At 50.3% G+C, this 65169-nt stretch overlaps 1 protein-coding gene across 1 annotated transcript; it reads right to left on the bottom strand.

Annotated features, from left to right (window-relative positions):
* Window positions 1–27682: 27682 nt before the first annotated feature.
* On the bottom strand, window positions 27683–50202 carry ADAMTS15 (ADAM metallopeptidase with thrombospondin type 1 motif 15). Its single transcript, XM_036276933.1, has 8 exons — window positions 48947–50202; window positions 38331–38463; window positions 37691–37858; window positions 37189–37472; window positions 31947–32124; window positions 30778–30959; window positions 30498–30673; window positions 27683–28464 (listed from the first exon to the last, which is right to left on the bottom strand). The coding sequence occupies exons 1-8, from the start codon at window positions 49901–49903 to the stop codon at window positions 27690–27692; spliced, it is 2853 nt and encodes a 950-aa protein (XP_036132826.1). The 5' UTR covers window positions 49904–50202; the 3' UTR covers window positions 27683–27689.
* Between the last annotated feature and the right edge of the window lie 14967 nt (window positions 50203–65169).

Consider the following 65169-nt stretch of genomic DNA (forward strand, 5'->3'; position numbering starts at 1 on the left):
CAGCCGGGGGCAGACATGTGAAGCATGAAGTGTGTTCCTTCTTTTCTTCGCCACATACTTTGGAGTCACAACTGCACTTTGAAGAGAATGTTAGATTGGTGGAGTTGGTTAAGGTCCAAGACAAATGTTAGATGTTTGTTTTTAAATCAGGCCTCCTGAGCTGAAAACCCTGCAGCTATGGTAGGGAAACCTCCTTTTCCTGGCATCCACGGGCACAGCGAGAGGGCTCCTCAGACTGAGGCAGGTTTTCTTTTCCAGCTTAGAGACTCGGGCACAAACGAAGTCAGGTGCTAGTGCAAATACTGCGGTCAAACTCTTGAACAAATTCAATTTCCTGTGAAGCGTGCAGATAGGACAGACTTCGTTCGGAGACTGGAAAAGAGAGAAGATGGCCCTGAATTCCTGGGTTCAACCCTTGACTTTCTAAGAACTGTCCCCAAGTAACCTCCTGGGTCAGTGGGAGTCCTGAAAGGCACCAACGACCACAGCAGTAAGATTCTGGCCAAACCACATAGCTCTTTAGTCAACAATCCAGCGGCAACCCAGCAGCCTGCCAGGCCTCCAAGACAGAAGAATGCGGCAGTCAGCCTCCCAGCAGAATCTTTTAAATCAGGTGCAGGTGCAGAGCCCAGCCCTGCACTGACCATCTGTGCGGCCCTTGGGAAAATGCTGACCAAGCTCCAGTTTTCTAATCTCTAAATCCAGGGTCATAACAACGTGCGCACAAAAGGTGACTGTGGAGGTTAAATGAGAGGATGTTTGTATAGCAGCTTGCACAATTCCTGACCATTACATCTTCGTATGAAATGTTAAATATATTTGCACTAATGGCCCTGGCTGGTTTGGCTCAGCGGTTAGAGCGTCCTCCTGAGGTCCGGAGAGACCCGGGTTCGGTTCCCGCTAAGGGCACGTACCTCGGTTGCAGTTTGTCCCCGGCCCTGGTTGGTCGTGCGGGTGGCAGCCACTCGATGTGTCCCTTTCACGTCGATGTTTCTCTCTCTCTCTTCCTCTCTCTCCTTCCCGCTCTATCTGAACAAAAAATGGAGCCCTGGCCGGTTTGGCTCAGCGGTTAGAGCGTCGGCCTGCAGTCTTGAGAGACCCGGGTTTGGTTCCCGCTAAGGGCACGTACCTCGGTTGCAGTTTGTCCCCGGCCCTGGTTGGTCGTGCGGGTGGCAGCCACTCGATGTGTCCCTTTCACATCGATGTTTCCCTCTCTCTCTCTTCCTCTCTCTCCCTCCCACTCTGTCTGTACAAAAAATGGAAAAATGTCCTTGGATGAGGATTAAAAAAAAATATATATATATATATATTTGCACTAATGAAGTATATAAAAATTAAACTAAAAAACTATAAAAGCTGCCCTTCCTCAGGATCCCAGTCCCCAATTTAGATCGTTGTGATCGCTTTTGTGAGGGTTCAAAAGGAGAGCTAGATTTCCAGGAAGGTGGCAGAGACGTGCTTTTCCCTATTCCTCCCACCGTGTGCAGCGAAAAGCCCTGGGCAGAATGTATACAACAAGCATCATAAGACTGAAATGTGGAGAGAAGGAGACAGACTGGCTAGGAACGTCGGGACTCACGGCACGGTGGTGAATTCCCTAGGCTTGTGTTTTGCCGCATGTGTACCAGACTTGGAGCAGAAGAAGGTGGCAAAAGGACCAGAAGGCAAACTCCCAACAAAAGCCTTCTTCTCTCTTTGACCGAAGTACCACGAAAGGGGAACCTAGCAAGACTATGCCACAGACGAAGCTGTAGCCCTGTCCCATCTCTTCCAGAGAAGGTTGAGTGGAGACCAACTCTTCACCACCCTCGTCAGGCGGGCACGAGATGCTCCCAACATTCCTGCAAGCGCTGTCACAGGTCAAGAAAGAAGCGGGGCCCTGGCCGCTGTGGCTCTGTAGTTGAGTGTCAACCCATGCACCAAGAGGTCGCCAGTTCAATTCCGGGTCAGGGCACATGCCCAGGTTGTGGGCCCGATCCCCAGTGGGGGGCATGCAGGAGGAGGCCCATTGGTGTTCTCTCTCATTAATGTTTCTCTCTCTCTCTCTCCCTCTCCTTTCCTCTCTCTCTAAAATCAATAAAGAAAAAAAAAATTTTAAGAAAGAAAGGCCCTAACCGGTATGGCTCAGTGATAAGAGCATTGCCCGCAGACCAAAGAGTCCCGGGTTTGATTCTGGCCAAGGGCATGTACCTCAGTTGTAGTTTGTCCCCGGCCCCAGGTGGGATTGTGTGGGTGGCAACCAATCCATGTGTCTTTCTCACATTGATGTTTCTCTCTCTCTCTCTCTCTCTCTCTCTCTCTCTCTCTCTCTCTCTCTTCCTCCCTCTTTCCCTCCAGCTCTGTCTGAAGATTAATGTAAAAAAATATCCTCAGGTGAGGATGAGAAAGAGAGAGAGAAAGACAAAAGAAAAAAGAAAAAGAGGAAGGAAGGAAGGAAGGAGGAAGGGAGGGAAAGAAAGGAAGGAAGGAAGGAAGGAAGGAAGGAAGGAAGGAAGGAAGGAAGGAAGGAAGGAAGGAAGAAAGAAAGAAAGAAAGAAAGAAAGAAAGAAAGAAAGAAAGAAAGAAAGAAAGAAAGAAAGAAAGAAAGAAAGAAAGAAAGAAAGAGAGGGAGAGCTGGGAGTAGTATCCCCACTGGGAAGTAACAAGTCATCCTCCCTAGGGATATAAGGGAAGACCAAAGAAGACCTGGATGTCAAGTTCACATAGAAACAATGATGTGCCCCCCACTCAGCAGGGTTTGTGTCAGAGGACTTACTGTCACCTAGCAGTAATAAAACCAACACACACCCTAGTGTCAGTGAAGGCCTTGTGGGAAGCAGGAACAAGGTACTTCTACCCCTGCCAGCCAGAAAGTTTCAGTGGAGGCCTAGTGAGGAGCCAGAAATCCCACCCCTGCCTAGTAATGATGAGCCCCTTTGGATGTCATTGAAGGTCAAGTGAGGGACCCAGATTTCTCCTTTCATCTCACAGTAGCAAGGTGCCCTTTCCTTGCTAGAACAACGTTTAAAGAAAATAAATTAATACCCAAATGTCCACATTTCAATTGAAAAATCACTCAATATGCTAAGAACCAGGAAAACAATTTAAATGGGGGGAAAATGCAATCAATATCAATGCAACCAGTATCAATATAATAGAGATTTTAGAATTATCTGACAAAGATTTTAAAGAGTCATCATAAAAATGCTTCTATAAACTATTTATAAGCATACTCGAGACAAATAAAAAATAGAATGTCTCAGCAAAGAAATAAATGATACTAAAAAAAGGAAATTTTAGAACTGAAAAATACAATAACTCAAATAAAAACTTAATTGGTGAGTGAAACAGCAGAATAGAGGGACAGAGACCAAAAAAAAAAGTCAGAAAATCAGTGAACAATAAAAATAAAGCAATAAAAAGTATTCAATATTAAACACAGAGAGAAAATAGACTGAAAAGAAAATCATGAACAGACGTTTAAAGATATGTAAGGCTGCAAAGAGAGAGAGAAAAATCTAACGTTCAGGTCAAGAGTCCTGACAAGAGAGGAGAAAGAGGGCAAAACTGAGAGAGTACTTGAAGAAATAATGCCTGAAAATTTCCCAATTTTAGCAAAAAGCAGAAACATACAGACTCGAGAACCTGAGAAATCCCTAACAAGATAAAGCCAAAGAAGCCCACACTAAGCATATCACAGAAAAAGTTCTGATCACTAAAATATAAATTCTGCAAAAGAGAGAAATGAAGACTTACATGAGGAAAATTTTTAAATAACAGTGGAGTTGTCACACTGTCCTCACAAGTAAAACTCTTAAAAACCTGAAGATCAACAATTCTCCTTAGCTCCACCAGAGAAGTGAGGTCACAGGGCAAACTGCTGGCCCCAATAATTGGAGGAACCACAATTTACCAGAGCAGAGACCTCTGTGGGAACCAGCCTTGAGATAGGAAAATCTACACTGTAATGAACAAGTTGCTAGAAACTCAGTGTAGACAAGTCTGAGTCAACAACTGCAGGGAGACTCCTGTGAGTTGTACCTCCAGGTTCTCACAGTGAACACCAGCGGGGGGAAATCCTTCGGGCTCCTAGCAGGGAGAGGAGAAGATGAACTATTTTGAAATTCACCAAAGGCTGTTCTTAAGGCCTGCCCTCAAGGGAAACGATGTTACCAGAGCTTAAACTATTGAGGCCTTCTTCCTGCCTGAGCAACCTGAGAAAAGGAAAATACCACTTCCCCCCATCCTAGCCCTCCACGTGAGAGAAGGAAAACACCCAACCCCGGTGCTTCTACCCATCCTACCACCAAAGGAGGTGGAAAAACGAACACGGTGTGTAAAGTTCACATTCCAGAGGCATGCGCTCACTGAAAGACGAGATCTAATCATAGAACCATACACAGCTTCTTTCCCACACTTCACCACCACACCACTGAAGGCCTGTTTACTACAGTTCCTTTTACCCAGTACATGATGTACAGTGATCAAAAAACCTTATAAGGCATACTAAAAGGCAAAAACACAGTATGAAGAGACAGAACAAGCATTAGAGATCAGACTTAGATACGGCAGGATATTGGAATTATCAGACCAGGAACTTAAAACAACTATGATTTATGTACTAAGAGCGCTAATGGATAAAGCAGACACATGTAAGAACAGGTGGGCAATATAAGCAGAAAGATAGGGATTCTAAAAATCAAAAAGTAATGCTAAAAATAAAAAACACTGTAACCGGATTCCTTTGATGAGTTTATTACTAGAGTGGATATGGGTAGGGGTAAAAGTCTCTGAGCTTGAGGATATCGCAACAGAAACTTCCAAAACTGAAAAGAGAAAAAAGAGTGAAAAGAAAACAGAATAGAATATCTGAGCACTATGGGACAAATACAAAAGAATAACATGTGTGTAATGGGAATACCAAAAGGAGGGAAAAATACATAAAGGAAAAGAAGAAATATTTGAGGCAATAATGACTGAGAATTCTTCCCCAAATTAATGAAACCAGACCACAGATCCAAAAACCTCAAAAACACTAGACTGGATAAATGCAAAGCAAATAGACAAGCCACCTAAGCATATCATATTCAAATTGCAGAAAATCAAAGCTTTTTTTTCATGTTGAGAGAAGCCAGGTTTAAAAATACTTTATCTTTAGAGAAGCAAAGGTAAGAATTATATCTGACTTCTCAGAAACCATGCAAGCAAGAAGAGAATGGAGTGAAATATTTAAAGTGATGAAAGAAAAAAATCACCAACCTAGAATTCTTTACCCTGTGAAATTATCCTTCAAAAAAAAAAAATAATAAAGACTTCCTCAGACAAACAGAAATTAAGGGTATTTATTGCTAGGACTACCTTGAAAGAAATATTAAAAGAAGTCCATTAGAGAGCAGGAAAATGATATAACTCAGAAACTTGGATCTACATAAAGAAAGGAAGAGCATAAGGGAAGGTAAAATAAAAAACTTTTTCTTTTTATTCTTGATTGATCTAACAGAAAGTAGTTTGTTCAGCCCTGGCCGCTTTGGCTCAGCAGTTGGAGCATCGGCCTGCGATCCGGAGGGACCCGGGTTCGGTTCCTGCTAAGGGCACGTACCTCGGTTGCAGTTTGTCCCCGGCCCTGGTTGGGTCGTGCTGGTGGCAGCCACTCGATGTGTCCCTTTCACATCGATGTTTCTCTCTCTCTCTTCCTCTCTCTCCCTCCCGCTCTATCTGAACAAAAAATGGAAAAATGTCCTCGGGTGAGGATGATAAAAAAAAAAAAAAAGAAAGTAGTTTGTTCAAAGTAATACGAGCAATAAATAATACATTCAATTGTGTGAGTATGTGTGTGTGTATAAGTGAAATTAATGGCAGCAGTGATACAAGGAGCAAGAGGGAAGAATTAGAATTATTTTGGTATTATAAGGAACCTGTAGTACTGTGAAGCAGTATAGTATTATTTGAAAGTGGACTGGGCCCTGGCCCGTTTGGCTCAGCGGTTGAAGCGTTGGCCTGTGGGCCAGAGAGTCCCGGTTCAGTTCCTTCTAGGGGCACGTACCAAAAAATAAATAAATAAAAACTACCTCTTTAAAAAAAAAAAGAAAGAAAGAAAGTGGACTGGGATTAGCTATAAATGTATATTGCAAATTCTAGGACAATCACTAAAAGAAGTAAAAATAATAATAATAGGTATATCTGATAAAAGAGGAGAGAAAATGGAATCATAAAATGCTCAGTTAAAACCACAAAAGAGAAAATAAGTGGAAGACAAAGATAAGGGTAACAAATAACAAATAGTTACAAATATGGTAGATATTAATCCGAGTATATAAAAAATCACTTTAAATGTCAATGGTCTAAATATATCAATTAAAGGTCAGATATTGTCACAGTAGATCAAAAATAAAATCCAACTATATGTTGTCTATTAAAAAACCTACTTTAGCCCTGGCCAGTTTGGCTCAGGGGTTAGAGCGTTGGCCTGAGGTCCAGAGAGACCCGGGTTTGGTTCCGCTAAGGACATGTACCTCGGTTGCAGTTTGTCCCCGGCCCTGGTTGGGTCGTGCGGGTGGCAGCCACTCGATGTGTCCCTTTCACATCGATGTTTCTCTCTCTCTCTTCCTCTCTCTCCTTCCCGCTCTATCTGAACAAAAAATGGAAAAATGTCCTCAGGTGAGGATAAAAAAAAAAAACCTACTCTAAATATACACATATAGATTAAAAGTTAATGAATAAAGAAATATATTTCATGCTAACACTAATTAAAAGGAAGTGGGAGTGGCTTTCTTAATTTCAGAAAGACCAAACTACAGAGCCAGGAAAGTAATCAGGAATAAAGGACTCCAATAAACTTTATCTAAAACACTCCCACCATTTTTATCTTGTGTTATAATTAGATGAACATGTCTGATATTCCCTATTAAACTGTAAATTCCATAAGGACCGTGTTTATTTTATCTTTATTTATCCACCCACAGTGCCTACTGTGATATAGATAAAGTGAGCAAAGAGTATTTCTTGAAAGAGGAAATCAAGGACAAAGTGAGACGATTTGCTCATGATATGAGGAAGCCCTTTTAAAAGTAAAAACCATAGGCTAACAAGTGTAAAGGTGCGGTGTGGAAGGAGGTCTGGGTACCCTTCCTCATCACTTACTGACTGAGTGATCTAGGCCTAGTACTCGAACCTCTTTGGACTTCCCACAAAGGCTCTATGGATAGGAAAGGTACAGTTGCGTTCTGTTTGCTTTTGTTTTTCATTTCTACCACTCCTAATTCAAAGAAACGAAAATGAAGGTTGGGTACAATAAAACCCCTGTACCCACAGCCTATAAAGATAAAAGTGAGAAATCGGAAATCATATAGAGGGAATGGGGGGAGGTAAGTTGACCATAAGTGAAACAGTCGCTGTAACTGGGCTATAAATTAAGTGCCAAGCTTCCTGGTAGCTAAGGCAAAAGGCAAAACACAACAGTGTTCTTAGTTCTCACTGTCAGAAAAAAAAAAGACCATACCAGATATTAGGAAAGACAAACCCTTTTCCGGAGTTGCCTTTTGCAGAAATTATAGTGTCATTCCATTAAAAAGGCTGATGAGTAACATCGTGGGCAACATCCTCAACTGCCCCCTCCCTGAACCATCAAGGCTGCGAGAGAGCCTCTAGCCCAGACAGGCCTGCTTCTAGGGGGATTGGAAAGGACTCTCAGTCAAAAGCCAGCCCACAGCCAAACCCCCAGCCCCGAGCAGCTGCATAAATCGGCCAGTCACATCATTATTTAATGATGTCTGATTGGGTGTAGAAAAATGCTTGCCTAAAACAACTATTTTCCATTTGGCATTGGGCTGGGCTGTTCTTTCTGATAATAATTTGCCATTGGATTAAGCCGTCTGTTAAAACAGATCATGTCTCCTGGGTGTAAAAAAAAAATAAGCCATGATAATAGCATTAGTTTTCTGCTTGCTGTGGCAGAAAAGTGTGGGCCAAATTTATCTAAAAAGCCATCAACTGTTTGCAAGTTAAAGGAAGGAGGTTTGCGAAGAGAGAGATGTGAGAGGGAGGAAGCAGCAGAAACTCCGGTGAAGAAGTCCCTGGCCTTTCGTTGTTCTTTTCTCTCTACTTTTATATGTTTAAAAATATCCTCTTTTTTTTTTTTTCTTATTTAACCTAAGAGCATTGCAATTTATACGGCAGGATTCTGGCTATGAAAGGTAATTTGAGCCCTGGCCGGTTTGGCTCAGCGGTTAGAGCGTCCACCTGCGGTCCGGAGAGACCCGGGTTCGGTTCCCGCTAAGGGCATGTACCTCGATTGCAGTTTGTCCCTGGCCCTGGTTGGTCGTGCGGGTGGCAGCCACTCGATGTGTCCCTTTCACATCGATGTTTCCCTCTCTCTCTGTTCCTCTCTCTCCCTCCCACTCTGTCTGTACAAAAAATGGAAAAATGTCCTCGGATGAGGATTAAAAAAAAAAAAAGAAAGGTAATTTGAACCCTGTGAAGCCCCAGCCAGGGGTGACCAACTCTTTGATGGGGCGATTCAGCAGCCCCAGGAGGGCCAAGTGACTTTCCAGGGTTCACACGCAGGCTTTGTCCAGCGTTGGCTTAGGGCGCCCTGTGACCCAGGGGACTCCCAGTGCTCCTAGAAGCATCTCGAACCATGAGCTGCTTTTCCCAGCGGCTGGGCCCTGGAGAGCTGTCTCACTCCTTCCGTGGCTGCAGCAGAGAATTCTGACCTCAGTGGAGGTGAACAGGGCAGGAGCTCTGACCTTCAGGCCCTGCGCTGAAGGGGAGGAGGGAGAATGTGGTGCTGGCCCTGGGGATGGTGGGTCTGGGCTGGGAAGAAGGAAAGAGAAGAAGCAGGAACTCGAAGAGGGGAGGCATTGCTTTCTTGCGGAGCCCAGGCCTCTCAGGCTGCAGACTTGCAAGTGAGCCCTGCAGCCGAACTGCAGAAACTACAGAATCCAGGGGGAGGCCCAGCAGGCAGAGCCTGCAGTGGAGGCGGGGCTTCAGCTTGCAAATGGGAAGGGTTGTGACCTGGATGGAGTGAGGTCTGTAGGGGCAGGTGAACCTGGGTCACGCTCCGCTCCCAGAGCCAAGTTCAGAGGCCCAATGAGAGCCCTGAGCGGGGTGCTCAGACACAAACCAATGCTGTAGAGATTAGCTCAAGCGACCGGAGGGAAAGCAGCTAAGAGAAGCTCTGATCTGACCCCTCTGGATTCAGCAGCCCCGGCTCCCAGGCAGCAGCCAGCCTGGCTCTTCCTCCCTTTGAAGGAAGCAGAAAAAGAATGTGCTTTGATTTTCCTAAAGCAAACAGTGCGTTGAGCAGAGATAAGCTCGAACGTGGGTTGGCTCCGGCTTCCCTGTGCAAGGGAAGTCACACTTCATATTTCCAACATGAAAGCCCAAGAAGCACTGGGCCTTGAGCAGCAAAGAGCTGGAGGGCTGCTGGTCCCACTTTGCTTCTGCAGGGACAGGCCAGCCCACCAAGGGGGAGCCCTCTGTGGCCAGTGACAGCGGTCGCTGAGGCACGTTTCTCTGCGGGCTGGGCCTGAGTGTCCAGAGCCAACAGGACACAGGAAGGAGAGAGCAAGTCTTCACAAAGGGACCTTGGTGGCTGAGGCTCAAGGAGGTGCCGCCTAGGGGGGTTGGAAAAGTGACCTTATAGGGAGAGGGAAATTTTCCCCTGGGAATGTGCCTGAGTAACACAAGATAGGAGCAGGAAGCTCTCGCGTGGCTTGGGGGCAGCAGGAGGACTCCACCCTCGCCTCCCCTCCCTCACAGGCCTGTGCCCTCCTAACTGCTCTGCATTCTCATCCCCAGCATACTGGGGTGGTGATAAGAACAGCCAGGCACTCAGTGTTCCAAGTGCTTTTCATATGTTATCTCGGTCTGCTCAGCAAACCTACCAGGCAGGTACCGTATCCTCTCCATTTACAGATAAGGGCGCGAAGCACCAGGAAGAGCAACAGTCGCGAGGTCATGCAAGTTCAACCGGGGTGGAACCTGGATCCTTGGCTCCAGGAGCCTGCTGACTGCAGGGCTTCCCACAGGCCCCGCCCCACGGCACCTCCAGCTGGAAGCCCCGGCATCAAGCACTCACCTGAGCTTCCCTGGCAGAGTATTTCCATTGATGACTAGCGCTCCCCTCCCCTCTGCCCAGCTCAGCCTCTGCTTGCAGCCCTTTGGCCATACTCACAAATCCAACACCTCGGGCACAAAGCCTGTGGTATATATAGTCACACTTCATATAATGACATTTTGGTAAACAAGAAAATGCATATACAACGGTAGTCCCCTACGATAATAATGGAGCTGAAAAATTTCTGTGACTTTGTAGCCATCCTAATAACCTAACATAAAGTATTACTTATGTGTTCGTGATGCTGCTGGTATAAATAAACTTACTGTGTTGCAGGTGTATGAAACCACAGCACACATAATTTGGACAGTATATGATACTGGATAATGATATAAATGCCTACGTCACTGGTTTATGTATTTACTATATTTTACTTTCTATCGTTAGAGTATACTTTCTACTTATTAAAAATAGTTTGCGGTAAAACAGTATGTCGTGTGTCTTAGTTGCATCATTTTCTCTTGTGTTTGATTGAATCTCATGTTGTTTTATAAATTTAATGTAGCCTAAGTGGACAGTGTTTATAAAGTCTACAGTGTTGCACAGCGATGCCCAAGACCTTCACATTCACTCACTGACTCACCCAGAGCAACTTCCAGTCTGCAAGCCCTTGTCATGGTAAGTGCCCTGTATAGGTGTGCCACTTGTAATCTTTATTATACCCTATTTTTACTCTACCTTTTCTATGTTTAGATACAAAAATACTTACATTGTGTTACAATGGCCCACAGTGTTCAGTGCAGTAACGTGCTGTACAGGTCTGCAGCCTGGGAGGCATCGGCTAGCCCACAGAGCCCAGGTGTGCAGGAGGCTAACCATCTGGGTTTGTGTAGCGGCACTCTGACGATCGAGCAATGACCAAATTGCCTAACGATGCATTTCTCAGAACCTTCACTAAAAAAGCCAATTCCACCCTGGTCAGTTTGGCTCAACGATTACAGCATCGGCCCTTGGACCAAAGAGTCTCAGGTTCGATTCCAGCCAAGGGCATGTACCTTGGTTTCGGTTCAGTCCCCGGCCCTGGTCAGGGTCATGCAGGAGGCACCCCAATCAATGTCTCTCTCACATCGATGTTTCTCTCTCTCCCTCCCTCCCTTCCTCCCTCCCACTCTATCTGAGAATAAATTGAAAAATATCCTCGGGTGAGGACTTTTTTTTTTTTTTTTTTTTTTTTTTAATCCTCACCCGAGGACACTTTTCCACTTTTTGTACAGATAGAGTGGGAGGGAGAGAGAGGAAGGGAGAGAGAGAAGCATCGATGTGAAGGGACACATCGAGTGGCTGCCACCCGCACGACCAACCAGGGCCGGGGACAAACTGCAACCGAAGTACGCGCCCTTAGCGGGAACCGAACCCGGGTCTCTCCGGACCGCAGGCCGACGCTCTAACCGCTGAGCCAAACTGGCCAGGGCAGGACTTTTTAAAACATAAAATAAGCCAATTCCACATGACTTCTGTCAAGGGAAAGAATGGGGGGAAAGGACAAATGAGCTGTTCCCACCTTTCTAGCCCAAATATTCCTTTTATTTTTGTCAAGTTGGCCTTGAAAAGCCAGTCTGTCATGAATGAATGGAGGCGCCCACTGGCAGCCAGCTCTGGTGTGCACAGTGGGTCAGGATGGGCACACTCCAGGCACAAAGATGAAGAACCTGGGGCCTGTTGAGTCCAGGAGCACAAAGCCCCAGCGCCAGGCAGTCACCGTGTACTTGACCAAGGACTAGCTAAAGGGACCACAAACAAAACTGTATTTCAAGACACATAGGCAAGGGACAAGAATCTGCAGGGACCTTTCAGAAACAACCCTGCAGAACAAAGCACTAAGAAGAAGCCAAACTCTCAGGCTGGGGCAGAGATTTCAGAAACTATAACATGTCTCTGCGGTGCAGCTATATTTAAAGCAGCTCTTGCCCTGGCCAGTTTGGCTCAGTGGTTGGAGCGTCAGCCTGCAGTCCAGAGAGACCCGGGTTCGGTTCCCACTAGGGGCATGTACCTCAGTTGCAGTTTGTCCCCGGCCCTGGTTGGGTCGTGCGGGTGGAAGCCACTCGATGTGTCCCTTTCACGTCGATGTTTCTCTCTCTCTCTCTCCCTCCCACTCTATCTGAACAAAATATTGAAAAATGTCCTCGGGTGAGGATAAATAAATAAATAAATAAAGCAGCTCTTGATGACCAAAAAAGAACATTGAAAAGAAAATTTGTCAGATTCCCTACCACAGGCCCCCAGGGTTGAGGAGATGCCACCCTGCCCAGCCATCACAGGTATTCCAATTCTGGAATGATCTGGAAAGTTCATGACTTAGGGACACTTCCCTTAGGGACTTTTCCTGAATCTATCCTTCCTGATCTGCCTTATCAATTTCATTTTCCAAGTAGAACTTGCTACAAAAGTGAGAAAAGAAATAACAACAACAAGCATCATGTACTCAGTTCTTTGGAAGCTTGTCCTCCTGACGCAGGCTGGTAACTTGTGACTTGTGACTTGTTCTGCAGGGATGATGTAGTGGGAGGCCTGTCTGCCTGTTGTGACATTACTTACAGGCAGGCACTGACCTGACTCCTTTGTTTCTCTGCAGATTTTAGTTCAGTGCCTTGAATACATAGGAAACGCTCAATTATTTGTTCAGCTGAACCAGATATTCAATTAACAACACTCTGAAATTAAGAGCATGCCTCTTTACTCCAAGTTGCAAGAGAGAGCTTTTATCTTGATCACCACAGTAATAAAAACAGCTAGTATTCATTGGTCTTAGTAAGGTGCCAAGCACTGTGCCTAATGTTTTACATGCATTATCTAATGGGACTGTCATAAAAAATCTTGTCCTTCTCCCCAGGAAGTTCCAGGGTTTTAGAGAAGCAGTTACAAAGGGGCAAACCCAGGGTTTGAGCCTGTCCTCAAATCATGAATTAAACAACCTGACTGTAGGGTGTGTTTATATTCTAGATATATTTCCATATAAGCATATGTAGCATTTTGTGGGCTGAACTGTGTCCCCCAAAATTCATATGTTGAAGTCCAAACTGCCAGTATGTTAGAATGTGACTGCATTTAGAGAGGGACCTTGAAAAAGGTAATTAAGTTGAAATTAGGTCATTAGGATCCATAATCCAGTATGATCGGCGTCCTTATAAGAGGAGAACAGGACACAGACAGGTACGGAGGGAAGGCCTGTGAAGACACGGGAAGAAGACAGCTTCAAGCCAAGGGAAGCCCCAGGGGAAGCCAAACCTGCAGACTCTTCGGTCTTGGACTCCAGCCTCCAGGACTTTGAGAAAATTGCCCAGGCACCAAATCTGCGGTATTAGCTATGTAGAAAACACACATAGCTTTACCACATTGCTTTTTTGTTAACTCATCTTTATTGTTGAATGTATTACAGATGTCCCCCTTTTTTTCCCCATTGACCCCCTCTTCCCCAATCCTGCCCCGCTCCTGCCTATTGTCAGTGTCCATTGGTTGTGCATATATGCATAGAAGTTCTTTGGTTTATCTCATTCCACCCTTCCCTTTGAGGTTCATCAGTCTAACAACCAATTTGTACTTATTAATTCCTTCATCTTTTTCACCCATCCCCCCAGCTCCTGCCCATTTGGCAAGCAACAAAATGTTCTTTGTATCTATGAGTCTGCTTCTGTCCTGCTTGCTTATTTTGATTGTATATTCAATTGTTGATAGATATATATTAATTGCCATTTTATTGTTCATATTTTTGTTCTTCTCCTTCAAGAAGACCCTTCAATATTCCATATAATACTGATTTGGTGATGAACTCTTTTAGCTTTTTCTTGTCTGGGAAACTCTTGATATGTCCATCAATTCTAAATGATAGCTTTGCAGGATAGAGTAGTCTTGATTGCAGGTCATTGCTTTTCATCACCTTGAATATCTCTTGCCACTCCCTTCTGGCCTGCAAAGTTTCTTTTGAGAAAACAACTGACAGTCTTATGGGAGCTCCTTTGCTTCTTAACTGCCACATAGAATTTCATTTTATAAGTGTACCATATTGTTTAAATAATTCCCTTTTTCATAGGAATATAGGGGCTCCCTTCCTTCCTTCTTTTCTTTCTTCCTTTCAATTACAAATAAGGCTTAACAAACATTCCTAGGTGTAATCTTGCACATTTATGAGTGAGTGTTTCTATAGATTAGATCCATCAAAGAATTCTCATGTGAAATAAGAAGCATGTTTTCTAAGTCAGCACATATTGCCTGGGAGCTGGGGGTTTTGCATGCATAGAGTTTGTTGATTCATCACCATTCTCTTCTGTGCTAAATTGGCTTCCTGCTCTCTCTTCTATGTTGCCTGTTTCTTTTTTTTTTTTTCTTTTTTTTTATTGCATTTGACCTTTTTCATAGAGAGGGAGCTAAAGGGGGGGGGGAGGGGGAGTCAGTCACATGCTTAACTCCAAAAAAATGACAGGACCTCTTGATCTCGTAGGAGTCCAGGAGTCTAGTCTGTCTCCAGCTTCAGTTTGTGGCTCTTCATCTCTTGAGTTCCTTAAGCAATTTCTTAAACTTACACAGACCAGACTCAACAACCTGGGAAGCAATGTGGTGGTTATTGCTAAGCCCCTCCGGACACAGCTGTGGGTGGGAAAGGCGAGAGCATAGCAGGGCTGAGAATCCTCCACAGTTGGCTTCAGAGTCCAACACATTACCGCAGACTCATTTCTGGCACGAGGTCTGTAGTCTATGTTCTTCTCTCTTCTCCTCATTTCTCTTACTTTAAAAAAAAAAAAAAAAGTCAATACTATGTGATTTTAGAATGCTAGTCCTCTGTTTAGAAACCAGACACCCCATTGCTATCTCTCAGCATAAAGCCCCAACTTTCTGGGCAGGAAGTCAAGCCCTCCGCAGTCGGGATTTTACCCACCACACCTTTTCTGCACGGTGCCTTGCTTTAAGCCAGCTTCTTCATCACCCTGCAAAGAGACCTCAGTTATCCCTGCCTGGTGCCTTTACTCAGGTTAATTGTACAGTTTCTCCATTAGACGGTGAACTCTGTGAGTACAGACCCTATGTCTCACATTCCATATTCCTGGGTTCCGGGGGGGAAATGATAAACATGGAAAAGGGGAAAGGATGAGAAAGAGGAGCGGGAAGAACGCAGTGCCTGCCTCAAGGAGATCACCTTCCCATCCATCCGTCCTCTGGCCTTCCCCCCTGAATCCCCTCCAGCCGCCAAATGTGATGTGTGCTTTTCTCATCCACCTCAACTTCTCCCCCTCCAGGAGACTCTCTGGACTACTCTGCACTGGTTTCGTAAGTATCTGAACACCCTCTGGCCTGGACTGTAGGCCCCGCAAGGGTAAGGGCCATTTCTTGGGCTCCTTCTGTATGCTCCGCAGCTCCACACATGCTGCAGCGGTTACTGGCCTGAACTGAACACTGCTCAGCAATAAATCCGCTCTCTCCTGATGCCGAGACAGCGGTCGAACAGAAACTTGGCTGTGAAAACCTTCCGTGAGATCAGAGGCCTAGGAGGAGCCGTTGTGTTTCGATCCCTAAATCCTGCCAAGTTAGTTGTCACTTACCGATGGCAGTTTTCTAATCTGCAAAATGGGACTAATAATAGAACCTACCTCATCAAACTGCTATGAGGATGCACATGTAACATATAAATATTTATAACCTGTGAAACCACATAATATATACAACATACAAAGACTTAACAGTGTCTGGGCAGGATGCAGAAAACCCTCTTCGATTAGCAGCGGCAGCCTTATTAGCCCATCTTCCAAAACGTATCCAGGTTTCCTTCCCCAAGGCCCAGTACAAAGAGCATGCAGTGATGAGAGCTACCCACTGGGCGGCAGTGCAGAGTTCAAAATGGATTTTGGTGTCTAGGAATGGGCATGGTAAGTACAGGGAAGAAATAGAAATATTTAAGTACAATCATTTTCCTGCTCCCTGACATTCAAAACTACTTTAAAAGTCAAGAAGGACTAAGGCAGTGGTTCTCAATCTTCCTGATGCCGCCACCCTTTAATACAGTTCCTCATGTTGTGGTGACCCTCAATCATAAAATTATTTTCGTTGCTACTTCATAACTGTAATTTTGCTACTGTTACGTCTTAGGCGACCCCTGTGAAGGGGTCGCTCGACCCACAGAGGGGCCGCGACCCACAGGTTGAGAACCACTGGACTAAGGAAACCCCAGAGATAGTAGCAAACCTATGTACTGACATTTCTCAAATATTTATTCTTCTTCCAAGGGCCCTCTACATATGGAAGGGCAGGCAGGAGTGCTTTGAGTACGAATCTTCCAAAAGGAGTGCAAAAGCTTGGACATGTACAAAGTATAAAGCCGAAAGACACATCTCCTTTCGTTCCAGAAGAAGTGACAGACAAAAGCTTTTAAAAATCCCCTTGGAGCTGAGACTTTCAATATACGGAATCGGTGTCTTAGAGTTTGAAAGGGACCATGTGATCCAGTGTCTAATCTAACAAATGAGGAAATGGGTACCGAGGGAAGACAAGTCATGTGCAGAAGGTCACTGGACCCAGGGGTAGCAGAGTCTAGACAGGAGGTTGGGTCTCCTGGCTCCCAGGACCATGGCTGTCCAGGCCCCTTATAAACAGTTGGCACCTGAAGAAATGAAAGCAAAGTGACTTACCAAGTCATAGTGCCCTGAACTCATGGCAACCAGGAGATTCTCCCATTGAACAATTATGTATTTATCTCATCATCTCCAAAGCAATCTGTGTCCAACTTCCCCAGGAAGGCCGGGACAAAGCAGGAGGCGCCTAAACTGTTGGAACCTCCATTTCAGACAGAGATTGAGCAGCAAGGAGATTTACCCGGGTCGATTTAGGAAGGTTTTTTGCCCAGATTCAGAAAATCCTCATTTTTTTTGCTCATTCAAAAGATCCTCGTTTTTCTCACCCTGACTCCAATCCATTTGCCGATTCCAGAGTGTGTTCCACATTAAAGCCACAAGATTCTTTATGGGTAACATATGGAGCCACAATAACTCATAACCCAGTGGTATTATACCTAGAGTTAATAAAACTCCGTTAACATATGTTTCTGCTATTCTCATACTCAGATATGTGTATTAAAATATATTATACACAATGTATGGTTAATTGAAAGATACAGGGGGTATATTAAAAAATAAATCTGTTTATATAACCTATGCTGAAGTTCAGTTGCTTTCATCCTAATGTATGTGGACTGTCTCTCTGTCTTTTCCTCTAATCGCTCTATTTTTTCCCTCTCGGTCTCCCATGTCTCCTTGTATGCTTTCTTGGTGCCAAGCTAACCACGGAATAGTATGATTAGAGGTAAGGGGTGTGACTCCAGGCACCTAGGCAGTCAGCAAGGAGGTGTGGGAGGCAGTGAGGAGCAACAGGAATAAAGGAGTCTCGGTCAGGCCTTCCCTGTGAATTCTGGCAGTACTACATCTTAGAACTTAATCCGGAGAGAAGATCAAGAATATCCACTTTCCTCTCCCCCCCGTTCTGTGTTCATACCCGTGTGTCAAGAAACAGCCTCATTTTGGACTTCCTTTGCAAAGCCAGCAAGTCGTTGAGAGGGAAACCATGAATCTGCAGTTTCCTTTGACACTCCTTCCTTTGTCATACCCCGGACACAGTCCGTTATCAAGACCAGCTCACACTTAATCTTGTGTATTTGCAGACTTTGTCATTGTCTTCAATCCACTTACACTGCCCTAGTCCAGGCCTTCATGGTCTAAAGTCTGGATTATTGCAGGAGCCTCTGACGTGGTCTTTCTGCCAACAGTCTTTCCCACCCTAATCATGTGACTACAAGCTCACTAGGGTTGTGAGCTGTTGAAGTCTGACCTGATTTAAAAATCTCATTTAAAATGCTTCCATTGGCTCTCTCTACTGCCCACCAAACGAATCACGAGTTCCTTCCCATCGCGTAGACGGCCCCTCATCATGAAGCCCCACACCAGCACCGACTTCAAGCCTCACCTCCTACCACTACTGTGCCCCATGCGCTCTGTAGTCCAGCCGGACCACGCCATTCCCGTTGTCAAAGCTCCTGTGTGGTGTACATGCTTGCCCCACGGCCAGGAATGCTTTCCCTCCTTATCTACTGGCGAATTCCTCTCCTTCTTCAGGGCCCGGCTCCGCGTCACTTCTGCGAGGTCTTCCCAGTTCCACCGAAAGACTGCTGCAACGGCTTTCTAGAATCCCAGATCTACGTACTAATCTCCACCAAGGACACTGAGGGTGCCAGGAGAGCACTAAGTGAGGCACCTTTGTCACACTGGCAGCCATCCCTGAGGGAAGGGGGCATGTGGAAACAGAGGTTGGGGACAGCCTGGTGACAGGCTCCAGGTGAGACCTCATGCTGTTGGCACTAAGGCAGCAGCATCAGAAAAGAGCAGAAATGACCAATTTTAAAGACACCGGGCAGGGAGGAGAAGGGAAGGGTGGAATCGAGTCATGTGACTAGATGACCTATGAGATGGGGGGTCCCTTCCAGGGAGGAGGCTGGTTGAGCACGGGTCTGGGAAAGATGGAGGTGTGCCGATCCATGAGCCTGTGACGGGTCAGTTTTCACTGACGCAACGGGAGAGCGTGTGATCCCCAGGGAAAGGGTGTGGAATGAGCCAGCAGGACTGCACGTTAAGGCCTCAGGAGGAAGAGGAGCTCATGAGGGAAACTGAACAGGAACCACCAGAGAAAGAAGAGGAATCCAGCACAGAAGTCGCAAGGAAGTAGAGGTACTCTCGGTGCCCGGTACCTGGTAGATACACAGATACTTGTGGAATAAATGAAGCACTGTATTGAAATGACCCACTTCAAGGCATAGGAAAGGCCTTTCATAGGAATAGGAACACACCTATTATCTTAGCCTAACAGAATCTTTGGGGCATTTAAGATCAAGGAGAGAGAGGGCCCTGGGAGTTCAGTAGAACAGCAGAGAAATCCGAGGAGACAAGATGGGCTGAAGTCCATTCCATGGATGGAGAGAGAAAACATCTCCTCCAGGCCACCTGAAAAAAAGTCAGGGAAACCAAGCCATCGCCAGCCTCCCCACCCGTGGGAAATCTGCATGGTGAGCCTACAGACACGATGCAGCGTGAGCGCCACACGGGAAACAGGGGGGAGACGGGCGAGCCAGAGGCACCATGAGGAAATGATCAGAGGCTGAAATTCAGGGTGAGGACCTCGACTGGATCCTGTAAGTGACATTCTTGGAACAACTGGAGGCATGTAAATATGGACTAGCCATCAGATGCTCTCAGGGGACTGTTAGTTTTCTTAGATGTGATAACAGTGTGAAGACTGTCCTTATTCCTAGGAAATGTTCGCTGAAGTATTGAAGAGTGAAATGTCAGGATGCTCCTTCCAAGCAGTTGGACCACACACACACACACACACACACACACACACAGTCCATGAAACAGATCAAGCAAATACAGTAAAATAATAATTGTAGACTCTAAGCAACGGATATAAGACCATCCATTATTCTTTCCAGTTATGTATGTCTGATATTTTTTATAATAAAATCTTGGAAAAAGAATGAGAAATATAGTCTCCAGAACCTCGGAGGTTCATCTCCCCAAAAAGTTCTGCAATAGTAAGAAAGCAGGAACCATATAGACTTCTGAGGAGCTGGATAAAAGACTAGAGTCCCAGAAAAGTATTAAAAAAAAATGTAGATACCACATTTGCTATTTTTTTTAATGTTGGGAAACAACTAAGAGAAGAATAACTTTAACCCACTTATATTTCAACACAGATTGGGAAATAACAACTATGAAAATTCTTGGAGCATTCTTGAGCCTATGTAACTTACTCTTGGTTTAAAGTAATAACCAGCTGGTTTACCATGTACTTGCTGCAGGCTAGCCACTGTGCTAAACACATCAGCCCCCTGAGCCACCCCCTAGCTGTGTGAGGTGAGTACTATTATTTTCCCTTTTGTAGATAAAGCCACTGAAACCGTGTCCCCAAAGTTCCGGCACCTGTCCAACCGCCCTATCTGCATAGACCTCGCCAGCTCCAGTCCTCACACCCTCTCTCCCCTCACCTGTCAGGGCACGTGTGGAAAGCCCAATGTGACCAGCCTGGGGGCCGCACTGGCTCTTGGGGTGTCCTACCCCCTGCCCACACCTTTGTCAGCTGTTCTTTATTGAACTCTCTCTTCAAATGGTCCTCATTTGAGTGTTGTATCTACTTCCTGCTGGAATCCTGGCTGATAGTGAGAGAGAGGAGAGAGAGAGAAAAGAGAGAAAGGTGGAGGGAAGGAGGGAGGGAGGGAGGGAAACTGGAGAAATTTGAACCCTACCTAACAGTAAGGTGGGTCGGGAAGCAACCCTATTTGGTGGAGAAGGTCGTCCCTGAAAAAAAAAAAAGACAAATTGGCAAAACTCTGGGCATGGTGAAGCCTCTTGGAGAACAATTTGGAAATAGCTCACAATGAAGTCGAAGGGGCGCACACCCGATGGCCCAGAAATGTCACCCCTAACAGCTCTCATAGAATACATGCACTGGAAAGCACGTACAGAATTTTCACAGTGGAGTTGTTTGTGTTAGCAAAATTCTGGAAACAACCTAAATGTCAATCATTTGTATCCAAATAATGAAATACTATACCAGACTGAAAAACAAGTGAGCTAGAACTGCATGTATCCACAGGAATGATTCCACCAGATGTAGTGCTAAGCAAAGAGAGTAAGTTGCAGAAAAACACTGGGAATGTGCAGGTAATATGCAAGAGCTATCCTGCGTATACCATTGGAATGTGCACAGAGCATGCTGTGCATTATTTAGGGATACAGATATATGGAGTGGAAGAATAAAGGAATGTCTAGGGAGGATAAACAGCAAATTCCAGAAGATGGTTACCCCTGGCGGAGGAGGGAGGGGCGTGGAGTGGAGTCTTCAACAGGGACCTTCAATTCTATTCGTGTCTTGTTTCTTATGCTGTGTGATTAATAAAATAAAGCGCATTTATTTTATGATACCTTGTTCCTTCTGCGTGTCTTAAATATGTAATAGTTATCTTAAGGAAAGGAAAAGGGGAAATTCTTCTGGAGGCTTCCACGGAAAATAAGGAGGCACGGGAGTTGCTGGACTTCACTGCCAGGTTTACTTCTCATCATTCTCTTCCGTCCCTTTGACGCTCGGAGTAGCCCGACGCGTTCAAGGTTTCCAGGCCCCTGAACTCCAGGGTCACTGGGCGGAGGGCGGTTCCGAAAGCCAAACGCCAGCCTACGGACCTCAAAGGAAGCTCCACCGAGGGACACACAGGAAAGCAATCGAGTGAATAAACTTATTAGGAGAGATTTTAGGGATCGGGGCCAGTCAGGGTTGTGTCAACAGGTCCCTCGAAAGTCACAAAATATTGCCTCAAGAACCTGCTCCTAAGTCATTACAAAGACTCTTTCCGGGGAAAAGAAATGACCAGGTAATTGTCCCCCCACCTTACCGAGAGGCTGACAAGACCTGGATGGAAGCAAACTGAAGCTTGAACCCTGGCCCCACTACCAGCCACGGTAACTTTGCACAAGTCACTCCGCATTTGGAGACCCTGGCTTCATTCTGGGTTGATCAATCCTCGGAGGGTGGTGGTGAAGACCAAACGGGATGGTGTTTGTACAGCAGAACAGGGCCCGCATAGAGCAGGGTCCCCGCGGCTGCAGAGACGGCTCCGCCACCCCCCTGAGCTGCTGCCCGTTCCCTGGGAAACCCCCACCTTGGAAATTCTCGCTGACAGCTGACTGTGCCTCAGGCCCCATGCCAGGTGTTGAGTGTGGCTGCTGTCTGGGCACTGCAGACAGTCCGAAGACGGCTGTTCGAGAGGCCATGCCGTTCTCCTGAACATCTCCTTACACCTCCCAGACACCAGCACCACCGCTGCAGGGTGTCTGCTGGACGGACTACCCCTGGTGGAAGTGAGGGGTCCTCCCTGCTGAGATCAGAGGCCCATTCCCAGGAGGTCATCTGGACAGGTGGTCACAAGTCCAAGAGAGCAGAGGCCTAAACCCCTGCTCCTATTGTTGGGACTGGAGGCAGGGAGAACGAACTATAACAACTCAAGGTCGTGGCTAGAATCTCACCAACATCCAACCACTCTCCACGACTGTATTTTCACCACATTCCCAAATCTGCTTTTCCACGAGGAGGTTCCCTTCTCTCTTCCTCTCCATCTTGCCCTTCTTTCTGCCAAACTCACTCTCCTTTGGAAACAGATAGTTCTGTTTCTTCCTTGAAATGCCTCTGGAGGCCAGGGTCTCATCTCCCTCAACGACACGCTGCCAGGACAGGAAGGCGACTTACGTTCCTGGCCGAGCACAGAGCAAACATCGGGGGCTTCCTGGTTGAGCCCACGGGGCGGGGCACTGACCATGCCACTGGCACCCTCTCGGGCAGCCCTGGGAGGGGAAGACATCCGGCTGTCCTGGGATTTGTTGCAGGGATCGCAGGCTTCAGGGCTGACTCACCCAGCAGGACTGGGCGCAAGCCAAGGAGCCACGGAAAGACTTTCTGGGTCACACACGCTGCCATCAGCCCGCCAGCTCAGCCTGCTGGCCACCAGCCAGGGCTCGCTGGGCAGGGGGAGCATGCCCAGTAAGTCAAGACCTTTTGACCATTACTGAGGCTTTTTCTCTATTGGGACAAAAATGCATTCCTCTCCTGAGGATGAATTACAAAGCAAATTGTCCCTGCCTCTCCTCAAAGGCCAGCGAGGTTAGGAAACCGCTCCTTCCTTCTCCAGAAAACTTAAAAAGATCAGCAGGCTTTCTGCTCCAGACACCTTCAGGGTAAGCTGCTACCCCCCGGCTACACCTGGAGCTCTCCGGAGAAGGGACCCGGTCTCCTCTCCTTCCTCTTTCATTTGCTGCGACATAATAAAAAATGCATCTATTGATCATATATATTGGTCTCTGCCCCGCTCCTCCCTGACACAGAACTCTTGGAGTTCCCTGGGTGACAGACGTGTCTTTGGTTCTAATGAAATGACTCTTGGTGAGCTCCTGGGTGGCCCCCGGATGGGAGGCGATCTCCAGGAAAAACAAGCCGTGATTAGAAACCTGGAGTTTTCAACCCGACGACCACCCATCCTCTGGGGAGGGGAGGGGGCTAGAGATTAAGTTAACAACCCATCATGCGTCCTGAGGAAGCCTCCGTGAACATCCCTGACCGGTAGGGTCTGGAGAGTCTCAGACTGGGAGGGCGACACGCCCCAGCACCACAGGGACAGAGCTCCTGTGCTCAGAACCCTTCGGTCTCTCCCCTGTCTCTACACGTGGCTGCTCACCTGTATCCTGTGTCCGAGCCTGCATGGTCAGCGAGGAAACACAAACCAGTGGTCCCCTGACTTCTGGGAGCCATTCCGGCACAGCCCTGAGAGGACCCGGGAACCCTCGACTCTGCAGCTAAGGCTGTCAGAAGTGTGGGTGTCCTGGGGACCCACGACTTGAGACCGGGGTCTGAAGCAGGGGAGCCTCGTGGCCCCGAGCTTGCGATGCCATGGAGTCTGGCGCTGGCTCCAGCTCGTTGGTGTCAGAAGTAAATTATGTCGCAGGACACGCGGCTGGTGTCCGGGGAGCTGGAAGATGGGCTGGGCGGGGGCGAACAAATCCCACTCATGTAGGGTCACGAGTGTTGTAAGCCGAGAAAGTTTTCCTTTCCCCCTACCCCTGCCCATGGGAGCTTTTCCTTAGAAAGGTTTCGTTGGCAATGGCTATAATGAGAAACAGAAGGGGTAACAAAAATAACAAGCTCGGGAATGTGACAGCGTTTTGAGTAAATTTACAAATCTTCTAACCGAGACACCCACGTGATCACTCCGGATCCTTCCCACACTCCACCTCGCTCCTGGCGTCCTGTGGGCTCTCCGGCTGGCCCTCCTGCCACCAGGACCTGTACCAAGTGCTGACGCTGTGTCCAAGCCCCTGCCCCGGACCCCCCACCGGCCCTTCTCGGTCTGCGACAGGCCCCTGAAGGAGACGTTCCTCCTGCAGGAAAGGCAGGAGGGGGGGCCCTTCGTCTCGGAACCACAACTGACATTAAATAATCGTCTAGCCCTGGCCGGTTTGGCTCAGCGGTTAGAGCATCGGCCTGTGGTCCAGAGAGACCCGGGTTCAGTTCCCGCTAAGGGCACGTACCTCGGTTGCAGTTTGTCCCCGGCCCTGGTTGGGTTGTGCGGGTGGCAGCCACTCGATGTGTTCCTTTCACGTCGATGTTTCTCTCTTTCTCTCTCCCTCTTTCCCTCCCACTCTATCTGAACAAAAAATGGAAAAATGTCCTGGGTGAGGATAAAAAAATAAATAAATAAAATAATCGTCTATCCAAGTTTAAACCATGGCTGAGCCTAGAAACCCAGACTGTCAAAGCCAAAAGCACCTAAAAGGAACATTGAATGTCAAATACCCTTCTCACCGCGCAGATAGGAAATGGGATTCCAAGAGAGGATCTCAGAACAGAGACCGACACCAGTCTCTGGACTGGTTGAATGTTATTTAAAACGCATTTCCTCCCTCCCCTGCCTGTCCACTTGTTAACATGGTCAAAAAACAGAACTAGGAAGCAAGAACCAGTCCCCAAACGGAATGAAACTTTCCTCCCCGGAAACGTGGGGCGTCCTCCTAAGACAGGCAGCTGGGAGGCTCTGCAGGGTGACCCTCTGGCCCAGCCCTCACCGCAGTGCAGCCCGAGGCCTCCCTGCTCCTGCCGGCCCCAAGCCCCGCTTGTCGCTCTGCTGGAGGCTCCCGTCCTCCACCAGGCCTCCGGGTCCCTGGACGCCGCACGCCCAGGCCTTAGTTCTCCTTCTGAGCATCATTTCCTCCGTGCGTGGCCCTCCCACATCTGCCACGGCGCTGCTCCTCGGCCGCTGCACGGGCTGGGACCCGCCTGTCCTCGTCACTGTCGTAGCACAGCCCATGGCTACGCGGGGTGGCTGTTCAGTAGATACTGGCAGTATTCGTAGGGGAGATGAAGTCACAGAGGCAGGACACAGATTTTAAATACTTACAACTTTATTAGGAGTAGGCTGTTGTCCCCGCAGCAGCCAGCCCCCATGTATACACAGTATACACAGCCCGGCCAGTACCCAGGTCCCATCCTTCTGCAGTACACAGAATGCAGAAGAACCAGAACAAGAGGGGGCTCTATAAATGACAGTGTCTCATGCCTCCCAGAGCCAACTCCAGGCTGGAAACACTCAAGTCTCTCCACCTGTCCGCAGCTCCCCCGCCCCGCCACCCCAGCATGGCAAGGCCCGTGGGCTCCTCCAGTCAGTGCACACGATGGGCAGAGGGCTCCTGAGACAGATCCTTCGGTCCACACCCCACAAAAGAGGTTGCTAGAGCCCCCAGAATGTTCCTCTTCCATTGGACATGAGGTGCCGCCTTAACTTTTTATTACATCACTAGAAACCTGTGCCATAAGGCTATCTCTGCTCTACTTTGGAGAGCATGGTTGGATTAGTGAAATGGTCAACGACAGGACAAACTTCCCAAGTTGTCTTGGTCCTACTTTGTTTAAAAAGAAAAATAAAAGGAAAAAGACAAACATCACAACAGAAAAGAGCGTCGAGACCCAGCTGTGTCAGGAACAAGGCTGGCTGTCCCCCTGGAAATGATCTGTAAAGCTGCTCTGCTAGGGGGTCAGGCACCCCGCTAACGCAGCTCCCTTCCCACCCACCCCATCCCCCTGCCCGTTCCACACAGCGCCTGCGCCACCCTCTCCTCGCCGAGGACGGGCGCACCAAGCACAGGGCGCAGTGCTGTCGTCAGCCAGCGGGATCTGCGTCGGGCCTGGCACCCTGGGTTCCTCCCAGCCCTGCACCCCACAAGCGCTCACTTCTGCACGGGAGGAGCCCTCTCCACTCAGGTCTCCCGGGGAGACTGCAGCCTCCAAGGTCTGCGTGCCCTCTGCCCCCTGGGGGAGCTCTGCTCGGGGGCTCGGCCCAGGACACCGGGATGAGAACCCCATGCCTGTGGCTGGCTGGTTTGCGGAGTCTGACTCTTGGGGGAAACCGAATAAAAGACATTTGCCTTGATGTCGCCTCACTGAAGGCCAGGACTCATCACCTACACTCAGAAGCAGAATCTTCCATGTACGTACTGGGGCAGCTCAACTCACAAGAAATATCCTACTTGGCCAAAGAATCTTTATCCCCAAAACATCTTCCCATTTGGAGCTATAGGACACACCCTGATTTCTACTCCCTTAACAAGTCTCCAAGATTGACAGGTCTCCAAACAGACAGGTCTCCAGGCCCTGGGTCCGGTGATGGATGCTTGGTGTCCCCTGGAACCTGCTGCCAGGACACCTAAAGAGACCCTGCCTTTGCATTTGGAGCCGCAGTGAGTGGCCAGGCTGCGGAGGGCAAAGAGCCATGCAGCCAAACTTATCTTTGTGCCTGGACAGCCCAGTCTACAGGGCACGACAGCCAGGTCCTCCGGAAGCACCAGGACACACTGCCCCAGTGGATGGACAGGGTGGGGTCCAGAGAGCACAGCCTGAGGTAGCGAGTAGTGAACCCCATTTTCCAACTGCAGAAACCACAGCCTGGGATGCGACGTGACGTGCCCAAGGCGGACTGCACGGAGCTGTCCGGATACAGACCACCCTGCAGGCATGCGGATTTTCAGTGCCCAGCCCTCCTGGGCATATCCCATGCCCTCTTAGTAGGCACGGGACCCTGACCACTTTGAAGGTTCTCTGAGGCGATGCAGAGCCGAAGGCATCAGCCTGACTTATATCTGCCCCCCTGTAGGAAGAGGCCATCAGAACTGGGGCCTCCTCTTCCCCATCCTAGGGTGACATTCCCCCAAAGCTCAGCCCCAGTGACAGCAGAGCGCTATAGATCTCTCCCCAAACTCTCTGCTTCAGCCCCAGAACCCATCTCCCCTTATAAGTTTCAGCAATTTTTAATGGTCGGATCCCTCTTGAAGAAGACAACAGGCCCCCTGTTGACTTCCCGTCTCTCCCTGCAAAGCCTCAGGGGACACCCGTGTGAAAGGCCTCCCACTAGTCTGCCGGCCTGGATGACACAGGGGAAGAGGTGTCTCTTTAATGGGGTAGAAGGAAGATGAGGAACCTCAGGACTCCCCCATACATCCAGCTCTTTCCAAAGAGAGTGGCCAGGCTGCAGGCCTGCCTCGCCCCTCTCCCCCAGCTCCTGCTCCCCCCCAGCCATGTGTGCTGTTCAGTCCGTGTCAGTCAGAGAAGGAAAGTGGGCTACAAGCACCTTGTTCCGAGATGGCTCAGAGCCCCTGGGGCCACCTGAGGGTCCAAGCTGCGAGACCATGGCTCTTCCGGCAGCCTGTGGCCTCCCTTATGGGAGCCAAGGTCCCTGAAGTTCTGCCTGGAGTGCCCGTCCTCCAGGTCCCTTGGAAACTGGACCCCAGCACCTTCCCACCCAGCACCCGCACCTCAGCCTCTCCCCGAGACTGGGCCCTGGAGGAGCCAGGGGTGAGGTAGACTGTGCATTAGTACTTAGCTCCCACCAGGCCAGGGAGCGGGAGAAAACTGCTCACTCCCACCCAGGATCCTTGTCCCTGGAAGCGGTGACATCATGGCATGGGCCCGTGGCCGCTGCCCTCTGCCCACAGCTCCCGCTGGCCAGCACACTGGCAGCACCAATGGGTCCCCTTCAGCACGGCCTCAAGATGCAGAAGTCCAGTTCTTGGGGCTTCCGGCGCAGGTTGCACTGGTCCCGGGCCAGCAGCCGCCCTCCGTGGCTCAAACACTTGAGTGGACGCCTCTTAAACCCCCTGCCGCAGCTCTTGGAGCAGGGCGACCAGGCACCAAGTTCCCAGGTCGGGCAGGGGTCCCCACAGGCTCGCGTCTCCGCCGGCCGAGGGGTTGGGCCGCAGGCAGATGCTGTGCGCTGCCCCGCGGAGCCACGGCAGACCACGGCCCGCCTCTGCAGGCCACTGCCACAGCTCGTGGAGCACGGCCCCCAGCTGCCCGCCACCCAGCGCGCGGGGGGCCTGTCGTCCGGCTGCTCCACCTGATTGGAGAGGCTGAGGACGCTGTTGTGGAGCACGGAGGGGCCCCGGGGGTCCTTGGAGTGGGAGGACTTGCCCTCCCGAGGCTCCTTGGGCAGATAGAAGGAGTAGCGGACACGCGGCGGCGTCATCTTCCCCACAGAGAGGACCTCCACGGTCAGGGGCTCCAGGATGGGCCGCGAGGCCTGCAGGCTCTCCACGGCCGTCCCCGCGCCGCTGTAGCGCAGCACGCTGCCCTTCACCACCAGGTCCCGTTCCATGGGTGACACCACGAAGTGCCCGTTGAGCAGGTACTTGCCTTGGCTGTTCTTCAGGGCCAGGTAGTTGTCATCTCCAATCAGGCCCTTGTAGCCACGCTGGCGGACGTCGATGCTCGAGGCACCTGCTGGGATGACCACCACGAAATTGTAGCCGTGCCTGCAGTGGGAAGAGGCCGCGTTAGCCAGGCGCCCGACGTAAGACTCGGCCCTCTGCAGTCATGCCGACGCCTCTCCCACAAAGCCTGGCGTAGGTCGTGAAGATGGCAGAGGGCCAAGACTGACCGGGCTGCCCCGGGCACAGCTCGGGGCCGTGGAGGCCCACACGCTGAAAGGGAGCTTGTCGTCTAAAACTAAGTGTGCCGGTCTGTTTTCCTTCATACAGTTGTATTTTGGTGAATTCTAGCACGTGAGTAAAAGCGGAAGCGTTGGGGTCAGAGGGATCCCTGCACACACTTAGCTGCTGGCCACAGGTAGGTCACCTAGCTGCGCAGGCTCGGCGCCCACAGAGATCCCCATCCACACACCTCGCTGTATCGTAATTGGGATGAAGGGAGCAACAGCACATAAGCAGGGAGCGGAGCACCTGGCACTGAGTAAGCACTCAGTGGGTGGGTACGAGGAGAGGGGGGAAGGAGGGGACATAAGTCTGCTGTCCCTGAGTCCAAGTCTGGGGCCTCAGTGCAGAGGTGCAGGGACCCAGATTAAGCCTTGGCTGGGACCCAACTCTCTGGTGGCTCTAAAGTCGGTCTCTCTGGGTTCCAGTGTCCTTATCTATACAAGGAGTCGGTTAAACTGGGTGATTTCAAAGCTTCCTTCTCATTCCAATAATCTATGAAAGGAACACCTGTCATTTAACCAGTGACACAGGTCTGGAGGTATTAGCCTTTCGTTCCTCACCTGGCCTCCTCCCGGCAGAGCCCCGTGAAGGACAGCCCAGGACACCATCTGCCTGCAGTGTCCCCCTAGAGGCTCCGCAGAGGGCCCTGTGCCCAGGGGGCAGCCCAGGCTCCTGGCCAGCCGAACCTGCCCCTCAAGTGAGGCCCCAGGGGCTCTGCCTGCCCCAGCTGCTCCCAGAACATGGGGCAGGACTTTCCGAAGGAGCACATTCCTCGGAAATAAAAGGGAACGTGCTGGACCTCAGGAGGCTCGAGCTAGGGAGGCCCAGGCTCTGGAGTCGGGAACAGAAGAGGCCCAGAGACATTTCTAGAATCATCTGGACCCAGCAGAGGCCTCCCAGGAGGGGGATTCCTTCAGTGCCAGCCTTTCACACTGCCTCTCTCTACAGCTGAGTGCCCTTCTCCCCTCAGGCTGCCCCCAGGCCAGGGCCCCCCGCTTAGGGAGGGGGGCTGTCACATCTGCCTCCAGTATAGTTACGTTTGGTTAGCACCTGTTGTTATCATCTGCGTGAACATTCAGTGAGCATCCACTATGCACCAGGTACTATGCTGAGCATCTCACTTGGATGAACTCCCTTAATTGTCACAACAGCACTACATGAAATATACTAGTGACACTCCCATTTGTTAAGTGAAGAAATCTATCATTAGAGACTGTGTCTCTTGCCCAAAGCCATCCAAAATATGGGGAACGGAAATGTGAGCCCAGATCAGCCTTACCCGAGGACTAAGCTGACCCTAGCATCTCTCTGCCATCTGTCTGAATAGCATCTCCTATTGGGTGGGGTCCTCCTCCTTGAGCATTCATCTTTGTTTGCTGAATGAATGAATGAATGAGTGTCATACCCATAGAAGAGTGTGAGTGGTCTCCACAGCAAGTGTGCTGGCCAGGCCCTGCCCAGTGTGGCTCAGTGGTTAATTCCTGGTCAGGGGCACGTACCTGGGTTGCAGTACCTGAGTTCCAGGTTCGATCCCCAGCCCTAGTCGGGACACGTGCAGGAGGCAACTGACTAATGTGTCTCTCTCACATCAATGTTTTTCTCTCTCTGACTTCCCCCTCCCTCCCTTCCATTCTCTTTAAAAATCAAGGGAAAAAATATTCGCGGGTAAGGATTAACAAAAATAATAATGATAATGAAATGACATTTAAATTTTAAAAAATAATAAAGGATACTACTGGCCAGGATCTGACATTTACCCCAATCCAACTCAACCTTCCCATGCCTGGGTGAAATGCCGCTCACCCCGCCTCTCCCCTGCACCCCGGCCACACCCTCCAGGGCCCAGGACTCACATGGGCTTGGTGAAGAGGCCTGTCACCTTCTTACAGCTCTTATTGTCTCCCCCACACACCCCACACTTGTCAAACTTCTTCTTGGAGCCCAGGTTCCCGTCGCAGCCAGCCTTGATGCACTTGCCCTGGACACACACTGAGGTTGAGTCGGGGGCACACAGCGTACCGTCCACCACCTGCAGCGCCCCAGGAGGGGAGAAAAGGAGAGAGGGACAGCTCAGCTGGATGCATCCTCGGAGACCATGAACCTTCTCTGACGTCCGCACCCAGGTTTGCTCACCTTGGGTGCCAGCACGTAGAAGTAGCCGGTGCCGTTGGCTCTGCAGATGAGCTTGCACTTGTCCTGGGGAGACACGCCGGAGTACTTGGGCACCCATGCCACAGTGAGGGTGAGCCGGTTGGTGCTGTGGTTGTAGCCGTTGAAGGCCTCGCACTGTTCCTCCCGGAAGCTCTTGCCAGAGGCTGGGGAGGGAGAGAGCAAGTGCGGAAAGCTGAAGGGAGGGGTTAGGGTGGGGGCAAAATAGAGAGCTCACCTGGTGCTCAGCCCCCGTGGCCCTGAACAGCTCTTCCCCACCCTCAGCTGAGGGATCCGCAGCATTACAGCCACCCCACCTCAAAGTCTGAGCAGGCTGGGACCACAGGGAGCAAGGCACAGACAACACGGCACCTCCCAGGCCCCGTGCCCCCTTCTCCAGGGATCTGGCCTCAAAGCCAGCGGGTATCCCAACCCTTGTGCTACAGAACCTTCAACAGTCTACCGAAACGACTTGCAAAATGTACTGAATGTATAAAAGAAACGATGTAGGTTACAAAGAATACTAATTATGTCGATACACAATGACCAGTATATTTTGAAACATAGTTGTGATATATGTGCCTCCTTGTTAACACATTAAATAACAAGACTCAATAATGAGCCTATAGCCACTGTAATTCTGAAGTAGTGACCAGCACAAATGGCATTTTGAGAAATCAGTGACAACGACAACGTAATGTGAACTATCCATGACTTCCATTCTTGACAAAGTCATAGGCACTGATACTACTAAATCTTGGATAGAAAGGTTAGGTAAAAAACACTCAGTTTCTAATTGAAGGAAATTTTAAATTAAAAAGATTAGTAAAGATAAAGATGTTTTCTTCCCACCCAAGGTCATGAGCCCTGGGTAATGAATTCCTGCTTATGATGATGGGCTTGGGAGTACTTAAGTACGGAGACTTCTAGAGTCTCTTTCCTCCCCGTCTGAGCATCTGGAAGAAAGCTCCCTTGCCCAGGGAGCAGACAGAGAGGCTATCCCAAAAGGAATGTGCACCTGTGCATTCCCAGGCTCTGTCCTGACATAGCACCTTGACTGCATTAACTCTGTGGCCATGAATTACACAGAATGAGGGCCATGACCTCAAACCTGCTCTTTGCCAGGCCCAGCCATTGCTGCCCTCCCTCCTCACCTGAGCTGGGGCAGGGCTCCAGGTTGCAAGACCGGTATTTCACCCTCACTCCCTCGCAGTACTTGCCCCCGTTGGCAGGGGTGGGGTTGCTGCACCGCCTCCTGGCCAGCTGCACTCCCCCGCCACAGGTGCGAGAGCAGGGGCCGTAGGGCTCCCATTTGGCCCACAAGCCATCCACCTGTTAGAAAGAATCGGTTATACTCCTGCAGGAGTCAGGGTGCCACACCCACACCCTGAGTCTGCAGAAGGGCAACACTGGTGCAGCCTCCCGGCCCCATCGCCCCGGAACAAAATCCACTTCGTGTCCCCAGGGAAACGGTGGCAAGCAAGTGATCAGTGTCCACAGGCCCACACAACACTTCAACCTATTAGCAAATGCCAACTGCTGCCGGGTATGAATGAGGCTGCTTAGGAGAGGGGCACCCTGGGCTGTGAAGTCAGGCAAGCCAAACGCTACAGTCTTCTCTGCCCTCACCACATGGTGGTCTTGAGCAGGCAGGGAAACCTCCTTTGGTTTCAGGTCCTTCCTCTGCAAAAAACGGGGCCCAACATGCTCAGGTGTGTGGTCACACCGAAGATTTAAATGATGCAACGTGGATGAAAATTCTTAGCACTGTGCTTGCCACCGTGCAATACGCAATTTCTCCTGATCGATCGTTAGTGTATCTGCCAGTCTCCAAACCCAAGGCATGGCCAGCCCCAGCCTCGCTAGGAGATCACAGATATCTGAATATTTTTATCTGTAAATGTTTACTCATTCAGACTTTTCACAGAAGCAGACTGATCTTAACCTCGCTTGGGGGCTGACTGTGAAGAGGTTTCACTCTAAGCAGTTCTAATGTTTGTGCTGAGAGGAGGTAGACATAAGAGACTATTAAGCAATTTTAAAACTCTATTTGGCTTTGGGCTGAATTATGCAGTGTTGTCTTATTTTTTAAGAGGGTGGAGAGGGGATAGAAAATTTATAGTCTTCAAGATGTTTTCCTTATGATGACAGTGAAGTGAGTTTTTATCCCCTGAGCACACATCAGTTGGGCAATAAAGGAATCAGCCCCGTTAAACAAGCCTGGGATTAAAACGCTGTCACAGATCATCCAAAACCACTAATCCACATGGAGCTCATCAGGAACTGGCTGCATGCAATAGAAGGACTTTAATTTATGCACATATTCAGCATATTCATTCTATCTGTCCTTATGTCAGATAGTTCTTGTTTCATTGTGTCAATATGTCTGTTCCATCCCGGAGAAAACACTTTCCCTTAGCCCTGCTTTCTCCTCAAGTGGTACCCCACCTCATTCCATCCTTGTGCTTCAAAGACAGTGCCCCGTGTTCGCTCTTTCAACCTCCTCCCCACTCAGGGCTGGCAGCCTGGGTCTCATCCCCATCGCCTGGAAGATGCTCTCAGTCAGCAACGACCTTCTAAAGACTGACAGAGCCCGTGCCTAGGCCCTACACTCTCCTTTTCCTGCAGTACTTAACGTTGTTTCTGTGGCTTCTAAGACCACGCTGTGGTCTCAGCATCCGGGCCTCCCTTCTTCCTACCCATTCCTACAGGAAGCATCCATCCTGCTCCTCCCATGTGCCAGTCATCCATTCATTCTCCAAACACTCACTGAGTTCCTACGACCTGCCTGGCACATGTGCAGCAAATTCCTGCTCTCAGAGCGACTGCACCCTGGCAGGACGTGGTAGACAATGAAAATAAGTCTGGGCACAGGGTCAGATGGGATTAAAAGCAGGTGGGGGAGAGAGAGAAGGGAAGGGCCTCAGAGAGTTGGGGTGCTCTGTATTACAAGGGGTCACAGAGGCCTCGCTACTATGGTGATATTTCTGCAGAAGCCTAGAGTACAGGAATGAGCTACTAGGATAACAGCACTCCACGCAGAGGGAGCAAACGCACAGACCTGGAGGAGGCCGGTGCCTGGAGGGCTCCAGGGACACGCGTGAGAGAAGAGAAGATGAAGGAAGAGTGGGGGCTCACTCATTCTCAGAGGTGGGTACAGCCCCTGAGGTGGCGTGACCTGACTTACATTTTAAAGGCTCCCTCTGGCTGCTAGGGTGGAAACAGTCTGTAAGGAGTAAGATCAGAAGCAAGCAGATCGGTCAGGGAGCAACCACAATAACCCACGGAAAACGTGATGGAGGCTTGGACCAGGGTCACAGCAGATGAGATGGTGAGAAATGGTTAGAGCCTGGATCCATTTTGCAAACAGAGTCGACAGGAATTGCTGAGGTGTTGGATGGAAAGGGGGGAAGAATGGTTCTGCTATGAGCAACTGGAAGATGGGGTCGCCAGCGCCGGTTTAGGGGAGATGACCAGGAGCTCGGCTTCCCAGATGCTGTGTTTACAACGTTTACCCCTTACCCACGTGGAGATACCAGGGTTCAGTGGGGCGTTCAGGTCTGCAGTGCAGGAGAGAGGTCTCGGCTGGAGAAACCAGCTTGGGAGTCTTCGACACAGAAATGTAAACAGGGTTTAAAGCCAGTGGTCTAGATGAATCACCTAAGAAGTTAGTGGTGATCATGAGAAGGCCGGGGACTGAGCCCTGGGGCTCTCCAGTATTGAGGAGGAGGAGGAATCTGCAAAGGAGACTAAGTCTGTAGGAGGGGAGGGGACCAAGGAACAGTGAGGACATCTCTCCAGGAGAGAAAGTGCTCGACGCACAAACGCTGCTAGCGGGTCAGGCAATGTGCCCTGGCCACATGGAGGCCCCTCCGCGGCCTTCCTGAGTTACGGCGGAGGAATGGCGGGAATGGAAGCCTGGCTGGAGGGGACTCCAGAGAAAAACAGCAAGACAGGAATTGGACAGAGCGCGTTTATACAACGCTTTCAAGGAACTTTGCCGTAAAGGGAGTCAGAGAAATGGAATGCAATATATGGAGAGGAAGTTGGACCATGAGCAGTCCCGTGGAAGACAGGAGACATTACAGCACGTTTGCACCCTGCTAGGAATGATTCAGCCCGAGAGGGGAAAATCTTATGCAGCAGAGAGGGACGGCGAGGGTGCTCTCCGCAGAAGGGAAGGGACAGGTTCCAGTGCACAGCACCAGGCCTGGGCCCACAGCACGGACAGCTCACGCCTTGTGGAGGAGGAAAAGCAGAGCATGTGGGCGCAGAAGCCGGTCAGACAGTGGATGCAGTGGGGGAAGTTCTCTCTCTGATTATTTTACTGCTTCGCTGTCTTAGTGAAGCGGGAAGAAAGTGAAAACGAGGAAGAAGCACTTGGCAATGAGTGGACAAAGGTGCCGGTGTGAAATAGTAGTTTAGGAGGTTGGGAGAGTTAATGAACTAGAGAAACAATATGCTATGACTCCTGAGCAGCATGACGGGCCACCTACGTTTCCAGGTCATGAGTTTCAACTGCGACCGTGAGCGTGTCCTCCAGCCACACCCATCGATACCGACACAATCGAGTAGGTGGGAGAGCTGGATCCCGGCAAGGTGGTGTCTTATCCCAGGGGAGCGGGGGATGGGGTCACACTGTTATGCGAAGGAGTGACTTTCACAATGAGCCCTGGAATCTCAGCTCAATGAAGAGGTTGGTGAGGGCAGGAGAAAAGTGAGGGACAATGGCCAGAAGGTCAGATCAATAGATCGTAGGTCCAGATGGGACTGAAGAGTCCAAACACCAGAGGGAGCGAGCTGGGCAAAGAGGCCTCAGTGGTCAGTGTATTCTTGCAGCCGAGACCCCTGGGACCAGCTGTGGTAACAGAATGAAGTGCTGCGTTTGACCTTGGCGGACAAGAACAGTGTCCTACGCGAAGGGCTAGATTTCAGGTGAAACAGGGTGGTGAAGAGACTTTTCATAAGCGCGGGTGAGGATACAGTGGACTTTGCTGCTGACGGACTGAGGATTTCAGAAAGCATGTGGGAAGATGGTGCTTCTCAGATCACACTTCCTACATCCAATACCCTCTTGACCCATCTCCTTATCCTCCTGACTCATCTTCTCAGGGGCTGGCCAGACCTTCTAGTCAAAATGCATCAGCCTGGTGGTCGAGGCAACTGCAATCCAGCCCCAAACCACCTTGCCCAAGATGGTTCTGACAGAGCCCTCATCCACCCAGCCCTCCAGCTGCCCCCCTCCCGGACTCTGCTCCATCTCTCCCTACCCAGCCCTCAGGGCTCTCTGCAAATCTGACCCCTCACAAAGTGCAGTCAGACCCTCTAATAATCACTCATCTCTCATCCTGCTCTCCCACGACACATCGTCACACTTCTGCCTCGACACATAACACGCACCTCTCTGTCATGTGTTACGGTTCCATTTCCAGCTTCCCGACTGGCCTATGAGCCCTCGGAGACATGGCCCGTTTTTCTTTATTTTTCTGACTACCACTGTTTCTTGCACAGTTCCCTGAACACAAGGGGCTGTTGCCTAATAAATGGCTAAGGTTTAATTAAATATATATTCCCAGAACCCAGACAAATATTTTACATAATTCTGTACCACACCCATCTCGGGGCAATTGCTAAAGGGCTTGGTGAATACTTTTTGGTGAATGCCTTTTCATTATACTGCTTCTGTGCGCATACAAAGCCCCAAGCCAGGCCCTCCTGCAGCCAGGCGGGGGAAGGAAGGAATGACCCTCACCAGCATCAAGGGAGAGGAGGGACTTCTTATTCCTGCTTGGGAAAGTACAAATCCCTTTACTGTCCCCACCCAGGACTTGAAGAAAGTTTTTATTATATTCAGAGGCTATTGGGGTTTTGAATTTGTTCTGGCTTGATTGCTAACCCTACTTATCAGGAAAAATAAAGTGTCCAATTACGGTTCAGCTTCAAAAAAACAATACAACTGAAACTGGGGTCTGATTTGGGATGTAGCAAATGAGTGAGGCTTGCCCAGGGGTCTGCTTCCTCTCGGTTCTGAGCCTTGCTCATCTCTGGCCCACAGCTCCCTGAACATGGAACATGCTCAGAAAGAGCTGATGAGAAAAGAAAAGAAGGAACCAATACGTGAGCAACTCCAAATAGCTCCTCCCAGGTAGGACGAGGCACACGCTGGGACGCCTTGCTCCGGTGGAAGGCTCTGCCCACCTGCCTACGGCCTCCCCAGGTCTTCCGACCTACCCTATCTTTTCTCTCCAGCCTTAGAGTCAAGAAGGGAACAGAACCACAGACAGGGAAGTCGGGGCACAGCACAGCAATGCGATACAGTTATGGTCACACAGCAAATCTGGGATGAGACAAGTCCCCGGTGGAGGCCCCCGGTCGACTCCCCTCCAGCACACTCACCCTGTACTTATTGAGGTTGTGTCTCTCCACGCAGGTCCCCTTGAGGCAGAACTTGCCCTCACCGCAGCTGGTGCCATCCGCCCAGGGGAAGTGGCGGGTCTGGCACACCATCTGCCCCTTTGCCTTGCCCGTGCACCACAGTTTGGTGCAGTACTGCATGTAGGGACAGGGCTTAGAGCCCACACCAAAGGCCAGCTCACACTGCTGGCTCAGGGTGTAGCTGGCACCCGGCAGGTCCTCGGGCAGGGCGACGGGCTTGCTGGGTTGGTCCAGGAGGCAGTCTCCTGCGGAGAGCCGAGGGCATTCGTTAGGGACGAGCTGGGGAAGGTGAGGCTTGGCTAGCCAGTCTCTGAGAGCCAGGGAGACAGTGAAGGAAGCAAGGGGCAGTGGAACGGACCCGCTAAAGGGCCCAAGTCCTTGCGAGCATGCACACCCTGGGTGACAGAGGACGGGTCCAGAGAAGTGAGACAGCGCTGACGGCCCTGCTGTCGCCCTGGCTTACCGTGCCCACTGTCCAGGAAGTCAGTGATGATGGCAGCACTGCAGGCGGACCAGGGGTTGGCACGGTCGATCTGGATGAGCGTTGGGGACATCATGTGGTTGGCTTGGAGTTTCCCGAACACCTCCTCGCACACCTTCACGTTGTCGTGGGGCATGTTGAACACATGGCCTGTGGGCAAGGCAAGGAGACTCAGGCGCTGTGCGGTTGGAAGGCACGGTGGGGCGGTGAGGAGGATCCGCGGGGGAAGCTAGAGAGCCTGTGTCTGTGGCCCCAGGCTGGTCATGTCTACGCATTGACAGAGCGCTCAGCAGATGTCCCCAAGACGGTGCTCTTGCGTTCTGTGCCCCGTCCAGGGACTGGGGGCTCAGTGAGGGCAGCAGTGTACTCAGCACACTCTCCCTTAGCGCCTCGTTGACGAGACTGGCTGACTGCTGACGTCTCCGACAGTATCACTGGCCAACCGAGCTTTGGCGGTCAGAGAAAATCTAACGAGCCAGCCCTGAGAGAGGCTCCCTAAGGCTTCAGGACATGAGAAAGCAAAGACATGTCCACGTGTCTCCCCCCACCGAGCACCCAGGTAACCCCAGAAAGACCCCAGAGGAGAGCTCTCCACCCCGCCCAGCGCCCCCTCCAGCCTTACCCAGCTCGTGGGCAGTGGTGAAGGCTGATGGGAGCCCGTCATCCTCGATCACAGAACAGCTTCTCTTGGGGTCGCACATGGTGCCCACGTCGGCCATGCCCAGTGTGTCACAGGTGGTGGCTCCACACAGGTCCTGCCAGGCAAGGGAAAGCAGAAGCCAGCCAGAAGTTAGAGGCAGCAACAGAAAGGACCTGAAAGGAAGAAAGAGCATTCCAGCTCGTTCCCATTCCAAGCCTAACCAGGTGCAGCACCTTTGCAGCCAGGCCCTTTTTCCCAGGGGGCTGTGGGGCTATTCATGGAATTGACCCAGGCTGAAGGAGGAGGCCTCCGGAAGGCAGCTCTGTGACTCACAATCCTATCCTGGGAGGTCCTGTGGGAGGAAACGAGGGGGTACAAAATTAAACTACAGGGCTGTTGCTGTATATAGAGTGGCCTTCCAGACCAGAAAAGGGTGACTCCCACAACTGGGTGAGTCTGGCTGTGCCTACTGAGGCAGGTGTGGGTGGAAGGCGAGCGTGTCCTCCATCCAGTCCGCTCTGTGCAGCCTCGGTCATCGCTGAGTGACTGCTTCTGAACAACCATGAATTAAGCTCAGACTCTCAGCCAAAAGGTCACCGGCCAAGGACCCACCCATGCCTGCGATCTGGCCTCCTTGGACTGGGAGGAGGCAGAGTGAGGTGGACACAGCCTCTGTCCAGACATAGCTCGCTTGCTACGGAAGCTCTTGGGGACTGTGGGCTCAGTGGCTGCCAGGAAGAAACAACAGATTAAATGGATTGTGACCTAAGCAGGAAAGTCCCTCGTTTTGCACTGAAACGTAATTTGCAGCAGGAAGTCGGGCTTCTAGGAGCAATCCAGACAAGAGCACTTGCGGGGGGTGTGGAAGGGCGGACTGCGGTTCCCGGGGCGGCTGCATCAGAAAACTTGTTGGACATTATGGGCCAGCGATGCATCTAGAGATCGCCAAAGCCCAGGAGCTGGAAACAGAGTGAGACACGTGCACACATTCTGCCCTCTTGAGAGGACCCCGCTGCGTCAGCGATGCTGGCAGGCCCTCTCTCTGGCTTGGTCTCTAACATGCAGGCATGTTATAGGCAACTAGAAGCTCTTACATGCGTCACTCATTTCATCCCACCGCAGTCTGAGGAGGCAGCTGTGTGATTGTGCCCATGTGTCAGAGGCGGAAACCGAGACTCCTGACCATAGTTAATCATGGCGATGATGTATTAAACGCGGACACTGTTCGTGCATTTCACACACATGACCCTACAGAGTCGTCCCAACGTCCCACTGGGATCATGACTGTTATTATCACCTTCCACAGACAAGAGGGCTGGAGCTCAGAGAGGTTCAAGTCTCCGGCAGAAATGTGCCCTCGGGGTCTGTCACAGTCAGTGCTCTTTCCAAAACGTCACAGCCGACTGCCCAGCAACTCCTGAGCTCATGCTCCAGGGAAAGAGCTGCGTGTGTTCTCCTCGGGGAGCCAAGGTGTCTACGTAAACACACACAGAGCTGTTCTCAGCTGCCTTCTCTTTAGGGCTGTGTGCGCGTGTGTGCGTGTGTGCGTGCGTGCGTGTGTGCGTGCGTGCGTGTGTGCGTGCATGTGTGTGCATGTGTGTGTGTGCGTGTGTGTGTGCTGACACGGAGAAAAGGTGGGCAACCCTGTTAGTGAGGTCAGGGAGCATCGGAGGAAAAGTGGTCATCATACAGAAATCAGCAAAATGTAACCAAAGTTTACCCGACAGTCGAACTTGGCTTCCCATGGTCAGGTGACAGTCACACCTCTTAGTGACTTAAGTTTTCCCATGAGCAGCCTTGATCTGCTGTCCTGTGCTGGCCCTTCCTTCACTTCTGGGAGCCCCACAGAGTGAACTTCAAATCCCCTTCTCTTCCAACTGCCCTTCCTTCTCCAAAGGCTCACTGCCCCAGAAAGTTCTCCTTCCCCAGGATTCTGAAACCCAAGAGACAACCACAGCCAAATCTCGGGAGGGGAAGTCCACCTGACAAGCAGTGTAGGGAGTCTGGCTGCTGAGGAACAGAGGTGTCCTGTGGACCCACTTGCAGATGCAGTGAAGGGCCCACGATGAGGATGGGGCATGACAAAGGGGGTTGGGCAATGGGGCGCACATATCCCCGGACGCTACAGTACGGGGTCCCCTAAGGTGGTAGGTAGCCTCTGAAAGTTCTAGCCTGATGGTCAGAGCCTGCAGGACAAGCAGATTACGCCGCCCTGGGGCCACCATGTACACTCGCTGTTGGCCTTATGTGAGAGAGCGGGCACAGGAATAAGAAGCCCAGATTCTGGTCCTGGTCCCATCACCAAGTAGATGTGTGATTTGGGGCACATCACTTATCTCCTTAGGGCCTCAGTTTCCAACTCTGGGGAAGGGGCCGTTCTCACCTAGGACCAAGACTGTACCGGGGCCTTAGGCCTCTGCTCCCTCCCACCCCGGGGCGCTCAGCCCCTCTGGCCTTCTAGGTGAGGAAAAGAACACAGAGAAGGGTGTACTTCCAGAGTGGGAAAACCCTGAGGATGATCTTGTGTCTTGGCCCATGTTATGTAGAACAAAACTAACTCACAGAAAGTGACGGTCACCCTGTGGAAGCTCAGAGTCCTGTGCCCCTCTGCGCCCCAGACATGACTGGAGCAGATGGGAGCGCAGACCGAGGTTTAGGCAGCCGCTGGGTCTCAGCTGCCCGGCAGCCGCCTCTGCTCTGCGGCTGGGAGGTCCTTAGAGCCAAAGTATCCTTCCTCTCCGGGAGGGTGGACTCTCTGTGGCGCAAAGACAAGCAGCTGCAGGCTGTTCCTGGCCAGGAGCAACCTGTTCTTTCCATTAAGAAATCCCAGTTCCCCGGGATCAAACAAGAGGAACAAGGAGAGAGCCGGCAAATTTCCTGAGGGTCAGGGTGTAGCTGGGAGCAACTGTCTTAGGGTAACCAGTTTCTTCAATGTGGCAAGACGCAGCTGTGTGGGGCCAGAGGCTCTGCGTGTCCCTCTCCCCCCGTCGGCTCGCTGGGCCACAGCGCTGAGGCCGGCCGGCAGCACGCAGGGCCCAGCGGGGCCTCGTCCGTGGCACTAAATGTCTCCACCCCTCTGGAATGAACTCAGATGCACTCAGGCTGCTTTAACCTTTTCAGCTCAGGCCCCTGCCTCCACGGACGGCAACTGCTCCGGCCCCTCCCGCCTGGAGGACGTGTACCCGCCCCGCCCAGCCCAACCTGCCCCGCGAGTCCCGAGTCCCGTCCACCTGTCCTCTCTCCTTGTAGCTGCCGCTGCTGCTCCAGGTGACCAAGGGTCGTCCTGGCCAAGCCCCTACTCCTCCTGGATTATTCTTTCCTAACTGTCCCTTTGCATAAAATGAGTTCAGGTTAGAGCCACGATTTGAAAATAAATAAATAAAAATAATACCCAAGGTGGCTCCCTGCACGCCTGCCACACGCCCACCAGCTCTCTCCCACCTCCTCTCACTCCCCTGCCACGCACGGAGATGCTCAGTGTTTTCCAGCAGGAAGGAGGGATCCACCAAAATCAATCGCATCATTATTATTTTTTAATGTGGCGGAAGATATATGTGTTCTCTGGTAGCCAACTTCCTGCTCACACTGAACTCCTGGCCACATCACAGCATCCAGTACATATTCACAGACCTCCAGAGCCAGCCTGCCCTGCAGAAGAGGAAACAGAGGCTCTGTGAGTTCAGATTACTCACCCATGGCCACACGGCAGCTAAGGGTGGGGTCCTGAATCCACGCCTTTTGCCACCAAGGCCAGCAGTGGTCCTTGTCTGAATAGCACCACCCCAGTCAGGAAGTCATGATCACTGGTGAGCGCCACCTGTATGAGTCTTACTACTGCCCCTTTAACTTGTTTCCCATCTGTGTCTCCGTCATGCATCACTGTATTTTCTCATCCAACCCAAAATCCACTTATTTGCATTCCCAGAGGATGGGAGGACCTTCCTTTGCTAGAAGAAAAACACGCAGCGATTCAGTGCTGGGGCAACATGGCTAAGGCCGCCTGGTGAAGAAGAAGATAAACTGTCCTACGACTTCTACAAGCAGATTCGGTTTCACTGGGATCTAAGCCCCTCGAGATGTACAAATGGTATCATAGCAAGAGACTGAGGTCATCAAAACACCAAGACTTGCCTCACTGGGAAGAAGAGGAAGCCAAAGCTGCAGGAAGACCAAACTGTCTCTAGAAAGCGTCAGTTCACCGCGGGGTACATACCAAGTATAACGGTCATAGCTAACATTTCTTGAGTTGCTACTGTGTGCCAGAAACTGCTCGAAGAGTTTTACCTGTGGTAGCTGACTGAATCCTCACAACAGTTTTAGGAGGAAGATGCCATGATGAGGTCCCATTTCACAGATGAGACCCCCAGAAGATAAGTGCCCAGGCCAGGGTCCAACAGCGAGCCCGGGGGCAGAAGGAGGACCGAAATCCAGGCAGTGCAGCCACAGAGCTGAGCAATTCCCACAAATCCGTACTGCTTCCGGTAACATGCACCCCAAGAGTGCATGTGCTGGGGAATCTCAAGAGGGCAAGGTTGTCCACCCCATACCGCAGCCCCAGGGCACAGACTGGCCGCTGAGTGGGGAGAGGCCAGGGAAGAGGCACGGCCAGATTAGGAGCCGAGAGCGCTCTTAGCCCAGTGTCTGCACCACCTCCCACATGAGCAAGCCCTTGGCTCCTCCCCACACCTGCACTGACACACTGACCCCATCCCCGCTGTGTACCCTGCCTGCTGGCTCCTGGCGGGGCCCCTCCTTTCTCCAGGGAAAAACCTGATGGCTAAAAGCCAAGATGTAATGCCAGAGGAACCTCAACTCCCTCTCCCAACCCTGCAGCCTGACAGCCTCAAACAACGTGGGATTAATGATCCCCAGGAAGGGGGGAGCTGCCTAAACACCCGCAGCTACAGCGGCCGTGTGCAGGGGCCCGGCAGAGGCCACAAAGGTGTAAAGAGGTCCTGCCTTCAAGGACTTGGCAGGTCAGGAGAACTGGCAAATGCTCGAGTCCCCAGTTTCCACACAGAAACAGGAATGTCATCAGACAAGTGTTAAGTCAACTTGCAAGGGCAAGGGAACAGAATGCTGTGAGTCAGGCCAATCCAAGCGTCAACTCTGGCAAAGGACCTTTAGGTAATCAGTCAACAACAACAAACATATACGGTTCCCCCTTCCCCCAACCACAGGAGATACATTCCAAGACCCCAGTGGACGCCTGAAACCATGGATAGTGCTGAACTCTATATATACTATGTTTTTCCTAGCCATGCACACACACCTGTGATAAAGTTTAATTTATAACTTAGGCACAGGAAGAGACTAGCAATAAAGTAGAACAATTATAACAATATACTGTAATAAAAGTTGTGTGAATGTGTTCTCTCTCTCTCTAAACACCTGATAATGTGTTCTCTCTCTCTCTCTCTCTCTAAACACCTGATTGTACTGCACTCACTTCTTCACGTAAAGGAAGCACGTTACAGCTTCTCGCTGGCGTACCGGGTTGTCAGCCCCAATAGTCCTGTGCTTTGGGGCCATTGTCAAGTACAATAAGAATGACTTGAATATGAGTGACTAACAGCATGCAATTTAAAACTTATGATTTACTTATTTCTGGAAGTTTCCATCCCATCTTTTTGGACTGCAGTTGATAGCCAGTAACTGAAACCGTGGATTAGGGGGGACTACTGTCCTGTGTGACCACTAAGGGATGATCCGCTGCCATGCGCTGGGTGCCCATTTTAGAACAGCCATTAAGTTAGGTACCATCTTGTCATCATTATCCTCACTCTATGGATCCAATGGCTGATTCATTCAATGTCTGTTGCTAAAAGTGCAAGTGTCAGGATTCAAACTCAGCTTGCCTGGCTCCTTGCCTATGTTCTTCCCATCACGCCAAGCAACCGAAGCCAGGTGTCAAGGCGAGGAGAGGGTAAGTGACGAGAGTGATACAACTACAGAGAGGTTCAAAGGACGGAGAAGAGCGAGATCTAAGAAGGGAGAAAACATCATTTGTCTTCCTGACTAAGGTAGTGTTTTAAAAGCAAAAGGACAAAAAGATTCCGGTGCACATTACCACTGGCTGACTTCTTGGTGTAAGTAAGAAAAGGAGGGAGACCAGGAATCACCCTAGGAGGGAGCAATCCTATTGCACACCTTCCTCTTCCCACCCCTAACCTCCTCCCTCCCGGAAGGAATGGTGTGAAGTTTCCACTCGGTGATATTCACAAACTGCGAAAAACCAAATCTGCAGAAGCCCCTCTGTTAATATCTTCCAAGGCCTGACTTGGAAAAAGATCCTGATACGAGTATTATTCTTTTCCTTGTTTTGGGAAATAGATGTAAAATACATATTATCATTTTATGTTTTTATCTGCACACGAGATTTCACTGCCATCTTGCAACTAGTTGATTGGGAAAGACCGGCATCTCTTGCAATCGGGGTTCCCGGGTGCTGTTGCACTCTGCGCAGCACAGAGATGTATCTACCCCCGCAAGACCCAGAGGTGCTCGAGGCCCCAGCAAGAAGGTAGGCGCAGAGCCTGGGCTTGTGAGAGGCAGAAAGGTGAGCGTGTGAATGAAGAAAAGAGAACAGAAGAGAAAGACGACGGAGAGCCGCCTCAAGAATCCTAAAGGAAGAGGAGGAGAGATGGGAGAAAACGAGAGAGGAGGAGAAGACGAGGGAACGGAATAAAGTGGTACTGAGCGCAACAGATCAAGTAAAGTAAATGCGGGACTGAGAAGGCAGAAAAACCACAAATTACAAACCCTAAAAAAAAAAACAAAATAAAAACAAAGTCAGCCCAGAGGAGGAAATGTCACAAATAGCAAAACAGATGGTTGACTGGAGACGAGGTCGCCTGCAAGGTGAACAACAAGCTTCCTTCCCCGTCACTACCAGCTCCCAACCCCGGTGCCTTTGTTGGGGTCTGTCCCTCTGAGTGCTCCCCAGGCTCCAGTTTAAAAAGAATGACCCCCCCTCCCCGCTTGACTTCCAACAGAAGAGGGTCCAAGCCTCCCCTAGGACACTTCACACTCTATACCACAATGAGTTGTTTCCTTGTTGGGCTCCCTGACACGCGGTGAATTCCTGGGGGCCAGAAGCCACATCTTTCTAACATCTGTATCTCCACAGCCCAGGGCAGTTCCTGGAAATAATAGATGCTCAATTAGTACTAAAAGAATGCGCGCAGAAATGGATGAAAGCCAGCCTGTCACAATGTTACCCAAACAGCAGAGGCATTGGGCCTGAAGAGAGAAGAGTCTCCGAGTGAGCTCTCTGGCTCCTGCTGCCCAGGGCAACGAGGAGCCTCAGAAACGTTTCTCCTCGTAGGAATGAATGTCCACCCAGAAAGCCTGGCTCCGCTTCTGCACAATGCTGGTTCCAACCCTGTGCTGACCTCACCCTGCTGTTATGAGGCTGAAAGCTGATCGCTTTATAAAATCAGATGTGCACTCTTTCTCCAGGAACATGAACTTTCTCTGAATCTTTAAGTAAACTCCTCAAATTGTCAAAATATTTGTCGTATGATCAATTTTTTTCTCCTTTGTGCACAGGATACTCCCTGCGTCTTGTCTTCCCAATGTTTTGATTTCAACACCCCACACCCCTCCCTCTGCCTGCCAAGCGGACGGCAGCATCTCCCCACGGCCCGGCCAGACTTGTTTCCACGCACAGCAACTCGACTGCTGGCCGAGGGGGCTCGGTGCCTGCAGGTCATGTCGCTCTTACTGCCCTCCTTTTGGGAACCCCCAGCACCTGCAGCTCTCAGAGACCACGCCTGACCCCTTCCTAACTGCTTTCTCTCTGTATAAACCACAACTAGAGTGTGATCGATTAGAACGAGTCTCTAGCTATTTTTCAATTTTCTCTAGGAAAAATCAAGAAATCAGTGGCTCAAACGGTGTCCATCATTTCCAGATCCCTTGTAAACAAAAGGTGACTTACAAAATAAGCACATTTCCTGGCCAGTGTGGCTCAGTGGTTGAGCGTCGACCCATGCAACAAGAGGTCGCTGGTTTGATTCCCGGTCAGGTCACATGTCCAGGTTGTGGGCCTGATCCCCAGTGGGGGGCGTGCAGGAGGCGGCCAATCGATGTTCTCTCTCACTGATGTTTCTATCTCTCTCCCTCTCCCTTCCTTTCTCTCTAAAATCAATAAAGAAAATAAAAAAAAAAACAAAATAAGCACATTTCTAAAAACGTTTTATCTAAACAAACTACATATATAGTATGTATATATTCAAATTTTAGTTTAAAATGCATTGATTACACCAACATTATAAACCAGACTTAAGCAGAATAGCTCATACATCGGACTTAAAGGATTACTACTGACCCTTACAAAGTGAAACAAAAGTCCCTGTTGTGTTGGAGGGTAGCAGGAGACACCTCCAGGTTCCCGCAGACCACATCTGCCCTAGCCGAGAAAGCACAGCTGTGCACGCATGTTCTCATCGCATACTGTACCTTCCCGGGGGAGTTCAGGAATGAGCAGTTCCTAAGACTCTGAGAATGCAGCAGGCTCTGAAGTCTGTGCTGGCAAAGAGGTGGGGGAGCGATGTTTACTCCAAAGCGTAAAGCACATACGTGGAGAATGGACCTGCCCACATAGCCTCCCCACTTTCTGGCTTGGCCCTCTAGATGCCTAAGAGAAAGACAGCTTCTACAAGTCATCGTGCCCATCGCTCTTTCTGACCCAAGTGGTCATACATCTTGTCCCCATCAGACATTGCCAACATAGCCCCCTGGGGGTCTAGCGTACACCACCGACAAACAGAAGCTGTCATGTTGTTCGATGGCTTCTTCTTCAAAAGGCGGATCCTTCTGATGGCATGGCCCATATTCCCAGCACAAGTCCTCTTCCTAGGGCTGGTTCCGAAAGTCAGCCTCGCCATTAGGCAGCAGAGACTGAGGTCTGGTACTTAGAGCCAGTGAGTGACCTCCACAGGGGCGTCCCAGGTAGCAGATGAACAACAGCTGCTTTGCCCATTAAGATATCCTGTTCTCAGGCTGTGCTTTCTTCCCCCAGAGGTCTGACTGCCGAGTTGGCCTGTGTGCAGAGGTCAAAGCCACCTCTTTGTAGTTTCCCCATGACTCAGGCAGTGCCTTAAGGGCTGAGCAGTGGCAGCTCTATGGACCTCAATTGGAAGAATGAACGCAGGGAAACAGACTCAGGCCAAAGACCTCCCTAGAGAAACCAGGTGGTGGGAGGAGAAGGCTGGGAAAGGAGGAAGTTCAACTCCAGGAAGGGACTAACTGTGCCAAATGGGTTAGTGGAAGACTCCAGCTCCAGCAACAGTCCAGCTTGGAGGGGCCATTTGGAAACCATGGGGATTCAGAGCCCCACAAGTAACCATGGATTCTGTGCCATCCCCAGAATGCTGTGGTTAAAATAATGAAACAAGGACATGGTGCAGATTCAAGTCGCAACCTCCAAAACCAGAAGAAGCAGGTCATGTGAATGCCCTCTTTCCTCCCGGTCTCCTGTATCTAAGAAATTTCAAGAATCCAAAAACTTCACAGTACCCAATCACTCCAACATCTACAAATCTAAGTTTCCACAGATCCGCAAGCAAATGACAGGGCTGCTTTTCTGGTCTGTTTTCTAATCCCAACATTCAGTATCTTTCCAGCCCTGTATCTAGTGGCTCTAAATGCCCTTGGCTGAGCTCACACCACCCCCACACTGCCGGGGCAGAAGCTGGAGTGATGTAGTCAAGGGCAGTCATGGGACATTTCGGTGATTAGAGGTCATGAGCAACCTTGCCTGCTCTGTTCCATAGCACACATCGGGGCAAACGGGTCACCCTCCACCAACGAGGCCATGGGAAAACTGAAAGAGACCTTCCTAACTCAGCTCCGAGTGAAAGTCCAGGCTCAAGACAGGTGGCCTAACTAGATTGCCCCCTGAATGCACTGGAAGCCCCCGGAAGAGAAGACAGGCGCAGTTCAGAAGGGTATAGGAGAGGCAGCAATGACAGAGGGAACGGTCCTAGCCCTTGAATCTGTCCTTTCACTGTAAACTACAAAATACCCCAATGATTCCCTCCATCCCAATCCAGGTTTTCCAGGCCCGGAACAAAGAGGATGACTGAACATGTTCCCCATAAGAAATGTAGCCATGCGCTTAACTGGGCCATTTGGGTCACTTTCCAGTTCTACAAGCAAAGGGAGGAAACCTGGGTGTCTGAAGCAACTTAGACTCCCCCACAGAAAGGGGCGGACTTCCCCCCCCCTCCCTCTCCAACGCCATCCTCAGAGCGCCTCCTATCAGCCTTTAAGACAAACTGCAGCTCCTGGGCGGCAACTTCCTGGGTTCCGGCCCCTTGGCGCCTGATCGAGGAGGCACTGATTGGCCACGCCAGGCCAACACCTTCCGAAGGAGCAGGCGCTGCTCCGACAGCCCACGTGCATCCAGACGCACGTGAGCCAGAGCTCTGCTGAGCACCCGAGCGGGCTCTCCCTGGAAGAGATTCGGAAGAGATCAACGAAATTTGAACCCAGGGGCATTGGCACAGCACAAAGAGCATTTGGAGAGGTAAAGGCAGTGACCTTATGAAAATGAATCTATGTGGGTCCAGAGAGGTGACATATCAACTTACCTGCCTGGTGAAGAGGATGGCAGTGTCCCAGTACTCAGGGTGCTTGTCACTCACTTTGTTCAGCTTCTTCTGCCAGGCACAGAAGTTGCGCAGCGTCAAGGCCGCGTTGCCTGTGACCTTGGGCCCTGCGTCGCGGTCTCCAAGAAGCAGCACCTTGACCACGACGATGCTGATAGGATTAAGAATGCTGGGGTGGCGGTAGAGTCGCGCCGCGGTGGCCAGTAGAGTCAGCAGATAATGCTCCAAGTCCACGCCATGGAACTTGACCATTGATTCGTCCGCCACCACCAGTGTCTCCACGTACCGCGGGATTGATACGAAGCGCTTGGCGCGCCCAGACCTGCGCCTGCTGTGACTCTCGCCTAAGCCGGTCCGCCGAGGCTTGTAAGGGTCCAGAGCCCGCAGGATGGCGGGGTTCCAGCCTGAAGCCACCCCGCAGCGAGAGGTGGGATCTCCGGGAGGCCCGCCAGGGGCGCCTCGGCGCTGGAGGAGGTGTGCGCCCTGGCTGTTGCGCTGCGCCGTGGGCGCGCTGGCGTTGGGCAGCGGGCTAATGACATACTCAACGCCTCGGTAACCGAAGGCTCCGCGCAGCCCCCCGCACAGGCTCACTGCAGCGAATGAATCCGGCTCGGCGTTCACGTCCCCAGAGTAAAAGCAACGTCGCAAGTCTGGGGAGCTCCCGGAGAGCCCCTGGAGGGGGACACCCAGATGCTCAGTGGCGAAGGCGGGCGCCAGGAACTGAGCATCCGGTGTCAGGTGTAAGTAAAAGTCCTCCTGAAACGCTGTGATCTGAAAAATGAGCCCCTGTTCCCCGGGGTCGTCGGGACCCCGCCGGTAATACTGGCGGCCGTTGATGTCCGGATCCAGTCGGATGGGCACCACCACCTCCCGCTCTGGCTCTGAACCGCCAGCAGGTCCCCCGGCAAGAGCCAGGGTTAAGATGCCCAGCAGAAGCATGGCGCCGGGCCGCGCACAACCTGGAGATCGGAGCAGCGGCCGGCGCGATCTCTGTGCAGCCCGCGCACCAGAACCACCAACACTCAGGGCAGCCCGCAGATCCCAGAAAAGAGCAAAAGGAGGGCGACTCCTCCCAGAGCGGTGAGCGTGCGCCCGCGCCTCCTACCTGTGCCTTCCCAAGCAAAGCGCGCCACGGGAACTTAAGTGCAACCGCTGTCAAGTGCAAGGACGAAGATTTGCAGCGGAGAACTAGAGGGAGGTGCCGGGCCGCTTCTCCGAACCGCAGCCACTCGAAGCGCCACAAACCCGGCGCTGGGCGAGCCTATTAAAGGCCCCTTCTCTTTGGACTGCCCAGTTAGCGCCCCTCCCTCTCTCAGCTCACGGCCTCCCAAAGCTTGCAGTCTGGATTCTCCAGGGGCCACCGAAGAACTCGGTCCCGCCTCCAGAGCCGAGAGCCACTTGGCGGGGAGGGAGTGGCGTTGAGCTGAGGCAGGAGGCGTGGGCTGGGGCTGGCCAGAGAAACAGGCGCTGGAATCTCGGTTCGCGTTTTTGCCCTCAAGTTATGCCCTAGTGCCCCACACACACCGGTTACTTCTGACGCAAGGGACATCTGTCCACTCCCTGGGTCTTAACCTTTACCTCAAGGCAGGTCAGTTGAGGAACTGGGAATGAAGACGCACCACTGACCCTCTCTCCCAAGCCCCCCTGTTGCAAAATCCCTGCTGATTCTTCATCACAATGTCCCCCAAAAGACCCAGAATCAAGAATTATCCCTGTAAATGTCCTATTGCCAGAAGGACAATCCCAGGAACATGGAGAGCCCTTCTGAAACCCAGGGCCACCTAGGCTACAGTCTGCCCAGGGCGCAGTGGTGTGCTGGATGGGCTGGTGCCGATAATTAAATTTTCAGGAAAATTGCCAGTCAGCTGTTAAACACAGCCATTATTAAAAGTTAAATTACATAAACATACAATTATAAATTATGTTTAAAAACAAACCTCATCACTTCCTAACTGACTATTAGCCTCCAAACCACCAACCCTCCTGGACAGTCCACAGCTCCCAGGAGAGTGCAGAGGGAGGTGGAAGGAGGGTGGAAATACTAATTGGTCTGCTACTCTTTATCTCCCCAGACAGGGCATGACAAGAGGAGCTTGGAATAGATCCTGGTGGGAGTATTTACACGGCAGCAATAGGCAAATGCTACCACTCGGGGGTTAGGGAAGAGAGGAGAGCCCTTATTCAACACTGACCAGCACCCCAGTTCCTGGAGAAGATGTGGAGAAAGAAGCTGCCTTCCTGCCAGGGAGAGGCTGTGGGACTGGTGTACAGTAAAACATCAGAGGGTACTTCCCCCCTGAGTTCATCTCCTTTGATCCTCCACCAAGTATCAGGCAGCGTCAGACTACATGCAGGTCGCTGGGGCAGACCACGAAGCCATGAGTTCCCATCTAGTGTAGAGGGGAGTCCGAGGGGCCATGTTGCAAGCTCTAGTCCTTGAGATGCTCCTTGTCTCTCAGTGAGCTCGCCTGTCTTCTGACAAGGAAGAAAGGCAAGTAGAGTAAGAATACCTAGAATATCTTCCCAGAACCCAAAGGCTCTGAGTTGAGTTTAGAAGAAGAAAGGACAGGATTATGAAGCATAAAAAGGAGGTGGTGCGGGAAAACTTTGACATTTTTTTAAGGAAGTGGCTGCTCGAATAAACAATCCCTTTTTTTTTTTTTTTTTTTATCCTCACCCGAGGACATTTTTCGATATTTTGTTCAGATAGAGTGAGAGGGAGAGAAAGAGAGAGAAACATCGACGTGAGAGCGACACATCGAGTGGTTGCCACCCACACGACCCAACCAGGGCTGGGGACAAACTGCACCCAAGGTACGTGCCCTTAGTGGGAACCGAATCCGGGTCTCTCTGGACCGCAGGCCAACGCTCTAACCGCTGAGCCAAACCGGCCAGGGCAACAATCCCATTTTTGAAGGAAGAAAAGGCCGGGACTGACCCAGCAGTGAAGAGCACTTCTTACCCATTGTCTTCTCCCCATAAAGGATCCACTCTTCCAGCAGGCCCTGGGGCCTTGGAACCGAAGACTGCCCAGATGCCCATGTTCTCCGGGGGCCCCTCTTCAATGGAGACTCATGGGGCTGAAATTCCTTATGTGAATGAAGGAGACATGGGTGTTTATGGTCTGTATGAAAGGGAGCGTGTGCATATGGGAGGACTGTGTGTGAGAGAGGGAGTTCAAGTTCACAAAGGCCTTGTGTGTTTGAGTGTTAAAAGAGGGACTATAATGAAAGAGAAACTCAGACAACCAAGGGCAATCCTAAGCCACTTATATAGGGCAAGCAATTGTCCTCCTACACCCAGCAGTTATAATGGTGGGTTACAAGGTTTCCAAAGACAATTCACTTTCACTGTGATCAACGCGGTTTGGCAAGGGCTGCAGCATGTCAGTCAAGCTTCCTCTTCCCCAATCACAGCCAAACTGTCTCACCCATGAGCTCAGAAACCTGATGTGTGACTTTCTCAAAGGCACTAGCATGCATTACTTTGTGCTAAGCACTGCACCAAGAGTTTTATGTGCATTATCTCATTTAATACTTGCCTCTCTCTTCTTGGGAAGCTGCAGTTCTAGTCATTCCCTTTACCGGGGGTTCCTAACCAGGAACTGAGGATCCAGGTGTCTGCTGAAGTAGAGGACGTAGAGAACTAGAGAAGAGGTTAGGAGAACTTGGCGTGGATAGAGGTTAGGAGAACTTGGCATGGATACTCCATTTGCATCACTGATCTGATTCTTTGACTTTTGATTTTCTCACCTCTCAAAAGAAGAGGGATCATCCTAGGTCAGAGGTCTTCAGTCACAAGACTGCATTAGAAATCTCTGGTCTAGATAAAATCTAAGATCACGTCCAGATCCGATAGTATATATGGCTGTTGGAAGCCGGCGGAAGGCAATGTAGCATGATGATAAAGAGCCCAGATGTGGAGGGCCCAGGTGTGCATCTGGCCCCACCAATCTTAGCTGTGCAGTCATGGATAAGTCCCCCCTCCCCCAAAGCCTCGGCTCCTTCATTATTAAAGTTAGGATAATAATGCTACTCATCACTATAGTTATTCTGAAGACTAAATAAATTAATACTTAAATAATGCTCAGGAGTGCTTAATACACTTTAAAAAATGTCTCTTAAATGTTATCTAACAGCGCTGTTAATATTCTCATTTATTATTATTATGTTGTTGTTGTTGTTGCTGTTGTTGTTATCAACAAGCCTTACTCGGCCGTCATCACCTTCCGAAGCTTTTTGGTGTCCCTAATGGAAGGGGAAAGCTAATGGGAACACCCTCTGCCAGCTTTGCTCATGGACTTCCAATGTTACTTGAGCAGCCCTGTGTCCATATTTGGACTCTACATTTGCCATCCTCCTGTTGCTCCCTGTCTTCCATGATCTCTGAAAAATAAAAAGCAACTGCTTCCCCACAAGAAAGACTGGGAGCCCAGCCCACGCTGTGAAATCTAAATACCTCAGCCTGACCGTTCATGCCCTTTGACAGCTGGGCTGACCTCTTCCTATAGGAGGCGAGAGTCAGGTCTCAGCCCAAGTGCCACCTCCTCGGAGGGGCCTTCCCAGGCCCCTCACCCGAAGAAGCCCCCAAATCTTGATCATGATTCCATGTTTTATTTTCTCCGTCGCATTTACTTCTATCTAAACCTGTTTTGGTCACTTGAGTCTTTATTTTTGTGTATTGACTGCCCTCTCCTTCTCCCCCAGCTGCAATGAGAGCGGGGCCTTGTCTGTTCCGTTCACGGTGACACCCCCGGGGCCCGGCACAGTGTGTGGCAGACAAGAGCTCGGTTAATTCTGGCCGAACAAGTGGACTGGTTCCACTCTCCGCGTGGCCGCTCACAGTCTGGTCTCTACATCGGAGATAAGGCCCTTCCCCTACAGAGCTTGCAAAGCCCAACCCACTGCTCCCGAAATCATCAACTCCCTGCACCTCTGGGACAGAACCTTAGCCCGGTACCCTTGTCACCTAGTCCAGTGCTCTCATGTTGAGCTGAGGCAGCTGAGGTCCAGAAAGATAAAGTTACTTGTCGAAAGCCACCCGGCCAGCTGCTGTGCTCATCTTATAAACACATTTCTCTTTACCCTGTACATGGAAACCTGGCTGTAGCTAAATTAATCAGCTTGGCTGCTTCTGCTGGGAAGCTGTTACTCCAGTGTGCTAGCTCCAGCGAGCAGCTTCTCCCAGAGCCCTCCCAGCCCGCTCCCTGCCTGTGTGCGACTGTCGCCTCCTGCAGGCAGCGACCTAACCCAACTCGCACGGACCGGGCTGCTCCGCTTCCCCGGCTCCTGGCGGATGTGTGACCCGTTTCTAGTGCGGGAAGAGTCCATTCGAACTCACCTGTCCTTTGCTAATTGAGCGTTAAACTCTTGCCACGACTGGGCGACCGCCACCCTGAACTAGAAACTCATCAACACCGCGGCTTCCTTTTCCTTCCTATCAGTGTGCATGGCAGGCAGTGCCCGGAGCAGGTGTCGCCGGCTGACTGCCTGGCCGAGCCAGGTGTCTGCGGCAGACTCCGGTATAAGATGACCAGCCCACAAGGACGGGGCGGAGGCCAGAGGCAACGACGGAGTTCAGTTTGGAGAATTGAGTTCACTTCTCTCAGATCCGGACTGTTCTCTGACATCAGGACCAGCTTGACTTGTGCCTACGTGCAAAATCGAGCCTCCTGGAGTATCTCCCCAAACAGGGGTGGGAATTCAGGAGACAGGAGAGCAGGATGAAGAATAAGCTCTATGACCTCAGCAAGAGGGGAGGAAGTGGCTGAAAGAAATCACCCAGTCCCTCCGAGCAGACGTTATTAAATCGTTGATTTACCACGTGAGGATTTAGACCAGGTTTTACACAGAAAATAGATATAAGAACTTACATGTGCGTGCGCGGGCACACTTGACATCGCCACCATTCTTTGTCAAAGATCCCTAAAACTCCCAGGTATGCTTGGTCCGCTCTTCACGGAAACTGTGCCACCGCGCTGGGCAAAGCAGAGGACATCTCGAAAGGCGCAGGATTTGGGAGCTGCTTGGAAGGCTGAGGGAGTGAGTCGCGTCCCCCACTGGCCTCCTCACGTGCTGGTCCCCTTGGCCAGTCCTCTCCCAGATGTGGAGACAGCTGAAGCAGCTGGACATGAGTGACCCATGAGTGACAGCTCTGGGCTGGGTCCATTCTTCTCTGCTCAGAGGAAATATTTAAGTATTTTCTCCCTCTCAGCCACCCACTGTGTTTTCCTCTGGGGCTGGGAGGCTAGAAGCAAGGGTCCTCACTAGACTTGAGGGAATTCGCCACATAGCAAGTCTCGGCTGCCTTCTTCTAGCGCCCTGAGTCCCCCCTATACAGTTGGGTTGCTTGGGGGGTACTGGTTAGATGAGCCAGGCTCCCTGAGCTTTGAACTTCGTGTTTATGAAAGAGGAAGGAGTCACAGGCATCAGTGAGGACACACTGAGTCCGCAGCGTGAATACTGCTGTTCGGTACTCTGGTCATGAGAAAGTACGGTACACACCATGCTCACTTTAGGAGTCTGCGATGGGTTCGGTGAGTTCTGCCAGGAAAAGCCGAGTGGGCTACGGCTCCTGCTCTCTTCATTCGGGCACATGAGGGGTGGGCACTGTGTGCCTTCACTCTGTCCTCTGAGCACACCCTCTCCCTTCCACCTCCACATCCCCTGCCTCGCTCAGCACCCCCTGGCTTTCTGTCAGCTCTCTCTAACTCTCCTGCAGCCCCCCCACACGCCCCTTCCTCAAACTGTGCTGCCGCCCGCACCTCCATTTACACTCGGGTGCACACAGCTGATACTAGCTTGGCAATGTCTCCCGTCCACAGGCACTTACATCTTAAAAGGACCAAAGCCTTTTTCTAAACCAAGTTCTGATAGTAGAATGTCAGCCGGTGACCAGAGAAGGGATCTGTAAGAGGGGAGGAGGGAGAAAGGGGTGGCCAAACACCTTCCGAGAGAGGGTCACCACTGAGGTTGTGCACCGTCCAGCGCCAGGGGGCACAGTCCTCAGAAATGAGAAACAAATGGTCCCATCTATCCACCCTGCTGTCACCCATCACTCTTCCTGAGCCCAACAGGTTGGGCGCCTTCTGAAGGTACCTCCCAAGATGGAAGGGTTTCCAATTACTAACCTACTGCCTGAGGTCTTCCTCCGGCATCTCGTTCAGAAGTGCTTGTGGATTGCCTGCCTCCTCGTCCCGCTCCTACCGACCTCATCGATGCACATCCCCTCGCGCCAGGCCTCACCGCCTCACATCACCCTTCAAGCGGAGAAGGGAGTGGCCGATGGGGACGATCAGCGTGGGTACCAAGGTGAGAGCGGCAAGCCTAGACTGGCAAAGGAAATCTCTAACTGAGCGTCCACGACCTAGTCTGCATGCGGTTCACAAGTGTGTGTTTTCTCTGATCCTCAGGACCATCAGGAATAAAAGTGCACAGAACTCCGGTGTTTACCTAAAGAAAATCATAAGCCACCCCCGACCTGGGCCAGTGGCGGGCGATGAGCTGCCTCTGCTCTCCTGGCCCAGGCCCACTTCCACCTGAGTGGGGTCCAGAGCAGATCCCCAAGTGCGAGCAGAGCCCTCTCCCTCCCACCTTGGGTTCCCCAAGGCTCTGCCAAGAAGCCAGGTGTCATCTCCTTTTGAAAAAGGCTGCCCGAGCTTTGCCTGCCCTCGGCGCGCCCTCCCGTCACTGTCGAGGGCCAAGAGGTGATGGGATCCAGCGACGTCACTTCTTTGCCAGCCTGACAGGAGCAGCCCAGCAAGTTGTCCAGTACTTTCAAGCTGTGGTTGGTGAGACTCCAAACATCAAGTCCTCCAAGTAAAGCTTCTCCTTCCCCCTTTCTCGCCAAGCGAGCCGGGGCTCCTCTCCTTCACATCAGGACGTCCCACTCGGATGTTTTGAATCAGCCAACAGACCAACTGGAGGACGCTTGTAGACCACAGAGCCCAGTGGGCTGAAAATCACTGCATTTCATAAAGGAAAACGAAAGGTGGGTTTTTCAGAAAGGCCCCAGATGTGGGGGAGAGGAGACAGCAAAATGCTGACCAGGCAGGCAGATTCCACCTCTGCTCTTTGAGGTGTGAAAAGAAAGAAAACTGGAGGAATAGGGAAGCGGAAAGGATGGATAGACATTTGAAAGGAAACAGAAAATCCCTAATTTCACACATATTTATACAGCACAAGGCACTCAAGTCTCTGGCTCCCAAATCCACGTTCCCAGGCCCATCACTGCCTGAGCTTCACCGATACGTGTCCAGCTCCACCTAGCTGTCACAGAGCCCGTCACAGGTCTCCAACCAAACCCCCTCCCATGCCATCGCCTAAACAACATGCATGTACCTTCCTCCTCTTCCTCAACTCAGCCAATGCATCCCTGTTCACCTCACCCACTCGCCGTCCTCATCCCCTCCTTCCCTTGGGCCCCCGCACCCACCACCACTCCCGATGGGCTAACTCGAAAAGGCTCCAATGTGTTTTCCCTTCCGTCTCCACCGCCACTTCCTTAGCTCGGACCACACCAGCTCACCCTAATAGGTCTTCGTTACTCCAGTCTCTTCCTTAACGCAATCTGCAGTCTACGGAATGGCTGGAGTTATCTTTCTAAGAGACAAGTGCAGTCATATCATTTCCCTGCTAAGAAGTCTTTCATGCGTGTGCATTGCCCTCGGAAAGAAAGCTCACAGACCCAGGTGGTATACACCCCCCTTCACACACGGGCCCCAGCTGACTGTTCTAGCTCCATTGCTTGGCACCCCTGGCACCTGACTCACACCTGCAAGACTCACTTTCCCAAATGCTAGAGGTTCGTGGCAAGATGTGAAAGAAGCCTTCAGCGCCGGAAGCACCAGGCCACCCCACCCCCGTCCTCCCTGCCACACGGCTGCTCCAGAGCCCACTCTCTTCCTCAGTCCTCAGGCCTCTTCTCTTGTTCCGTCACCTTTTGAGACACCCCAGAGATATCGCCACATTCTTAGATAGTTTCGCACAAGGGAAGCACCTAATATGGCTAAATTCTAAGTGCTTTGAATTCTTCCATAACGGAAGGATATTTTACAGCGGAAAAAGCAAACACACCAAAGGGAGAGTTCTGAATGAAGACAGCATGGTCGAGGGGGGTGGTGACAATGGACGCTGAAATAGAACGGCATGTCCCCCTACACTCCATGGACCTGGATTCTACTGCCAGGCCCACCTCCAGGCAGCTCCGTGACTGGGTCATTTCCCACAAACCCCGGGAGCTCGGGTTCAGCTCTGCAGAAGAGAGTGGAATTAGACGTGACACGGAGAGAGCACGGGGCTGGAACCCAGGTGCTAGCCCTGAGTCTCCCGGAGGCCAGCTGCGTGACCCTGCGAAATGGCGTCCTCCTAGGTCTCAACTCACCCTCTGGAAAGTGAGAGGTTGGGAAAGTAATTTTCCTGTCCCCTCTGATGTCTCTGTCCCTCTGTAAAAGCCTCCATTCCAGTGAGACTTAGCACGGAGCCGACTGCAAGGAAGAATGTTCTGAAGAGGAGCAGCCCCAGAAATCTCAGGAAGTGGGATTGGTGGGCAGCTGCACAATTTGCACTAGACCTGGATGTCTACAAGGAAAAAAAACTGAATTTTTTTTTTTTTTTATCCAGAGTCCAAAAAATGCTAGTTTCCTCTTCTAGTCGAGAACACTTGAAAACTCAGACGGATGGGGCTATGAAGTTCTCACACTCTCATCTCCCACCCCGTTCAAGAATTCTCTTCTGCCCTGGCCAGTTTAGCTCAGCAGTTAGAGCGTCGGCCCGTGGACCAATGAGTTGCGGGTTCGATTCTGGTCAAGGGCACATACTTTGGTTGCAGTTTGTCCCCAGTCAGGTCATGCAGGAGACAACCAGTCGATGTGGCTCTATCACATCGATGTTTCTCTCTGTCTTTCTCTCTCCCTCCCTCTAACTCTATCTGATAATAAGTAGAAAAAGGTCCTCAGGTGAGGAATAAAAGAAAAAAGAATCCTCTTCCACACGACTGCAGGTGCCCCTGTCTATCACGTAGGAGCCCTGACGTATGTCCCTGGCCCCCCAATTCCTCCCTCATGCTACAGCCGGAGTGTCTGAAATTCTGCTGTTAATTGTTTATTTCTTTGGGCATCCCTTCCTAGGTCTTTTGAAATTCAAACACTCCTAGCAGGACTTGTTAGCACACCAAAGTGTTCGTGACTTGGATTCCTTCTGCCGTGAGAGCAGAGGGTCAGGTGAGCATCCTGGGCAACTCTCAAGGAAGAGAGACCCCGCCTGGCCAGCGTGGCTCTGTCGGCTGGGTGTCGTCCCTAGCCCCGAAACGTTGCCAGTTCGATTCCTGGTCAGGGCACATGCCCAAGTTGTGGCCCAGTCCCTGGTAGGGTGTGTGCAGGAGGCGGCCCATCGATGTTTCTCTCTCACAGAGATGTTTCTCTCTCTCTCTCTGCCTCTCTCTCTCTCTCTCTGCCTCTCTCTCTCTTTCTCTCTCTAAAATTCAATTTTAAAAAATCTCTAGAAAGAAAGACAGAAGGGAGCCCCGAGGATAAGGGACTGGTCCCAAGGTGAACTCCAGCTACTCTGCAACCACTCTGCCAGGCCAGGCGGGAACATATCGCGGTGACGACGACGAGGAGGAGGAGGACAGGGAACGGTGAACGTTTGCGTATGCTCACTGAGGTGCGAGCACTCTTCTTAGCACTTCACATTCTAACTCACTAGACACACATTTCTAAAGAATGGGTAGTTTTTATATCAAGTCCCTTGATGATCTTGAATAAGCACCTCATCTGCTCTGAGAAATCACCCTTCATCCCGAAATCCCAGCTCCTTTCCTTTGTCTCTCTTTTCTTCCCTTTAAAACAAGGAGAAACAGTGCAGGTTGGCAAGTTAGTACTTTATTTATTTATTTATTTATTTATTTATTTATTTATTGGTGTGTGTGTATTATCAAAAGTGGTCAACTAGACCCATTGTCTAGAGAGATTTCAGACCTTCTTAAATCAGCTATAAAAAGTAAATGGGGCAAGACTCCCATCTGGTGGTTAGAATCAATAATGAAGATTTGAGGGAAATGCACTCTGTACTAAATAATTAACCGGTATACAGAAACTAAATCATTCTCACGATTAAGGTGGTCCCAGACCCTAAAGACATCTCAGCTTGACCAGTTCTCCAAGACTGTCTGATGAGTTAAGGGACACTGGGCTGATGAAGACCAGAAGTCTAGGTGAAGAAAGGATGTAGCAAGGACAGAAGTGTATGTTAGGTTAAGCATGACAACCACACAACACGGCTTCCAACCTTCCCCAGAGACTGCTTGTAAGAGATCTGATGAACACCCAGGGGTTTTTTTTTTTTATTTGTACGGTTTTGAAGGACTGCTATCTCAGACTTGCATGACCTGGTAGGGATTTCTAACTTTTGAAAAAGTTGCTCTGAAAATGGTACAACAGTGTAAATACCAAGTTCCTATAATGCCACCTGCTGGCCGTAAAGTGGTAAAACAAGCATGACCTAAGTCCATTACCTCCACGGCTATTGTTGTTGCATGTAAGACCCAAAATGTGCAAGTAACTCTTAGCAGCCAGTTACATTAGGGATCACAGGTTGTAATCACGATGCATTCCACGTTGAACCTCAGGAAACTTTATATTTTGGGTGCCCCCCAATGAGCCCAATTTGTAGCATTTAGCCACTGAAAATCCAAATGATAGGAACAAAACGTTTGTTTGCTTCTTGGTATAATAAAACCAATTCAAGCATGGTCAGCAAGCAAGTTAATATGAGTATCACGCTACAGTTTGTATAGATCTGGTTTCCAGTGATCTAGATAACAGGATTGGAACACACCCACTGAGAGTGTGTGTAGGCAGCAGAATGGCCCGATGAAGGCAGGAAAATCTTCAGAGTGGCTAGCCCTTTACAGGAATTAGAAAAATTTAAAGTAGCCTCCAGAATATGAATTAATGGTTTTCTATATACTAAGTGAAGTTACAAAGGTTCCAAAGGGACGTGTGCTCAGTAGCATGATATATAAGGACCGGGCAACTCTCTCTCCGTTACGGTAATGTGGAATCATGGCAATTACACAATAGCCAAAGTTAAAGAAAATAAACATGGCCCAGCAGGTGTGGCTCAGTGGTTGAGCATCGACCTATGCACCAAGTGGTCGCGGATTCGATTTCCAGTCAGGGCACCTGCACAGGCTGTGGGCCTGATCTCCAGTGGGGGGCATGCAGGAGGCAGCCACTCGATATTCTTTCTCATCGATGTTTCTATCTCTCTCTCTCCTCTCCCTTCCTCTGTCTATAAATTCAATAAAGAAGAAAATATTTTAAATAAGAAAATAAACACGAATTGTGGTAAAGGGTATTATTTTGCTTAGAAAGAACTCTGTATTTAAGTGCTATAACAGGCTTTTGAGAAAAGTTCTTCACTCCCTTCTTTGAACTTTTTAAAGATGAAGTCCCAGACTCCCTTCCAGCTCTGTAATGCCATAATTTAATCCCCGGTTCTAAACAAAGGAACACTAATTCAGCATACAGCGTCATCACCAGAAAAATATTAAATTTAATTGGTAGCTTATGAATGTGACCTTGGTTAAGAACACTGTTTCCATTACTTATTAACTGAGTGACCCTAAGCAAGTTACATAACCCCTCTAAACCTCTTTCTTTATCTCCTGGCTGCCTTTTCCAAAGGATTGTCATGATGGTAAAGTGAAATAATGTTTGTGGGCTGCTCAGCACAGTTCCTAACCCACAGCAAGCACTCAAAAGATGGAAACTATTATTACTAAAAATTAAGTGAAGATTAAATTGAAATGAGCCTTTAGAACAATGCCTGGCCCAGAGTAAGCATTTAATTTTAATGAGAAGGTATGAATTGCAAATGAAATTTAAAAGCGATAAAGTTTCTTTATCTTCAGGCAGGGAGTACCACAGTATTTTAAGAAAAAAAATGCCACTAATTATGTATCTTTGTGCAAGTCACTAAACCTCTGCATTTCTGTGCTTCTGTGAATACAAGTGGAAGTAGATTAGATGACACTAATGTCTCTTCCAAAAGGAAGGAGATTCTAGAGAATCCCAGAGCTTAGTAGACACTATCAATGTACGACATACATTCCATAAAACTCTAGTTATAAAGTAAAATATGCCAGCTACTAATAGTTCATTAAAAACTCAAAAATAGCCCTGGCCGGTTTGGCTCAGTGGTTGGAGCATCGGCCTGCGGTGCAGAGAGACCCGGATTCGGTTCCCGCTAAGGGCACGTACCTCGGTTGCAGTTTGTCCCCGGCCCTGGTTGGTCGTGCGGGTGGCAGCCACTAGATGCGTCCCTTTCGCGTCGATGTTTCTCTCTTTCTCTCTCTCTCTCTCTTCCCCTCTCTCCCTTCCACTCTATCTGAGCAAAAAATAGAAAAATGTTCTCGGGTGAGGATTAAAAAAAAAAAAAACTCAAAAATAACTATAGACCTATAATATAAGACATTAGAAACATAAAAGTCCTTTAATTATTTAAGGATTAATTAAATAATAAATAATTGCTAGATACAGACTAAAAGACAAACATCGATATTTTCATTTTTATATAATTTTCCCTTCATATTCAGAGCAAGAAATTGTTGAGCTTCTATTTTTATAAGAATCACATATACTGAGTCTAAATTATCCCACATTGGAAATTTGAAGACTCCAAATGAATGCTGCATTACTGTAATTCGGGAGCCGGCAAACTTTTTCTGCAAAGGGCTAGATAGTAAATGTATTTTGGGCTCACTCAACCCTGCCCTTATAGCACAAGAACAGCCAATGTGTAAATGAATGGCTATGGCTGCATTCCAATAAAACTTTATTGTATTTACGAACACTGGAATTTTAATTACATACCATTTCCAAGCATCAGGAAATGTTACAATTTTTTCTCTTTTTTTTTTTTCAATCATTTAAAAAATGTAAACAACATTCTTAGCTTGTGGACTATACAAAAACAGGCAGCATGCAAGATTTAACTGGCCGTAGTCTGCCAGCTCCTGCTGTCATTATATATTTTGGGAAAGAACGTGGTGATGTAGGAAATCCAGAATTGGCAGATATCCCTCTGGGATTTGCACTGGTTGGTTGGTTGGCTGGCGTTTGTTTTGTTGTACTGTTTTCATCTGCCTTTCTCCTAAGGGCTTGTACCACACACCGGTTTCTCAGTCCCAGAGGCCAGGACACAAGGCTTAAGCATAGCTAAGGCAAGCCTGACACCTTGAGGTCACACTGCAAGTGGCAGGCGCCACCCAGGCTGGGAAAGTATGAATCCAGGTGGGTTGGAGGGAGGGAGCGGGCAGCAGTGCAGGCTCAACCCAGCAGTGAGCCAGCCAGAGGTGGTTGTTGCTGTTGTTGTTGCTGTTGTTGTTGTTGTTGTTGTTGTTGTTGTTGTTGTTGTTGTTGAAATGAGGCAGGATAAAGTCCTTCTCTCTCCACAGGAACTTCAAAAGGGCTCTCTTCAGGGGTATTTCATTCTATTTTTAAAAATAATAATATAATTTAAAAACTTCCAGAGCCTTCCCAACTGACACTAGAAGCCTCCAAAGACATTCAAGACTCTCTGTGGTCTGTGTGAGTCTCCCACACATTCAGGGGGAAGGAGAAGGAAACTGGGCACAACCTCTCCATCCCACATGCTGACGACAGGGACCTAATTACTACTGAAAACCGGGAGTTTTCCTCTGGGGAATGGCAAAGCAGGGGCTTTGAGGAAGCAAAGACCAGTGATCAAAATGTTACAACAGGCCTGAAGCAAACTGGGATCACACGTGGCCTGCCCGGGTCGCCCTCCCAGGGCTGTCACACCATTATGCCGGGATGCAGCGTTTTGCTCGTTTTTGGAAAAAGGATTGAAGAGGCCATTCTTTCCATTCCCCCGCCTCTCCAGTGTTTCGGGGGAAACCTCTGAGACTCTAGTTATTCTTATCTTGTAAATTATCCAGGAAAGACAATTCTGCAGCAGGCTACATGGGGAAGTTCCTCCTTTCTCTGGTCGAATTCAAAGCCATGTTTCCCTGTTTCTGAGCGAGCAGAGAGGGGAGTCTGGCAGGGCTTCCTCCGGGCTTCTGTGGTCACAAAAGTACTTTTTCGGCTGTGAGAGCCTCCCCTTTGGAGGTAACAAGCCCGGAGAGTCTCGTGTGCGTGCCTAACCCCCCTGGCTGCTGGAAGGAGTTTGATGAGCTAAGGAGAAACGTGGACAACCTCAACTCTCTGTGCTCCCAACAGAGACAGACAACTGGTTAGCAGAGAGGAGTGACTCTAGAGTCTAACTTAGAGAACAGGACCCTGAATCCAATCTCCTGACCTGTGCCGTTAAGACTGGGGCGCCATGAAATACTGCGTTTTGTGGTCTTGAGAGAGGACTGTAGAACATACCAGTCCTTTCTTTGCGTTACAGTCCCCTCATGGGGGGTGGGGGGGAGTGTAGGACAGAATGAACCAACTCTCATACTCATTTGTACCCCAAGTTACCTTTCATGAAGTACCCCCACACACCCCAGAACTGAGCAGTGTTCCAATTGAGATTTCAGGACCAGACACGCAGTTGCTGGTGGTCTGCTGTCCTCCGAGGGAAAGACTTGCCTTCCTTCCAGGTGACCCTCCTTCGCTGCCAACCTCACGTCTGCTAATTGACCGCTGTGCTGGAGTCGCTTTGCCAGCTCCTGGAAGGGGTAGTAACGTCCTTGGGTCCATCAACCAAGTGGTCTTTTTTCCCTATCCTTGGCTTGGGGTGAAAATGTGTTTTTTAGTGGAGAGCATGATCTTAATATGATTTTTCCCATCTCTCTTTGTTGCTTCACAAAAGTTCCGGAGCCTTCTCCGGAGGAGACCTCTTTTCCGTACAGTCGGATGCCCAGAGTGACTCCGCAGGGATCCGAGTACTGTCGCTGGGGCCAAGGCGGAGGATGTGTCCTGGGCACTTGACCTTAAAGGAGAGAGCGAGGGGGCCTCCCCAAGGACTCCGCCTGCAGGGCAGTCCAGCACTGTAGGAGTTAATGTGGACCACGCATAAAGAGAGAGGGAAAAAGTTGGAGTTGACACTTGGGAGGGTGGGGAGTGGAGAGGGGAGCCAGTCTCGCTGACTCCTGATTGGTTTTACATTTCAACCAATTTTTTTTTCTCTCTCTCTCTCTCCTCTCTCACTCCCTCTTTTCAGTTTCTCTCTCTCTCTGGTCCCAGGGGAGGG

This window comes from Molossus molossus, unplaced genomic scaffold, assembly GCF_014108415.1.
Source record: "Molossus molossus isolate mMolMol1 unplaced genomic scaffold, mMolMol1.p scaffold_m16_p_22, whole genome shotgun sequence".
Classification (NCBI taxonomy): domain Eukaryota; kingdom Metazoa; phylum Chordata; class Mammalia; order Chiroptera; family Molossidae; genus Molossus; species Molossus molossus.

What these genes read in the sequence shown, in the direction of transcription:
- ADAMTS15 (XM_036276933.1), bottom strand. Translation starts at nt 49,903, where the DNA reads ATGCTTCTGCTGGGCATCTTAACCCTGGCTCTTGCCGGGGGACCTGCT. An exon ending in CACCACTGCCCACGAGCTGG is followed by an intron (nt 37,859 to 38,330) that starts GTAAGGCTGGAG and finishes CCTTGCCCACAG; the next exon opens with GCCATGTGTTCAACATGCCC. An exon ending in ACAACCTCAATAAGTACAGG is followed by an intron (nt 32,125 to 37,188) that starts GTGAGTGTGCTG and finishes TCTTTCTAACAG; the next exon opens with GTGGATGGCTTGTGGGCCAA.